Source organism: Myxine glutinosa, chromosome 4 (genome assembly GCF_964187855.1).
Source record: "Myxine glutinosa chromosome 4, kmMyxGlut1.1, whole genome shotgun sequence".
NCBI classification, from domain to species: domain Eukaryota; kingdom Metazoa; phylum Chordata; class Myxini; order Myxiniformes; family Myxinidae; genus Myxine; species Myxine glutinosa.
The window spans coordinates 70364034-70436122 of NC_136264.1; the positions used below are offsets into that span (position 1 = coordinate 70364034).

General features: G+C 45.3%; 1 protein-coding gene across 1 annotated transcript; it reads left to right on the forward strand.

Annotated features, from left to right (window-relative positions):
* The first annotated feature begins 2237 nt into the window (after positions 1–2237).
* LOC137414558 (uncharacterized) lies at positions 2238–44779 on the forward strand. The gene is given in 9 exon segments (XM_078775232.1): positions 2238–3500; positions 11352–11395; positions 37681–38930; positions 38933–39045; positions 39047–39233; positions 40757–40915; positions 41009–41212; positions 41422–42165; positions 44640–44779. Coding segments are annotated over 9 exon segments (4104 nt in total).
* Positions 44780–72089: the final 27310 nt, after the last annotated feature.

A 72089-nucleotide genomic window follows, 5' to 3' on the forward strand; every position in this document is an offset into this window, starting at 1 on the left:
TTATCAGCAGCAAGTCAAAAGGATCAAATTGAGATGGACACATCAAGTTGTGGGAGGACTGCGTTGCACCTGCTGAAACCCGCGAATGAAGATAACAACCAACGAGGGAAGTTGTAAAAGTGTTATGTGTAGACTACGGATTTTTATGTTAAGAAAATAGGCCTTTTATGTTTTGAAAAGCGGAAATTTTTTTTTTTTACGTGAAAAAATCCAGAAATATTTTTTCCCCCGTTTTATTCATTTTTTATTATTACCAAGTTTTTCAGAAATCAGTCAAAAAAAGAACAAAAAATGGTAAGCTTTTTCCTGCACAACATTAAGCACTCTGGGCTAGTAAACTGGTAAAAAAAATGATGTTCAGGTACCTTTATTGCAACCGCATTGTTTGATAAGTAGAGGACAAGAAGAAATTGACAAGACCCTTTCAGGAACGGTTAAAGTAGGTGTTTGAAATCATTATCTTGGTAATGTTCTCCTTGGTGAGGCGGTGTCTGCGGTCGGTGAGGACGTTTCTGTAGATGGAGAAGGACCTTTCCACGTCGACGCTGACGATGGGGCAGTACCTCAAGAGGGGGGTGTCAGCAAGCTTGACTCCAGCCGGCACACCAACCTCAGATCCGTGCTGATCTCCATCCAGGATCAAAGCCACTGTCCTCAGCACACCAATGTCGGGATTGCGCTGCAGCACCGCCTTGAACTTGGTGAGCAGGATCTCCTTACGGCAGCCTCGGATCTTTTCGAGCTCCTCCTTGGCCTGATCAAGGAGCTGGAAGGCCTTGGCCAGCTCCATGCCGGCCTCCTCCAGCTGCTTAAGGATCTTCGGGATGAACGACACGTGGGCATTTAAGAAGACCAAACTGAGCTTGATGTCCGCCTTTCCGAACAGGTCCTTGGCACTCCGGATTGCCATCGCGTCATCGTTCAGCTGGTCCACAATGTCCTTGACGGCCTCGAAGTGCTCGGCGTAAAACACCGCGGCGTCGATCCACGTCCCCCACCGAGTCAGAATGGGCTCCGGGGGGAGAGAAAGATTGGGCTGCTGCTCCTTCCAAAAGACAACACGCGACGGGGCTTTGACGAACACCTTCTTCGTCGTGGCAATCAGGTCGTTGACGTCCTTGAACATTTCTCGGACTGTCTCGCAGACACGGTGGAGCGCGTGGGCAACGCGAGTCACATGCAGCAAGTCCGGGAAGAGTTCCTTCAGGGCATGGCCGGCCGTGATCATATAGGCCGCGGCGTCGCTGACGAGGACCTCGAGGCACTCCGGCTTGAAATCAGGCCAAAGATAGCGCAGCGTGTCATTGACTGCACGCACGATCTCCCCGGAGTTGGTCTTCTCCAGAAACATGCACTGGACGAGGTGGGGACGAAAGTACCCCTCCTTGGACAAGCGTCCCGCGATGATGTTGGCCACATATCGACCTGCCGAATCGGTCGTCTCGTCGACGGACAGCCAGATGGGCTGCTGTCCGAGGTCGGCACGGATCCCCGCCAAGGCCTCGTCGTAGCACTTGTCGAGGTAGTGCTTTCGAATCCAGCTTTCATCGGGGATCTGGAGAGTGATGTGCTTCTCCAGGAACGACCGGAGGGCAGGGTTTTCCAATTTCGACCATGGGATGCCAGCGGCCAGCATGGCCTGGCACAGCTCCTGAGCCACGACGTCGCACTTGTCTCTTTCCGCCACCAAAGTCCTCCATGGTGGCTTGCGTGACCGTCCTCTTCTTCTTCAAGGCCAGGTTGCTCTTGTGGCGGTCTCCTCGGACATGTTGGGCCAGCTCAGACTTCTGCTTCGCCCGGAAAGTCTTTTCACAAGCTCGACAGAAAGCCGTGTCACTCGACAGGTACTTGAAGGTGGCCCCATCGCCGCCAGCGTTGAATTCCTTCAGCCACTTGTCACGAAGAGCAGCACTCATCTTGATAGGAGACTTGTTCACACTTTGTGTACACTCTCACTGTAGTACACCGCCTCACTGCTGTACACGCTGGGGACGCAATGCACGCAAGTGGACGCAACGTTTTGTTTTTGAGATCGATCGCAGTTAAAAATTTCGAAAAATTCCCTAATTTTTTTTAGCGTTGCCAGACATTTTCGACCAAAAAGGGCATTTTATTTTATTTTTCCCGAAAAAGGGCGAAAAAATTTTTACTTCCGAAAATAGCAAAATAATTTTTTTGCGCGCAAAAAAACCGTTTTATGTGAAAAAATATTTATTTTTTTTTCACATAAAAATCCGATGTATAGTTATGTGTGTTCAAAGGTTTTTAATCAGTTATCAAATTTAAATATACATAAACGAATTCATCCGGGGGAGAAGCCGTTCAAGTGTTCTGTGTGTTCAAAGGTTTTTAGTCGTCCATTAGCCTTAAATCAACACAGACACATTCACATTGGGGACAAATCATTCACATGTTCTGTGTGTTCTGAAGATTTTCGTCTTTCATCAAGCTTAAATAGACACAAACTAATTCACATGGGGGAGAAGCCATACAAGTGTGCTGTGTGTTCTGAAGATTTTCGTCACTCATCAAGCTTCAATAGACACAAACTAATTCACACGGGGGAGGAGCCATACAAGTGTGCTGTGTGTTCGAAGGTTTTTAATCAGTTATCAAATTTAAATACACACAAACTAATTCACGCGGGAGAGAAGCCATACAAGTGTTCCGTGTGTTCTAAGGTTTTTAGTCGTCCAGTAGCCTTAAATAAACACAGACACATTCACATTGGGGGGAAGCCATACAAGTGTGTTGTGTGTTCTGAAGATTTTCGTCAATCATCAAGCTTAAAGATACACAAACTAATTCACACAGGAGAGAAACCGTACAAGTGTTCTGTGTGTTCGAAGGTTTTTCGTCATTCATCAAAATTAAATAAACACAACCTAATTCACACGGGGGAGAAGCCGTACAAGTGTTCTGTGTGTTCAAAGGTTTTTCGTCAATCATCAAACTTAAATACACACAACCTAATTCACACGGGGGAGAAGCCGTACAAGTGTTCTGTGTGTTCGAAGGTTTTTCGTCATTCATCAAAATTAAATAAAGACAACCTAATTCACACGGGGGAGAAGCCGTACAAGTGTTCTGTGTGTTCAAAGGTTTTTCGTCAATCATCAAACTTAAATACACACAACCTAATTCACACGGGAGAGAAACCGTACAAGTGTTCTGTGTGTTCAAAGGTTTTTCGTCAATCATCAAGCTTAAATAAACACAACCGAATTCACACGGGAGAGAAACCATACAAGTGTTCTGTGTGTTCAAAGGTTTTTCGTCAATCATCTAGCTTAAATACACACAAACTAATTCACATGGGGGAGAAGCCGTACAAGTGTTCTGTGTGTTCAAAGGTTTTTCGTCAATCATCTAGCTTAAATACACACAAACTAATTCACACGGGGGAGAGGCCATACAAGTGTGCTGTGTGTTCGAAGGTTTTTCATCATTCATCAACCTTAAATACACACAAACTAAATCACACGGGGGAGAAGCCGTACAAGTGTGCTGTGTGTTCAAGGCTTCCTCTCCGCTCCCACCTTTTGTTCATATGTGTTCTGTACCGTCCCCCAAACAGTGATGACTCCATCTACATTTCACTGTCTGACAACATGGACCAACTTCTATCCACTCATCCCAACTCTCTCTTCCTCATATGTAGTGACTTCAATTGTCATCATGCCACCTGGTTGGGTGTGGGTTCCTCTCTCACCAGTCATGGCACCTCAGCAAAGGACTTCTGTGACTCACTGGGATTGACACAATCTGTCAATTTCCCGACCCGGATCTCAGCCAATGGAGTATCTTCTCTTCTAGACTTGGTTATGACTAACTTCCCTGCTAATGTCTGCTGCTCTTCTTCTGCTCCAATCGGTTCTTCTGATCATGTGCTTGTCAAAGTGGACATCTCTCTGGCCATTCTCAGAGAGCCTCCTCAGCGACGAGTCTGGCATTTCACTCAGGCCGACTGGGACGGTCTTCAAGCAGCCATCAATCGTCTTGATTGGTCTCCCATCTCCACTGCCTCTGACATCAATTCTTCCTGGGAATTCTTCCAAAGCAAACTGATCTCTCTCATGCACAGATTTATCCCATCTCGCCTTCAGTTGTCTTACCCTTCCTCCCGTCCATGGTACACTGAATCTTGTGGTGAGGCAGTTGCCCTGAAACAACTTGCCTTTGCCTCTTGGAAGGCTAATCCAACTGAAGGAAATCTCAGTTCCTTCCACCAAGCTCGGAACAAGTGTGTGTCTACCCTCAGGAGTGCCAGGAAGCACTATCTCTCCTCACTCAAGAATGAACTCTCAAACCTGTCTCCTTCCTCCAAATCCTGGTGGCGTCTGGTCAAATCCGTTTCTGGTGTTTGTTCCCCCTCCATCCCCTCCCTTACCTCAAATGGCCACACAGTTGACATCGCACGTGACAAAGCCGAATGCCTCAACTCTGTGTTTGCCTCAAAATCCTTAGTCCCAAACCCATCTCTCTCTGTTCCCACCTTTCCCAGTCGAACCAAACTGCTCCTGGACTCTGTGACCTTCTCTCCTGACAAGGTGGAGGAGTTTTTGTCAAATCTCGACTCTGATTCTGCAACTGGACCAGATGGCATCAGCCCACGGGTCCTAAAATCCTGCTCTGCCGCTCTATCTCACCCTCTCTCTGTTCTTTTCACCCTATCCTTTGCTCAAGGTCATCTGCCAGCATCCTGGAAATCAGCAAACATTACCGCTTTACACAAAAAAGGTGCAAAAACAGATCCTTGCAACTACAGACCAATCAGCCTGCTCCCAATTATCAGCAAAGTCATGGAATCCATCATTGCTTCGGATATGAAATCTTTCCTCTTCTCCAATGGCTTGATCTCTGATCATCAATTTGGTTTCAGACCAGGTCACTCTACTCTGGACATGCTGCTTCTGCTGTCTCAACAATGGATGGAGGTCCTCAATGCCAAACAGGAAATCAGAGCTGTCTCCCTTGACATATCACGTGCCTTCGATACGGTCTGGCACCCAGCTCTGCTCACCAAACTCTCCTCCTATGGTATCCATGGAAATCTCCATGCATGGCTTGCGGACTTCCTCTCTGGTCGTAGTCAACGTGTGGCCCTGAATGGATTTCTCTCATCTCCCCTTCCCGTTCAGGCTGGACTTCCCGAAGGCAGTGTGCTGGGCCCTGTGCTTTTTCTGGTCTTTATCAATGATCTCTCCGACTCTCTGGAAAATCCTCTGTATCTCTTTGCTGATGACTCCACTCTCTGCCGCTCCATTCCTCTTCCCTCAGATCGGCAGTCTGCAGCCTCCTCACTCTCTGAAGACCTGGACAAAATCACAGACTGGTCAAACATGTGGAACATGTCTTTCAATCCTGACAAATCTCACACTCTTACTATGTCTCTCCGAAAAGATCGACTGGACAACCCTCCCATCTACTTTCTCAACAATCCTCTCCAAGAAGTTCTGTCGCTCAAGCTTTTGGGTCTCACCATCTGCCATGATCTTTCTTGGGAAAACCACATTTCCAAGCTGGCCTCCAAAGCCAGTCGCCGACTGGGCATCCTCCGTCGTGCGAAGTCCTTCCTAGGCACACCTGAGCTCCTCACCACATACAAGGCTTTCATCCACAGCTCAATGGAATACTGTTCTCCCCTATGGGCTGGTGCTCCTGCCTCACACCTGGCTCGGCTTCACGCTGTTGAATCCAAAGCTTTCAGAATCATTGGAATCTCCCGCGATGAAGCTATCTCTGGGGGCCTTTCACTCACTCACCGCAGGCAGGTAGGTAGGTGGTCTTTCTGTCTTCTACCGAGTCCTCTCCGGCCTTGCTCCCCCAGCTCTCTCTGTGCTCTGTCCCCCAAATATTCCTACAGGTTGCACAAGATCTGCCAACCACCCTCTGATGGTTAAACTGCCGAAATCTCGGCTCTCTGCTCACCTTCACTCTTTCATTCCTCTTTTCTCCCACCTCTGGAACAAACTCCCACACTCACTTCAATCACACTCCTCCCTCCAGGTCTTCAAAACAGCTGTTCACCACCATCTCTTATCTTCCCCCATCCAAAACCTTGATCTTTTCTACCCCCACTAATTCACCCCAGATCCACCTTTTTTTTTTTTTTTTTTTTTTTTTTTTTGTATACAAGATCGAGGCTCGTGAAAGAGCGAACATTAATCACACAGAAAGACAAACCGACACATAAATCATATAACATAGGGAGCGGTAGACAAGATGAGGAGAGAGGGGGAAGGACACAAACACAACATTTGAGAGCAGGGACCGAGAGACATGGAGACATCGAGAGATCTGAGAGAGGGCGAGGGCTTTGGGGGGGGGGGCGTGGGAAGGGGGCGGTGGGAGAGGTATAAAACATATGGACACTGCCAGGACTTCCAGGAAAGAAGTTGGAATTTCAAACAAGGTGGATCTGGGGTGAATTAGCGGGGGTAGAAAAGATCAAGGTTTTGGATGGGGGAAGATAAGAGATGGTGGTGAACAGCTGTTTTAAAGACCTGGAGGGAGGAGTGGGATTGAAGGGAGTGAGGGAGTTTGTTCCAGAGGCGGGAGAAAAGAGGAATGAAAGAGTGAAGGTGAGCAGAGAGCCGAGATTTCGGCAGTTTAACCATCAGAGGGTTGCTGGCAGATCTTGTGCGACCTGTAGGAATATTTGGGGGACAGAGCACAGAGAGAGCTGGGGGTGCAAGGCCGGAGAGGAGTCGGTAGAAGACAGAAAGACCACCTACCTGCCTGCGGTGAGTGAGTGAAAGGCCCTCAGAGATAGCTTCATCGCGGGAGATTCCAATAATTCTGAAAGCTTTGGTTTCAACAGCGTGAAGCCGAGCTAGGTGTGAGGCAGGAGCACCGGCCCATAGGGGAGAACAGTATTCCATTGAGCTGCGGATGAAAGCCTTGTATGTGGTGAGGAGCTCAGGTGTGCCGAGGAAGGACTTCGCACGACGGAGGATGCCCAGTCGGCGACTGGCTTTGGAGGCCAGCTTGGAAATGTGGTTTTCCCAAGAAAGATCATGGCAGATAGTGAGACCCAAAATCTTGAGCGACAGAACTTCTTGGAGAGGATTGTTGAGAAAGTAGATGGGAGGGTTGTCCAGTCGATCTTTTCGGAGAGACATAGTAAGAGTGTGAGATTTGTCAGGATTGAAAGACATGTTCCACTTGTTTGACCAGTCTGTGATTTTGTCCAGGTCTTCAGAGAGTGAGGAGGCAGCAGACTGCCGATCTGAGGGAAGAGGAATGGAGCGGCAGAGAGTGGAGTCATCAGCAAAGAGATAGAGAGGATTTTCGAGAGAGTCAGAGAGATCATTGATGAAGACCAGAAAAAGCACGGGGCCCAGAACACTGCCTTGGGGAACTCCAGCCTGAACAGGAAGAGGAGATGAGAGAAACCCATTCAGGGCCACACGTTGACGACGACTAGAGAGGAAGTCCGCCAGCCATGCGTGGAGATTTCCATGGATACCAAAGGAGGAGAGTTTGGTGAGCAGAGCGGGGTGCCAGACCGTGTCGAAGGCACGTGATATGTCGAGGGAGACAGCTCTAATTTCCTGTTTGGCATTGAGGACCTCCATCCATTGTTGAGACAGCAGAAGCAGCATGTCCAGAGTAGAGTGACCTGGTCTGAAACCAAATTGATGATCAGAGATCAAGCCATTGGAGAAGAGGAAAGATTTCATATCCGAAGCAATGATGGATTCCATGACTTTGCTGATAATTGGGAGAAGGCTGATTGGTCTGTAGTTGCTAGGATCTGTTTTTGCACCTTTTTTGTGCAAAGCGGTGATGTTGGCTGATTTCCAAGCAGATGGCAGTTGACCTTGAGCAAAAGAGAGCGTGAAGAGAACAGAGAGAGGGTGAGATAGAGCAGCAGAGCAGGATTTTAGGACCCGTGGGCTGATGCCGTCGGGTCCAGTTGCAGAATCAGAGTCGAGGGTTGACAGAAACTTTTCCACCTTGTCAGGAGGAAAGGACACGGAGTCCAGGAGCAGCATGGTACGACTGGGTATGGTGGGTACAGAGAGGGATGGGTTTGGGACACAAGATTTAGAGGCAAACACAGAGTTGAGGCATTCAGCTTTTTCACGTGCGGTGTCAGCTGTGTAGCCGTTTGAGGTAAGGGAGGGGATGGAGGGGGAACAAACACCAGAAACGGATTTGACCAGACGCCACCAGGATTTGGAAGAGGGAGACAGATAAGAGAGTTCGGTCTTGAGAACGGAGAGATATTGTTTCCTGGCTCTCCTGAGGGTGGACACACACTTGTTTCGGGCTTTGTGAAAGGAAATGAGATTTCCTTCCGTTGGATTTGCTTTCCAGGAGACGAAGGCAAGTTGTTTCTGGGCAACAGCCTCACCACAAGATTCCGTGTACCATGGACGGGAGGAAGGGTATGACAACTGAAGACGAGATGGGATAAATCTGTGCATGAGAGAGAGCAATTTACTTTGGAAGAATTCCCAGGATGAGTTGATGTCAGAGGTGGTAGAGATGGGAGACCAGTCCAGATGATTGATGGCTGCTTGAAGACCGTGCCAGTTGGCCTGAGTGAAATGCCAGACTCGTCGACGCTGAGCAGGCTCCCTGAGGATGGTCAGAGAGATGTCCACTTTAACAAGGACATGATCAGATGATCCGATCGGAGCAGAAGAAGAGCAGCAGACATTTTCAGGGAAGTTAGTCATAACCAAGTCCAGAAGAGAAGATGTTCCGTTGACTGAGATCCGGGTCGGGAAATTGACAGATTGTGTCAGTCCCAGTGAGTCGCAGAAGTCCTTTGCTGAGGAGCCATGGCTGGTGAGAGAGGTACCCACACCCAGCCAACTGGCATGATGACAGTTGAAATCACCACATATGAGGAAGAGAGAGTTGGGATGAGTAGATAGAAGTTGGTCCATATCATCAGACAGCGAGATGTAGATGGAGTCATCACTGTTTGGTGGACGGTACAACACACATATGAACAAGAGGTGGGAGCGAAGGGGAAGCCGTAGCCAGAGGTATTCCTGGGGGTGAGGTGGAGAGAGTGCAGTGCAGGGCGAGTGAGGAAGAGAGTTTTTGATAAAGATAGCAACCCCGCCTCCAGGACGAGGCTCAGGTCTATCGTACCGGAGGAGGGAGTAGCCCGGGAGAGATACTATGGAATCAGAGACATCATAAAGGAGGAAAGTTTCTGTTAAGCAGATCACGTCTGGTTTGACAGAAGCAACCTGTATGGAGAGATCAGTTAAGTTTGAACGAAGGCCCCGGATGTTTGAGGTCCATACCGTTAATGAAGAGGAAGGGGGAGCATCAGATACAGAACAGGGGGGAGGAGGGGTAGGGTAAGATGTGGAAGAGGTGGAAGAGGTAGGGAGAGCTGTTGAAGGTGTGTCAGAGATTTCAGAATAGCTCGGAGAAAGGGAAGGATGGGGCGGACAAAAGGTTTGATGGTGATTGGGTGAGCCACTATGAGGTGTTATTTGAGGAGGGGGAAGAGCGAGGCAGAAGGTTGGGGGAGATGGAGGTGAGAGTTTGAAGGGGGAAGAAGCGGGGAGGACGCTTTGAGGAGGGGGAGTGAGAGGGGGGAAATTGAGAAGCAATGAGGGTGGGGAGATTTGAAGGGGAGGGGTGAGGGGGGAGTTTGGGAGGGAAGGGACAAGGGGAGGGATTTGAAAGGGATGGGATATGGGGGAGATTTGGAGGGGAGGGGTGAGGCAGGAGTCTAGGAGGGGAGGGGCGAGGGGGCGTCTTGGCGGGGAGGGGTGAGGGGGTAGTTTAGGAGGGAGGGGGCAAGGGGGGAGATTTGAAAGGGATGGGTGATGGGGAAGATTTGGAGGGGAGGGGTGATGGGGAAGATTTGGAGGGGAGGGGTTATGGGGAAGATTTGGAGGGGAGGGGTGAGATTGGATTTTTGAAAGTGTACGATTTATGGGAAACGAACATTTATTGCAAAATGAGTTTCTTGTGACCTTCGAGTTAAAAATACGTTTAAGGACGCTGGATGGAGGATGGAGTGCAGGAGAGTTTAGGGAATGTAGAAAAAAGGCACTATAGGAGATGGATATTTTTTTTGGGATGAATTGATTTGGTGAGCAAGTCGAAAGCAGCCTTTTAAAGAAGAAGAAGAAAAAGGTGTTATAAAATATGACGGAATACATAACTTGAGGGGAAAGTGTAAACATTGAAGGTTAATGAGTGAAAACTATCTGGGGAAATGGGGGAGAAACACGTGGTCGAAGAACGAACGAACGAATAAGAATGAATAAACGAATGAGAACAGAGAAGGAAATGTTGTTGTTGTTGTTGTATTTTTTTTTTTTTTTTTTTTTTTTTTTTTTTGAGTTGAGATTTACACAAGGAAGTAGGCTATGGGTGAAAAGTCTGGGAATACAGAGAACGAAAGTTATTGGATCACAAACGACGGACCACTGAGAGAAAAACAAAGCCTCAAGGTTGTACAGTGCACACTGTACAAGGCCTCAAGACACGACACGGCAAACAGACGATCAATTTATGAAAGATAAACACCGAGAAACAACCAAAGTTGCACACAATAACTTCACACACCGAAAGATAAATACAGTTTCGACAAAATACAATTGTGAACAGACTTAACTTCGAAAAACGTGGAGACCGTGTGGAGCTTTGAAAATCCCTGCCGCCGTCTCCAAGATCTCGCGAGATCTCCAAGACCTTGTTTGAAATTCCAACTTCTTTCCTGGAAGTCTTGGCAGTGTCCATATGTTTTATACCTCTCCCACCCCCCCCCCCCCCTTCCCATGCCTCCCCCCCAAAGCCCTCTCCCTCCCACAGTTCTCTCGATGTCTCCATGTCTCTCGGTCCCTGCTCTCAAATGTTGTGTTTGTGTCCTTCCCCCTCTCTCCCCATCTTGTCTACCGCTCCCGATGTTATTTGTTTTGTGTGTCTGTTTGTCTTTCTGTGTGATTAATGTTCGCTCTTTCACGAGCCTCGATCTTGTATACAAAAAAAAAAAAAAAAAAAAAAAAAGGTTTTTCGTTATTCATCAAACTTACATAAACACAACCTAATTCACACGGGAGAGAAACCGTACAAGTGTGCTGTGTGTTCAAAGGCTTTTAGTCGTCCAGTAGCCTTAAATCAACACAGACACATTCACATTGGGGACAAACCATTCAAATGTTCTGTGTGTTCAAAGGTTTTTCGTCAATCATCACATTTAAATACACACAAACTCATTCACATGGGGGAGAAGCCGTTCAAGTGTTCCCAAGTGTTCCGTGTGTTCTAAGGTTTTTAATCGTCCATTAGCCTTAAATGAACATAGACACATTCACATTGGGGACAAACCATACAAGTGTGCTGTGTGTTCGAAGGTTTTTAATCAGTTATCAAAGTTAAATAAACACAAACTAATTCACACGGGGGAGAAGACACCGCACAGGAGAAACTCACCCACATCCAGAAACTCACCCAGAAACAACTCCATGTTGGATAGCAGCCAACAACACAAACATACACACCTATACATGCATATATGGACACGCACACAATCACACAATCACACAAACACAACTCACACACACACGAAGGTGGATACTTTGAGACCTGGGTTGCACCTTCTGAAACATGTGTGAGGGATTTCATTCGAATCTCAGGCTAATTAGGGGCAATATGACACATTTGCCTCCCTAGCGTCTGACTGTCTGGTTTTGGGAAGCTGTTGACAAAATCTTTGTTTGACCTTGCATCAACATTCTTTCCTTATGAGCAGCTCCCTGCCTGCCGAGCCTTTCTCCTTGCTACAATCTGTGAAACTGGGGAAATGTTTTGAGTTCCTTGTCCTTTGAATAAAAGTATGTGAAGCAGAATACAAATTGTGATTCCTTGAGATGTTGAGATGAGATAACACAGCCCCCCTCCTGGAACCGTAGCTCCCGCAAGGTTCATTACAGGTGCTACCCACCCAGTCTTGCAACTTACCGACTCACACTTAATCAGCCTATGAAATAAATCAGGAGGGCTGTGCGAAGTGAGCCATATCTACTTACCTGTTCTCCATACCGTTCTACTCCCTTAAGCAACAACTTACATTTCAAATATTTACAATCATTAGAATCCTCGTTCCTAACTCCTGGGGAGGAAGAGAAAAACAGCAACACACACAAACCTACGTTAACCACAAATCTTATCAACCATTGCAAAATTTCAATAAAAACAACATACCCCTTCCTTCAGACCACGTTCCCCCGTGGATGCCACAATACCAAATGTTACCTGCGGGGCCATCCCAATGGGCCCCAAATTTCCACGGGCCCTGTCCTGGTGTTACAGGTGAGTGACCTGGCTCGGTGGATTTCACCCTCATTCATTCACACAAATCCCTTAACCATTCACGCACGTTTCAAAAATCAACAAAGCACAGAGGCATCAAAGCACGTATTTCACCACCCTGAACGACCATGGCAAAGATGTCATCACACATGTGTGTGCGTTTCTACGAGGCAGTGGGGAGGTACCGTATAAGCAAGACGGTGGGGGCGCTTGAGGCTGTGGTGCCTGTAATGGTATTACATTAGTTGTGCGGAACCGGAAGTGCTTGCTTGCGTTTTGGAGTATGAAGGCGGAGTTCCGGCGAGGGGCGCAGGCGGTGTGTGTTCGGGGTCGTCGACATGAACATGATTCCGGGTGTTGCAATAAGTGATTGTTCGCTTTGACATCACCTCGTGATCTATTTTACATCGGAACTTTACATGGTGGCAGCGGTTTTACGACGCATATTCGAGCTCATTGAGGCAAAAAGCCAGTGTTTCCCGTGCCTCTTATAATCGGCTCATTCCTCATTGACCTCGCAGCCACCGTTCACAATGGCGGACCTGGCAGGAACGCCGTGCATGGATTGGACCGTGCTTAACACAGCGGCGGCCTTTAAGATGTTTAGGCAGTGATTGGGGCTGTACTTTCAAGTGTGAGGCATTACAGAGAACAACCAGGTGCCACTGATCCTGCTTCAAGTGGGAGAGGAAGGCCTCAACCGGTACAACACATGGACTTTAACAGAAAAACAGCGGCAGCTACCCGCACATATTTTCAAATGCTTCCTGGAACAAATGGAACCCTCGGATAACTTCAGGATCTGTCGACTGGAGCTTCGTTACTGCTGCCAGAATCTCAGTGAGTGGCTGGATGCCTTCATCAGCCGGTGCAAGCTTCAATCTCAGAAGTGTGATTTCAGCTCCAAACAAGAAGAGGATCACCGCTTGATAGAACAGATCATTGCAAGTACCCAAATGTCCGACTTTCAGAAGGAGCTTCTGACAAAACCTAAGACCTTTACTCTTAACGAGGCCTTGAAACTGGGGCACACATACGAGGCGTCGGCCACATACATCAAACAGCTGCATACTATGAGTAATTTTGCTAACAAAGCAACCGACAACGTAAACATCTCCACTGTTGGCCCGAGACTCAGTAAGTGCAAAAGCTTTGGTACCTCACACCCTCCAACACGTAACCAATGTCCTGCTCACAACGACACATGCAGATTGTGTGCTAAACTAGGCCATTGGGCCAAGTTCTGTCTTCCCTCCAAGTTTCAACAACCACGACCCTACCTCTCATTGAATGCCCACAGACACCAAACATTGAGAGGCTTCGCACCCAACAACTATGATCCCCAGGTAATGCTCGCCGGAATTCTCACTGGGACCCCCAGAAATCACATGCTCGTGTTGATCTTCACAGCATTGACCAAGAAGGTACACCAGACCCTCGAGTTCCAGGACAACACCCATGCGTAAGGTATTCGCGGTTTCCTAACACTCATAGTGTTCACCATGCCAGTGCACAACACGAAGCAATGTATGACGCACCTATAATGGGACAGCAACACAGGCGTCAGCACAACACCGATGACCCTGATGACCTTGCATCCCAGTTTGATTCATTGACTTTTGATTCGATTGATACACCTGGTCAACGTAATGAGGTTTACACAACACTCCATGTCAGTCTATGCAACAGGCCGGGTATTCATTATCTTAAGCTGAAGGTGGACACAGGTGCCCAAGGAAACACGTTGCCCATTCGCACTTTTCGACACATGTTTCCTGAAATACAACAACAACAACCACCCTTAGAGGCCATTTTTCCCCGCAAGCGGGGGTTGGCCTTTTTCGGGAACTGTGGTTGTTGTTGTTTTTCGGTCCCCTTTTTGAAGCAATGTTTTACGGCCGGATGCCCTTCCTGACGCCAACCCTTTTTGCCGCCTTTAACGACAAGCAGGGATATTACCAGTCAACTGGTACTCAATTTGCCGACCTCGGAAGGATGACAGGCTGAGTCAACCCCCCTGGCGTTAATTCAGCGATTGACCGGGATTCGAACCCAGGATCCTAGGATCCTAAGCCGGCACCCTAGCCGCTAGCCCAACACCAGGGATTCCTGAAATGCTGAATTCAAATTATGAACCCTACATTGGCACACTTCAGACAGCAAAGAGTGTCTTAACTGCGTACAATGGAACCCACATCAAGTGTTTTCGCCCTGTAGACGTGGCCTGCAGTTACAAGGGATCACTGTGGACCAGCACACGTTTGTTTGTTGTGGATGTCAGTGGTCCTGCAGTTCTGGGCCTCCCATCGTGTGAGAATCTACACGTTGTTACGTTGCATTGTTCAGTGAACAGTAACCAACCACTGGTTTACAACAGTGTCAAGGATCTTATGGATGCATACCCACAACAATTTGCCTGCATCGGTGAATTTCATACAATGCATAAGCTTGTTGTGGACCCAAATGTCCCACCACATGTCGATCCACCATGCAGAACCCATACACTACCGATCAAAAGTTTTAGAACACCTCAATTTTTCCAGTTTTCATTAAAATTTACGCAATTTAATGTCCAGTGAATAACCTGAAATCATACAAAGGTAAGGAGTAAACTGCACGAGGTTAAAAAAAGTTTAGGTTAGCAAAAACGGGAAAATAATGTAAATTAACGTTATATTGTAAAATTACTGTTATATGTACTGTTAACAGTTTGCTGTTATCTTGTAAAAAAAAGACTTGCTTCAGGGAACAAGTAATGGGTTACCAACTTACAACTGTTCTGCAGCAATGTAAGTAAATTAAGCCTTAAAATTTGATGCAAACAATTCCTACATGTGTCCCAACCTCTCCTGATCACTTGATTGCAAACCCCCTGTCTGTATAAAAGCAGTATTGGAACAGACTGTTATTACACCCTCTGAAGCATTATTTGGACAATATTGCACTGCAGGAAGTAGTATATTGGAAACTGGAGGAAACTCTGATAGGAAGAGGTCTGGCAGACCCAAAGCCACAACAGAATCAGAAGACAAGTTTCTGAGAGTCAACAGCTTGCGTGATTGGCGGCTCACAGGACAACAGCTTCAAGCACAGCTTAACACTGATCGAAGTAAGCAAGTCTCAGTTTCAACTGTGAAGAGAAGTCTTCGAGCTGAAGGTTTGACAGGTCGAGTGGCAGTAAGAAAGCCATTGCTAAGATGGCAAAATAAGAAAAAGAGGCTTGCCTGGGCCATGAAGCCCCACCAGTGGACAACTGAAGACTGGAAGAAGGTCTTATGGATTGATGAATCAAAATTTGAAATCTTTGGTTCATCACGCAGGATTTTTGTACGCCGTCAAGTAGGCGAAAGGATGGTTCGTCAGTGTGTGACACCAACTGTCAAACATGGAGGAGCAAGCGTGATGGTCTGGGGCTCTTTTGCTGGATGCATTCGGCGACTTCCACAGAGTGACTGGCACCCTGAACCAAAAGGGCTACCACAGCATTTTGCAGCGCCATGCAATACCCTCTGGTATACACCTTCTTGGTCAGGGGTTCATCCTACAGCAAGATAATGACCCTAAACACACCTCCAGGCTATGTCAAAACTACCTTCGAGGAAAAGAACAAGACAGTAGGCTTCAAATCATGGAACGGCCAGCACAGTGTCCAGACTTAAACCCCATCGAGCTGGTTTGGGATGAACTGGACAGAAGGGTGAAAGCAAAGCAACCTCCAAGTGCAACACATTTGTGGGAACTTCTGCAAGCGTGTTGGGAAGAACTTCCCGAACAATATTTAATTTCCATTGTAGAAAGAATCCCACGAGTGTGTTCGTCAGTTATATCTGCAAAAGGTGGCTATTTTGCTGAGTCAAAAATTTAAATTAAATTTTGTGAAACAAAATGATTCCATGATTTCTTTTTTTTATCTCCAATTGTTTATTTGTTGCATGCTTTATTTCAGAGTACATTGAGACATTAAACTGCATTAATTTCAACAAAAACTGGAAAAATTGAGGTGTTCTAAAACTTTTGACCTGTCGTGTATGTAACCAAAATATTCAGAAAGGATGGCAATATTCAGATTTGTTTGGACCCAAAGCACCTCAATCGAGCCCTGATTCACCCGTATCATAAAATACCTACAATGGAAGAGCTCAATCACAAATTTGCAGGCGCGAAATACTTCTCCAAACTTGATGCCAAGTCAGGTTATTGGTCTGTAAGAATCGATGAAGATGGCCAACAACTTCTTACATTTCAGACCCCAGCGGGCCGGTGTTGTTTCCAACGGTTGCTATTTGGACCGGGGGTAAGCCAGGATATTTTCCAGATGGAAAGGGACCGTATTTTTTTTTTTTTTTTTGAAATGTATGCAGAATCGAGGCTCGTGAAAGAGCTAACATTTATTTCACAAACAAATCAAACAGACAAAAAAGATATAAAAACAGGGAGCGGCAGACAAGATGGGGAGAGAAGGGGAAGCACACAAACACAACATTTGAGAGCAGGGAGATGTGTGGGAGGGAGAGGGCTTGGGGGGAGGAGGTGTGGGAAGGGTGGGGGTGGGGGGAGGAGGTGTGGGAAGGGTGGGGGTGGGGGAAGTATAAAACACAAGGACACCAAGGACTTCCAGGACAGAAGTTATTAATTATTATTCTCAGAAGACAGAAGAAGACAGGACAGAAGTTATTATTCTCCAGAATTGTAAAGGTGCAGTTGGCATAGCAGATGACATCGCTGTCGATGGTGCCAATGAGGAGGAGCATGACCGGCACCTCGAGGAACTGATGAAAATAGCACAATACGAAGGCCTCGTTTTAATTCAAGCAAATGCCACATCAAAAAGACCAGCATTACCTTCTTCGGTAAGACTTATAGTAGACAAGGATTACAGCCTGGCCAGCAGAAGGTTGAAGATCTGAGAGCTGTTCCAAAACCTAAGAACAAAGCCGAGCTTCTACATTTCATCGGCCTCATGACATATTTGTCAAGCTTCATGAAGGACTTCAATGTGAAATCCGCGACTCTTAAATTCCTCCTCAAAAATGATTCTGAATTCCTATGGGAGCCGCACCATCAAATTGTATTTGATCATCTGAAGAATGAGGTGTCGGAAACATCTCTTCCCCACTACTATCAGCCAGAGGAGCCAGTCAACCTCCAATTTGATGCCAGTTTTCAAAGCCTTGGTGCAGCATTGCTTCAGGCCCATGGAAACCAGCAAAAGCCAGTGGTGTATGCAAGCAAAACTCTAACAGATACTGAACAACGTTACGCTGTCTGTGAGGTCAAGATGGTGTTTGGCATTGAACGTTTCCATACCTGCCTGTATGGTCGGAGTTTCATTATGCTCACCGATCATAAACCGTTGTTGATGATCAATGACAAGCCATTGATTGCTGCCCCACCGAGATTGCAACGAATGCTTGTCAGACTCCAAGGGTATAACTTTACAACGGAGGACCACTCTGGGGCAGACCATCAGCTTGCCGATGGCCTATCCCGCCTTCCTAGTCCACTCAATACAATGACAATTGACTTGGACCTGCGTGTTGACTTGGCCCGTTTCTCTTCTGAGAAGTTGTCTCAGCAACAACAGGAAACAAACACTTCGTGATTCTGACGTGAGTTAACTTCGAGACTTTCTTATCAGTGGATGGCCAGACCATCTGACGGACCTCCCAGAGGCTCTCAGGACATACTGGAGTTTTGGGGATGAGCTGTCAATTGAAAATGACGTAATTCTTAAAGGAGAGAGAGTCGTTATACCTCAGAGTATAAAAACGACATTCTGCAGAAACTCCACTCAGGCCATTTTGGACATGAGAAAACTAAACTGCGGGCGAAGGACACTATGTACTGGTATAACGTTAACATGGACATTGATCGGCTGGTGGAATGCTGTCCTACCTGCCAATGACACCAGAAATCTCAACTGCCTGAACCACGACAGCAACATGACATTCCGCTCAGACCTTGGAGCAAAGTCGGATGTGACCTGTTCTATTTTGATGCAGCTCAGTGGCTCGTCATCGCAGATTATTATTCCAAATTTCCTATTGTTCGCAAACTGCCCAAGTCTGCTCCCATTCGCACGATTATTGCGACCTTGGGACAGATTTTTTCTGAGTTCGGAATTCCTGATACGTTTATTCGGAATTCCTGATAAATGTTCCATGCGAATTCATCTCAACATGCCCTAACCTCTCACCATCCCCTCTGCCCTAACCTCTCACCATCCCCTCTGCCCTATCCTCTCACCACCCCTCCCCCCTCCCCCTGCTACCTCTAACTCCCCCAATCCTTCACCATCCCCTCCACCCTAACCTCTCACCATTCCCTCTGCTCTAACCTCTCACCATTCCCTCTGCTCTGACCTCTCACCATCCCCTCTGCTCTAACCTCTCACCATCCCCCACTTCTACCTCTAACTCCCCCAATACTTCACCATCCCCCCACTACCCTAACCTCTCACCATTCCCTCTGCTCTAACCTCTCACCATCCCCTCTGCCCCATCCCCTCACCATCCCCTCTGCCCTAACCCCTCACCATCCCCTCTGCCCTAACCTCTCACCATCCCCTCTGCCCTATCCTCTCATCTTCCCCTCTGCCCTAACCCCTCACCATCCCCTCTGCTCGAACCTCTCACCATCCCCTCTGCCCTATCCTCTCACCACCCCTCCCCCTCCCCCTGCGACCTCAAACTAACCCCAATCCTTCACCATCCCCTCCACCCTAACCTCTCATCATTCCCTCTGCTCTGACCTCTCACCATTCCCTCTGCTCTAACCTCTCACCATTCCCTCTGCTCTAACCTCTCACCATCCACTCTGCTCTAACCTCTCACCATGCCCTCTGCTCTAACCTCTCACCATCCCCTCTGCCCTAACCTCTCACCATCCCCTCTGCTCTAACCTCTCACCATTCCCTCTGCCCTAACCTCTCACCATTCCCTCTGCTCTAACCTCTCACCATCCCCTCTGCTCTAACCTCTCACCATCCCCCACTTCTACCTCTAACTTCCCCAATCCTTCACCATCCCCCCTCGACCCCTAACCCCCCACACCCGACGTGTGCCGCTCCCTGCGGCTCCGAGCTGGACGAGACGCGGATGTTGTGGCGTTTAAACTGATTATCATTTGTTCGGCGCTTGTATCGAGTTTCTCGTTTTACGGATAAACTGTCAATGGTGAAATGAAGTGGAGAAAAGTTTGATGGGAGTTGGGAATGTTGATAAGAATTCCCTTATTGTAAACGGGTTCAGGTATTGATACTTCCGACCTTATAGTTCACACAATAGAATATATGATGATGAATTTATTCAGCTCTCAGTGTCGTTTCGGGTCTGGAAGAAGTTAACCCTGTCGATTAATTACGTACCGAGAGGATGGGAAATTTCGCAATGACACGAATTGAAGTTACAAAATATTCCCTGTGAGTTGAATTTGCGGAAATATTTATTTATAGTGTAAAGAGGAATGTCATGAATGAAACAGCCGAACTACATGTGTTTCATATTCAGGAACTTGAAGAGGAAGTTTCTTGTTTATGTTCAACTGTTGGACTGTTCACAGCTCTCTGGGACATGGATAATGTGAGGTCAAGATGGTTACTTTCTCCTCGTCGGTCCGTGGGACTCGGAATTCAATGTTTTATAATGAATGTAACTTCATTGACAGGTAAAAGAAGGGCAGGTAAATGTTCCATGCGAATTCATTTCCATCTAAAAGTTCGGACTCTCCTGCAATGAACAAACGGAACTTTCTTTTCGATGTTTCCCTCCATCGATTTTTAAATATATTTTTCTGCATGGTTTGAAAACGGCGTCAAAACATTGATCTGAACAATTCAAACCAAAAACGTATTTTTTACACTTCCATCTTTAACGAAACTTCCAAATGTTCATCACCACCTCCCCCCATCACGTGGTGCGTCATCCATCACGTGCCTTTGCTCTTGCTTTCATGAGGCAATTAAATATTTATATCATGTAATCTGTACACACAGTAAAGTTTCTTTGAAGATAATGTTTCATGTAAAAATGTGTTGTCATCGATTATTGTTTATTTTACATTTCAATAAGAACACTTAATCACGTGTTGATTGCTCAACATTAAGTGTAATTGTACTTGATTGTAATCGGGATTTAGGATTTTGTTATAAAACCAGGACCATCCGGGGCTCATTCACCTGTTGTGCTCATCGAGTCCGCTGTACCTTCACATCGCCGAGGATCCATTGCCTCCTCTTGCTGTCGCGGTGGACACGCTCTCCGAGATACAAAGCTTCGGTTAACAAGTATGTCAATGAGAACCAATAATCACAAAATATTGCGAGAACCGTAGAGTTTGTTGAGAAAACTTTCGAGTCGGATGTTCTTTTTTTGTCCGTTTGTTACCTGCGCCACCAAAGGTTGATGGAGGTTTTGTTTTCACCGCTGTCTGTCCGTTTGTGAACGAAATATCTCAAAAAGTTGTGGACGGATTCGGACGAAATTTGGCAGAGAGTTATTGTATGTGATAAGGACGAAATGATTACATTTTGGTGAAGATCCGTATTCGGATCCGGATACTAGAATTTTTTAACTGAAAAAATTAAGCGAGAGACGACCATTGGAAAATAGGGCCAAAAATGATACATCGCAGGATATCTCAAGAAGTTGTGGACGGATTTGGACGAAACGTGGTGGACATGTCATGCGTGTGACAAGGACAAATAGATTCGATTTTGGTGAAGATCTGAATGTGGATTCCGATATGAGAATTATTTAATTTTTCATGTGATTCTTTTACATTGCGACATGGGGCCAAAAACGATACATAGCAGGATATCTCAAAAAGTTATGGATGGATTTGGATGAAACTTGTTGGACAAGTTGTATGTCTGACCAGGACGATTCTTTTCGATTTTGGTGAACATCCTAATGTGGATTCAGATATGAGAATTATTTAATTTTTTAAGTGATTCTTCACCACTGACTGATATGGCCAACCAGGTGGAGGTTGTGATATGATATGGTTATGATATGATATGGAGTGATATGGCTATGCTCTCTACTAAGTACCATTCTAGTTCTATTCGCGACGGAGCGCACTGGCTAACTTTGAAAACGTTTTCAAACAGACTTTTTGCCTCCATTTTCATCGCCCACGATTCGCGCAAGAAGTTCGAGTTTTATCTTCACATTGACGAGTTCTCATTCGTTTTATGTTGGAAATTGCATCTTTACCGCAAACTTTTAACACAGACATTCCTTCATTCGAGTAAAAGTTTACGGCTGTATTAATAAGTAAACGTCGTCGTGTCAAGTAACCAAAGTTAAACAAGTATAGGTGCAGTCCGTTCATCCATTGTCGTTCGACGTGCATTCACAGCTCGTAGGTCTTGGTGCTCTAAACCAGACTCTCTCAATCACGTGGTTTTATGTATACCTGTTAGTGATGGACACGAGTTGTTTCATGCTCAGGGTGATTCACCAATGTATGCGACGTCCCTGCAGGCGAGTCATCGCCAGCATCCTGAACTGATTCCGAAACACGCAGGTGTGTACTTCTTAATTCTTCGATGCAGGCATCAAAAATCCTACATAAACGCAGCCATTGGGCCTCGGAGGCCCAACGGATGTATTCGTGTGATGTTTTTTTCACTCATTAATTTTTTTAATAGATTTTTTTCTTTCATATCCTTTTTCAAACCAAGTCGATGCTCAGATGTGTATTTGCTCAGAAATGTGAATCATTAATCCTATTAGTTGGAAGAATCCCATACACGTAATGAATCATTGCTGGGTTTTTTTGGAAAAAATATTTTGTTCTTGGTTTTTCAACTTTTTTTTCTCTAAAAAGTTGAGGCTCACGGAGTAGTATTTGCTCAAAAAATATGATTCACAAATCCTTTTATTTAGAATGTATATGTCCACAAATGTCAAAAATCCTACAACTATGCCGCCATTGGGAGGAGGCCCCACAAATGTATTAGTGTAACGTTTTTTAATTTTCATTTTTTTGTCACTGAATTATTTGTAACGAAGTTATAGGAGCATATAATGAGGCTCATATCAAGAAAATAATGATATAACATAGTAGTACAACAACATTTATGTGGGGCCTCGAAGGCCTCAGGCCTGCATTCGTGTCGGATTTTCGGGTTATAAGTGAAGACTGAAGATTTTCCCACGAGCCTGAATGAATTTTTTTCCCTTTGTCACTGAATTTTGTGTAACAACATGAAAGTTGTCGGTGAAAATGAGGCTCATTCCAAAAAAAAATTGTACAGCATAGTTTTTGCAACAAAAAAACCTTGTGGGCCTCCGAGGCCCAATCACTACATTCAAGTGTTAAAATCATCCAAACTCCTGCCATAACTAACGATTGGAAGACAATTGCAAACCACCCAGTGTAATATTTGCTCACGAACTTGTTTTGGAAGTTTGGAAGAGCATAGCACATCAGAGAGAGAGACTGACTGTTTCTTCCTTTTATTACAAGAGTACAAAAAATCAGTTATGTTCAGTCACAAAGAAACAAAACACAATAAAATGGTCTCAAGGAAAGGTTATTTTCAAATCATCATCATCAAGTGTGCATATGACATCATTAAAAACCCACTTTTCTTTAAAACATGTTAAATTCTTGTTCATTTTAAAAAACCGGTACTCTAGCTTTAGTCTTGCATTTACAAGAGCCTTCAGGGTGAGCAGTACATCACATGACGAGTCAGAAGCGTTTCCCATTTTTTTCTTCCTGGATTTATAAATTGCAAACTTGGCCTGGCCAATTAAAAAATTCATTAAAACCACATTCCTAAGGGAAGACGGTCCTAAAACACCATAAATAAAAACATTGTGATTGAAGAGGGAACCAAGCTTCACAAAACGTTCCTGAAGGATTGTAAAAAGAGGTTGCAATCGTTCACACTCCAGGTATATATGCGGTAGGGTTTCAATGGATGCACAGAAAGGGCATAGATTAGAGTTAGCAGTAGAAAACCGGTTCAGTAAAACATTATAAGGTAAAATCCAGTGTACAAGTTTCCATTGAATATCTCCAACATACTTTGGAGTAGGCAAGAGATAAAAACTTCGCCAATTGGGGCAATTGGGTGGTATTGGGGGTAAAACATCCCGCCATCGAAGCCTCGGGTGCTCAGAAAATGTTTTTGCGTATAAAATTTTAACGTACGCGTTGTACAGAGTTTTCTTTGGAAAGACGGGAAGGGATAATGCAGTATCATCAGGGCTGTTCAGGCCAGGGGACAGATTAAGTGGCGGGCTGAAAACTAGGAGTTTGGGGAAGTCACCCGCTGTTTCCTCGGGGGAAGGGCCAAGTTCCTCGCAGGTATTACGATACGTTGTGGATATCCCTTGAAGGAACCGAGAGATGATCCTGACAGATTTTATTCCGGTTTTTTGTGCCACAGCGGCAGCACTCAGCCGGCAGCTCCCAGACTCTGTCATGAGGTCTTTCGCTCGCAGCAGTTTGGCATCAACAAAACGTTGAACGAGTCCCCTATTATTCAAGCTGTTTTCCAGGAAGGGGTTGTAGCATAGGGGCTCGTTCAACAACATTTCCATGTTGTATGTTGCCATTTCACGGGAAAAGGACAGGGCTTGCCAGGCGTTCATCACCCCTTGGTAAAAGGTGGGCAGCAAGGATGAATCGATTTGATGAGGGTTCATTAAGAAAAGTTCTCGGTCGTAGCCCAGCTTGCATGTAAGCTGTAATATGCAGTTAGCCAGAGGCCTCCAGAGTAGGGCTTCATCTCCATATACAAGTTGGCGCACGATATGAAGCCGGAAGACCATAATCCGGCTGCGGATATCAATAAGACCTTGGCCACCTTCAGCGAGTGGCAAGTATGCCACGGGAGGTTGGAGCCAGTGTTTCCCGCTCCAGAAAAAGTCGACAATGCTCTTTTGCAGTGTAATAAGAAGGCTCCCAGGCGGTTGTAGGCATATCATCTTATGCCATAGCATAGAGGCGACAAGATTGTTAATGACGAGAGTACTTCCGCGGTACGAAAGTTGGAAAAGAAGTCCTTTCCAGCGGGCCAGTTTTGCCATTACCTTGTCTGGTAATCCCACCCAGTTCTGCTGCTCAAAGGTGTTGTCTCCGAGGAAAATACCGAGGTATTTAATGCCACTTTTCTGCCAGTTCACTCCTCCTGGTAGGACAATTGGCGGGCAATCTCCAGGTCCTATCCAAAGGGCTTCACTCTTCTTCCAGTTTACCTGGCCTGAACAAGCCTGACAATATGTTTTTAGTGCCTGAGCCACCGCAGTGACGTCAGTACTATTTTTTATATAAATACAGACATCATCTGCATAGGCAGAGACTTTTAGCGGTGTGGTAAGAATTGATCCAGTGAAGCCAGAAATGTGCGTACGTAATTGGAGCAGAAGAGGTTCGATGGCAAGAGAGTATAAAAGTCCAGATAGCGGGCAACCTTGCCGTACTCCCCGTTGTACAGCAATGGGGCTACACAATACTTGATTAATTTTAAGAACACTGGATATATTACAATACAAAAGTTTAACGTACGAGATAAAAATAGGTCCAAACCCAAAATTCTCTAAAACTCTAAAAAGGTACATGTGGTCAATACAGTCAAAGGCTTTTCCTTGGTCAATAAAAAACAGACCAACATTCATATTAAAATTGTTACAAAACCGAATGGTATCACGGATAAGAAAGATATTATTAAAAATAGTACGTCCAGGAATACAAAAGGATTGATGTTCTCCTATTAGTACATTCATAAAAGGTTTCATTCGATTAGACAAGGCTTTGGCTAAAATTTTATAATCCGTACATAAAACAGAAATAGGACGCCAGTTCTCTATAAGTTGTGTGTCCGCTTTCTTAGGAATTAAGATGGTGACTGCTCTCCGGCAACTCCACGGCAGTTGTCCATCCTCTAAACATTCATTCAATACCCGCAGTAGGTGAGGTCCAATGGTGTCCCAAAAAAACTGGAAAAATTCACTTGTCAGCCCATCCAGTCCAGGGGCTTTATCAGGTTCCAAGGCCTTCAAGGCAGCGGTGAGCTCAGGTAACCTAAGAGGATCCTCCAACTGCTGCTTCTGATCCTCCGCCAATGTTGGAAGGTTAGAAACAAGTTCCGATATTGCATCCTGGTTAATGTCATGCCGCATAAACCGTTGTTTAAAATGTTTCCGGGCACATTCCCTGATTCTGCCATCTTCATAAAGGAGTTCCCCATCATGGAGCAAGCGTGTAATCATTGACGAAGAGGCCCCCCTTTTAAGGCTGAAGAAGAATTTGGTTGGAGCATCAAGGTCGTGTATGTACCTCATCTTCAGGCGCAATAAAGCATTTTGTGCTCGCCTTTCGGATATGGAATTCAGTAAGGCCGTTTTTCCATGGATTTGTTGCCTCATTCCCTGGTAGCTCACACTTGCGGTTCCCTGAAGCTGTTCCTGTAATTCCAGGATTTCATCTTCAAGTAAGGTTGTGGTTTTTCTTTCCTCTTGAACACCATACGCACGATATTGTTGGCAGAACAGTCTGATGTGCGTTTTGGCATTATCCCACCATTGTCTGAGGTTGGAGAAATTCCCTTGGGAGGCAACCAGAATATTCCAAATTTCCGGAAAAATGTCCTTAAAGGTACTATCATCAAGTAAGTTGTTATTAAATTTCCAAAAAGCACTCTTGTGTTTCGGGCATGGGGCAGAAATTTTGAGAAATGTTGCGCTGTGGTCCGAGAATCCTGATGGGCAAATTTTGGATGACAGAACGAGGCGTTCAAGTGGAGGATTAATATAAAACTTGTCCAAGCGAGCAAGTACAATATTACCCTGAATGCATCGACACCATGTGTATTGCCTGATGGATGGGTGCTGTACCCGCCATATATCTGTTAAATTCATTTGTTTTAAAAATTTGGTGAGAGGGATTGTGGAGGCAGGATGGGGCTCTGCACTGTTCCTGTCGAGTTGGGGTTGGAGGGTGCAATTAAAATCTCCACCAATACAAACATGATTGTCTTGGTTTTTTAGGGCGTTTTGGCTGTCGAGGGACGTTAGGTGTGTCCCAAGGGCATTAAAAAAAACTCGCCGAGCTACAGGCGTACTTGGGGCATAGATATTAAAAATAGTATAGAATTTTCCACAGTAGTGGAATTCTAGGGATGCTAGGGATCCCTTGTGTATTTCGTCGAATTTAAGCGATGAAGGCGAAAAGGAGGGGCTAAGAATTATTGCGACACCGCCTTTGCGGGAGTCACCGTTACTAAAGAAGGACAGGCCGGGGAAGAGCCTACACCACTCTGCGACACAGCAGTCGTTGGCATGGGTCTCTTGTAAGAGGGCAATGTCAACTTTCTTCTGTAATAAAAAATCCCTTACTTGAACTTTACGGACAGAGCTACATCCTCCGTTAATATTCAGGCTACAAATGGAAAAACTCATTACAGCTACAAGGAGGAGTGACCACCACTCAATTTTTTGATAGCAGTTCATTCTTAGCTTTTTGCAACCACTTCTTTAAACGGTGACGTTGGGAGGAATTGAAATTAAAAACGTGGGGCCGTTTTACCATCAGTTTGGCGGAATGTATAAAATCAGGTAGCTCCGGAAAAAAGGTTTCTATTACAACATTCCTTTTTCGGAATGTGTCCTTAAGAAACCTTTTTATCTCGGAGGGAGGGATTGGAGGGATTTCTTCTTCCTTAAGGCTACCACATTCACTAACAGAGTCATCTATATCAGATGGCTCAGATGGTGTGTCACACTGGTTTTCATCATTTATCTCCTCACCGTCATCACATCCCTCCACGTTATCGGATGGGGCATAGTCCATAGAGGGGGGGGGACGGGGAGGGAGAGAAATGAGCCATCTTCAGGGGAGGGGGGGTGGAGGGGGGGGGGTACTAATTTTTGTGGTTCAACCATATCAGTTTCTAGGTCAGTAGACAAGGGCGAGGATTCATCCACATCTATGTCCTCCAATACCGAGAAACGATTTTCTGTGACGAGGGACAAATCTAGGCCAGAGAGGAGGGGCTGTCGGTTTTCAGTTGGAGGTTTTTTAAAGAGGTGACCGTTTTCATCTGTTGTTTGCAGATGTCTTTTTCCTTTTGGGCAGACTAATTGAAACTCGTCCTGGTTAGTGGGAAGAGATTGCAAGGGTTTGGGGGGAGGGGGGGGGGAGGGAGGACGTGATCATCGGGAGGGGGATCCCATCGGCTACCACGGCGGGAGAGGTAGGATCAGTTATAGCAGGCAACAAGCTGTGATTGGACGATGTCGCCTGGGGGGTGAGATCTATAGTTAACAGGAGATGGCTGCAATTAGATCCTTCAGTAGAGGGAGGGGCCCCTGTTTCAAGGGGAGGGGAGGGGGGTACGGCGGGGGGGTTTGGATTGGTGGTAAGAGGGCTTGGGTCGGTGGTGGACAGATTGGGATCAGTGGTGGTAAGGCTTGGGTCGATGGTGGGAAGGTTCGGGTCGGTGGTGGGAGGGCTTGGTTCGGCGGCGGGAGGGCTTGGTTCGGTGGTGGGAAGGTTTGGTTCGGTGGTGGGAAGGCTTGGGTCGGTGGTGGGAGGGCTTGGGTCAGTGGTGGGAGGGTTTGGACCGGTGGTGGGAAGGTGGGGGGGTTGCTTATTCCCGGTTCGGAGGGGAGGTTGCACTTGTGGAGAATTCTCTTTTCGGGGGCAGTCATGCTTAACATGCCCAAATTGTCCGCAGCCAAAACATTTTAGAACGTTGGTGGACACGTACACTGTATATTCGTTCTGTTGATGTTTTAATTTTATTATAAGGTTTAAATCCTTCTGGGAATTTTTTAAAATCATAAACACTTGCCGCCGGAATGAAACCACGTGCCTTAAATCGTTGTTTCGTGACCCGAAGGGAATCATGGAGATACGAGACACGATGGTACCGTATCGGGACAACTCTTTAATTAGTACATCGACGGATACAAATGGGGGGCAATTTGATATCACGACTTTTATCGCTGGGCTATCTAGTGGGGAAATCATTACAAATAAATCTGGATCGATTGTCAAACCCTGTTCGACAATTTGTGGGACACAATCCACGTCGGACAAAAAAATAACGATCCGCTTGTTCATCCGCGAAGCGGCAACAACCTTGTCAATCCCGACAACACGACCGGTTGCGAGGACAACGTCCTCGACACTAACCTCACCTTCCGGAGGTACACAAAAGAACCCGTGCTTACGGGTCAGGCTCTGAAAGGCCGTAAATCGAGATAGTGCAGCTGCCATGCTGGAACAGCTGCACTTACAACCCCTCCCCAACTCGGGGAGGGTGAATATATAATACAATCTTCCCTACCCGAACTCCGGGAATGGGAAGCAATCAGACCTCTCCGATTTCCCTAACTTCGGAAAAGGGAGGCAACAAAACAAACTGAAGGAAGGATAAACGAAAGGAAAAAAAGGAAATAGAGGTTTAAGATGAAGGAGCAAACACCGATCGGGCGACGCCCAAAAACGGCGACCCCTTACCAGCGATCACCCTGTGCTCTCCGGCTCTCTCTCCCGTCTCAACGTATATGGGAATCACCAGGAAGACTCCACGAACAGGTACAAGGACACAGAGGGGGGAAAACGGGGGGGGGGGGAATGGAGCAACAACACAGAGCACTCACAGGCCTCCACAAGCAGACGCCATGACAGTACAACCAGCATGCAAACGACCAGCAGGGGGCGCGAGAGAGAGAGAGAGAGAGAGAGAGAGAGAGAGAGAGAGAGAGACTTTGACTTTTGAAGCTCTTTTATTATAAAGGTAAGAAACCCATACAAGTCATGCAAATAATAAAGTCACCACAATTCAAAACATGTGCAGCCAAACAACAACAATAAAAACACCAAACACTAAAATAAAAAACTTAACAAACCATGATCAAGTTTACAAAACCCACCCTTTGCACACCATTTTCCCACAAAGGTTTGTAAATCATCTTTCATTTGGAAAAAAGAAAATTCCATGCGTAACCTTGCCATGACTAGAGCCTTAAACACAATTACCACATCACATAAAATATCAGCATTTGCCAGGAGCTTTGCTTTTCTTGTTTTGTAGATTGCTAATTTTCCAATAGAAATTAAGAAATTAGCAAGAGCAGTCTCAGAGCGTTTTTTATAACTAAGTGGTGTTCCAAAGATAAAAACACGTGTAGAAAAAGAAAAGTTCATACGATTAAAAAAAGTTGATAAAAAACCAAAGAAGGGAAAGAGTCTTGCACAATCTACGTAAGCATGGAAAAGGTCTTCAGAAATCATACAAAAGGGGCATTCCACTGAATTATCCTCATTAAAACGATGTAATAAAACATTGGAGGGCAACACCATATGGGCGAGTCTCCAAGCAATATCACCAGTCCTTTTAACAATCGGTGAAACATACATTGCAGACCATTGCGGATGGGAGGGAGACCCAGAAGGCAGTTTCTCTTTCCATCGAGCCCCAAAAGAAAGAGGCTGTAACGAGGGAAACCGAACTGAGATACACAAACGATAGTCTCTTTTTATCCTTGCTGGAAAGTGGCGATGAGGATAGCAAGATAGATGTTGTGGTGCTATCAGCTGGCAGGCTAGAGCTAGCACAGATCTGTGGTGGTGTACGGTGGTCACCAATGTTGGCGGTTGAGCTCAGGCCCAGGTGCCTAAAAACACACAGGATTTCCTGTAGGACCTTGGCTACGCTCCTCAAAGATCTGATGCCAGTTCTTACTTGAAGATGTCCTGCGGAGAACCAACTGTTCCTGTTACAGTCACGAAGGTCCCGAGTCGTTTTCACGCCAGCACTCACAAAACGTTGCACAAAGGCACGTGAGCGAGGAATAGCAGGAAAGAGGGCATTGTAGAAAAGGGGTTCCCGGAGGAACCTTTCACTGTTGTATGTCTCCATTTGGCGAGTTATTGAAATGGACCGCCAGACGTTCAAGACATCTTGGTAAAAGTCAGGGAGCAGCGAAGCATCGACATGTTGCAGCTCCATGAAGAAGAGTTCACAATTGTACCCAAGCATGCCGGCTTGTTTTAGTATACAGTTTGCAGTCGATTTCCAGGGCAAGGCCTCCAGAAATATAAAACGACGAGCTGTGGAGACTCGGAAGGCCATCACCCGACAAAGAATGTCCACAAGCCCATGACCACCTTCTGCCAGTGGGAGGCAAATAGTCTCTGGCTTTAGCCAGTGTTTGCCATCCCAAAAGAAGTCAAGTAAACATTTTTGGATTGACGACACCAACGTTGCAGGTGGCTGCAAGGCAATCATTTTATGCCATAAGAGAGGGGCCACCAGGTTGTTAATGACCAGTGCACGACCTCGGAAAGACAAGGTCGACAAAATTCCTCTCCATCTGTTTAATTTGTTGCTGATTTTGTGGAGCAAACCATCCCAATTCCTTTTGACAAAGCCTGGGGTTCCAAGGTAAACACCGAGGTATTTCACACCTTCTTTTTCCCATGTCAAATTCATAGGGAGAATTGGAAGGGCAGAAGGTGGCGTACCGCCGACCCAAACTGCTTTGCATTTCGACCAATTAATTTGCGTTGTACATGCTTGAGAGTAAACCCGTAGGCACTCAAATAGCAGAGCAATGTCATTACTGCTGCGAACAGCAACACATACATCATCAGCATAGGCCAAAATGATAACGGGATTTTCTGAGGGAGTCACTGAAAATCCCATAAGAGAAGATCGTAAACGAATCAAAAGGGGCTCAATGCAAAGAGAGTACAATATTCCAGATAAGGGACAGCCTTGCCGAATTCCCCTCCCAATCCGCAAAGGTGAACAGAGACCATCATTGATTTTGATCAAGCTAAAAATGTGATTATACAATAAGGATACATATGAAATAAAGGATGCCCCAAAACCAAATTGCTTTAAAATGTGAAACAAATACTCATGATTAACAGAGTCAAAAGCCTTTTCTTGGTCAATAAAAAAGAGACCGGTATGTTGTTGTTGAAATGCACACACATCCCACAGGTCTCGTACCAAAAAAATGTTATCGTGCATAGATCTGTGCATAACACAGTACGATTGATCCTGATGTATAACTGTGCTTAGAACAGTCTTTACACGGTTAGCTAGCGTTTTGGCAAAAATCTTGTAATCTGTGCAGAGAAGAGAGATTGGACGCCAGTTCTGTATCAATTGCAGGTCGTTTTTCTTAGGGATAAGGCAAACAACTGCACGCCGACAACTAAGGGGTAACAATCCCTCACGTAGACTGTATAAAAACACTGAGTGCAAAGCAGGACCAAGCATGTCCCAAAAGGTTTTATAAAATTCAGCTGGTAGCCCATCAAAACCAGGAGCCTTATGATCAGCAAGGCCATCGAGCGCAGTTTTAAGTTCACCGAGAGTAATGTTCTCATCCAAGACATGCCGTTGATGCTCATCTATCTGCGGTAAATTGGTCGTAATATTCTGCATTGCAGGCACATCATTGGGCTTAAAGGAAAACACATTCTCAAAATAAGACCGAACAAAGTGAACAATCTCCGTATTATCACTAAGAATATGCCCATCACTAGCCCGAAGACTAAGCATTTGCTGGCTCGCCTTCGTCGTCTTCTCAAACTTAAAGAAATCTTTACAACATGTGTCTGACGACAGTAAACTATTAACTCTCAGCCTGACTAAGGCACCAATACCATTTTCTTGAATTAATTCCTTAAGCAGAGTTTGTTTTTCAAAGAGGAGTTGACACCGTCTTTCATCACTGAGGACCTCAGCACCTTCCTGCAATCGTAGAATTTCTTGTTTCAAGGCATCAATACATAATTGTTTACTTTGAGAGCAATTGGTTTTGTATTGCTGACAGAAAACACGGATCTGCGCGTTAGCATAGTCCCACCACTGACAGAGATTTAGGAAACGATGTTGGAAATCCACAACCTTGTCCCAAAAAACCACAAAGGATGATTTAAAGAAAGGATCGCTCAGAAGTGAGGTGTTAAGAGACCAATACAGAGTGCGGCGTTTGAAGCGAGGAAAGGAAAAGCACAGTTTTACCAAAGAATGATCAGAGAAGCCTGAAGGGACAATAGCCGTATATGTCACAAGGTTGACAGCAGAGTTAGGAATATAAAATTTATCAAGACGAGCAAGTGAAAGATGATTTAGTAAAACCCGACACCAGCTAAATTGCTGCAGGTTTGGGTGTTGTTGCCGCCATACATCGTTGAGGTCATGCCGCGAAGTTATACTGGAAAGAGGCCTACTTGAAGCTGGATGTGGCTCTGCACTGTTCCTATCTAAAGTTGGGTTTAAAGTACAGTTAAAATCACCCCCTAAGCACAACAACGTATCAGAAGAGAGGTGTCTCAGGAAATTAAAGGACTGATTAAAAAAAGTTCCTCTATCTGTGCTATCACTTGGAGCATAGACGTTAACAAACATAAATCGTTGCTGATTGTATTCAAGCTCTACAGAGGCTAGATAGCCTGGTACGATTTCCTTAAAGATGGGGGGGGAGACAGACAAACGTGAACTGACAAAAAAAGCAATACCCGCACTCACAGAATCTGTATTACTAAAAAACCAAGTGCCAATCAGCTGTTGCTGCCAATCAGCCATGCAGTCTGCAGTGGCACGGGTTTCTTGCAATAAAAGTAAATCAATCTTTTCCCTCCTGGCTAATTGCACAGTTTGGGACCGACGCAGCTGACTGCGCCCACCATTAATGTTCAAGCTTGCTATGTTCATAGAAACATAGGCAGCAACACAGCCATTACAGGTTTAATTCTTTCCTTGCTGTGACAAGGTACCTCTTCAGTCTTTTCAGTGATTGATCAGAAATATGAAGGGCCGCAGATTGTTGTACAACTTCCTGAGCCCCACTAATGAAGGCGTGAGTATCAACGAAGAAATCGCAGATTTTCACGCGCTTTTTACGGTAAGTTTTTTGTAGGAAATCCACGATTTCAGCAGGAGGGACGGAGCCTCCAGAGACATGCTCCGATGAGAAGTCGGCCTCACCATCACTCAGTGAGGCAACGGAAGAACCCCCATCAGAGTCACAATCATTGCATTGAGAGTCCATTGCTGAGGCAACAGGCTCATCGACGTGAAAATCTGAGACTTCAGCACTATCGCCCTGCTGACCATGAGCTTGACAAGGCTCAGCTGCCTCAATGGAGGATTCCACAGACAGATCACTAGTTCCAACACACTCACCACTCCCCACAGAGGGAGGGGTGGCACAATCAACACAAGCTTCATCAGGGGACACACATGGAGGCTCAACCTCACATGGAGGTTTACCCTCAGAACACTGGAGAGACTCAGGTGCTGTCTGGCCAACACATACATTTTCAGCATTTATCACATTACCCTCAGAGTATTCTGAAGGCGGGGGAGGTTGAGCAATTTCCTCAACTGGAGGAAACTGCTGAGGAGGAGGTCGCGCTCCACCATAACCTTCACTAACCACTTGAGCGAAGGTTGGAGGACAGGCCAAGACCTTAGTATCAGGCTCGTTGAGGTCGCTAGAAGGTGGGAGGGTTCTTTTCCTGGTTCTCTGTTTGTCTACAATGGGGTTTGCATCAGCACCACCCATACTGTTTACCTCATCGACAACGATCTCAGTAGAGCCCTGCTGTTCATCACCATTCAGGCTAGTGGCTCTATCTGCGGACTTTTTCGGGCACGAGTCTTTTAAATGACCATATTGACCACACTCAAAACAAACTAGAGACTCTGTGGAGACAAAGACCCGATAAGTGTGACCTTCGACCTTGAAAGGCAATACCGCATTTAAAGAGGTTACACCACGCGGTAAAATCATATAAACAAAACGACGAAAGGACATGACGTGTTTTAAACGGTTATTTTTCCCTCGTACAGGAACCAAAGTAACTGAAGAGACAACAGAACCAAGTTTGTTTAGTTCAGTAACCAGGTCTTTGTTCTTAAGGAACGGAGGAGCGTTAGAGAGAGAAACCCGAACTGCCGGCGTGTCGAGTGGACATACCTGAACAAACACGTCGGGAGCAAAGAAAAGCCCGTGCTCGACTATTTGAGCAACCATGGGCACTGTGGAAACAAAGATTACCACGCGTTTATTCATGCGAGAAGCCGCTTTTACATTATCCAAACCGATTAACTCTCCGACCGCAAGGATAATGGCCTCGACATCGATTCCCGACGGAGGTGAGCAAACTAACCCATGCTTCCGGGTTAGCGCTTCAAGAGACGTGTAACGAGAGCTATCCGCCATCGTTTGCACGTTTAAACAAAGGGTAAATGTATAAAGGTTAATGAAGCCAAAAAGCTCCAGTAAACAAACGAAAAATAAAAATATTTACGAAAAAAGAAACGGAAAAAGGATTATGATTTGTAACACGAGGCGAAAAAAACCCGAAGAGGGAACCGCCCTAAGGGGGAACCTTTACCGGTCTCACCACGTGTGCTCTCTCACTTTCTCACTCTCAAGAGGGGGGGGGGGGGGTTTGATAACGTGGAAGGGTGACACACAAAAGACGGAACAAAGGTGAGAAAAGGGAAGGGGAGGGGAGGGTAAAGATACAAACCACGAGCACGGAGCTACAATGCCAAGACACGAACAGACGCCATGACACCGCACCCAACACACGAACGGCCAGCAGGGGGCGCGAGAGAGAGAGAGAGAGAGAGAGAGAGAGAGAGAGAGAGAGAGAGAGAGAGAGAGAGAGAGAGAGAGAGAGAGAGAGAGAGAGACATAGCTACCCTTTACCGGTGCATTGCCCCTTCATTTTTATCTCATATTTAAATTAAATTAGACAATACAAACGGGGATGAGGAAACTCTGTGTAAGTACAAACGCTTTCGAGAGACGAGTCTTTTTTTCCTTCATTAACACGAAATTTCCAGGAGGTTCCTTGGTAATGGATATCAAGCAAGATTTGTTGTAAAGTCAGTTTATTTTTTCAACACAATTACAGATTTGCTTTGTCATTCGAAGTAAAGTACGTACAATATGCAGTTTTGATAATGCATGTTAATATTTGATCATATAACCTGTATGATTGTGCATGAGATTTTAAAGGAAGGCCATTTCATAAAGAATCCTATTTTTTTTAAACCGTTACATTTTCATTAGGTTAACGCTTTGCATGACATGATGCCTCATCTGGTGAATTGCACGTTTTCCAGGTGGGAAAACCGTATAGGTGCGAGCAGTTGGTGAGGCGTTTGCTTTGACATCCAGAAAGTTCCACACCATGGTGGTAAGTGCCAATTACTTTGGGAAAAGTATGTATACCTTGACATCGATCAACATGGAAGGCATCTGTGTTTCTTTTATCTTATATTTTCTAAGTTTATGGAGGCATTTTTTCACAGATTATCATATGAATAATATAATAGGTCTTTGCTTGCTCTTTCTTTGTCAGTGATCTGTGCGATATTCTTTCTTGAATATAATGGTCCACTCGTGTTAAAAAATATTGGCACCCTTGCACTTTTTTTCAAATAACTCACAGTTTTCTCGAAAAATATGTTGAAATTGACGAAACTATTTGGTCTCCACTATTATTTATTTAACTGTTAATATTACAGAACCTTTGTTTTTGATTCAGAACTTAATCTGTCACTTTAAATCAGAAAATAGAAATTTTAGCACAGCCTTTGGACAAAATAACTGCAGTCAAGCACTTCCTACACCTCTCTACTCGCAGTTTGTCCCACTATTCTTGTGCAAACTGCTCCAGTTCTCCCAGATTTGAAGGGTATCTTCTCTCAACTGCTGTTTTCAGATTTCCCCACAGGTGTTCAATGGGATTTAGATCTGGACTCATTGCTGGCCACTTCAGAACAGTCCAGCGTTTTGTCTTGAACCATTCCTGGGTGCTGTTTGGTGTATTTTTGGGGGCATAGACCTGCTGCAAGACCCATGACCTTCGTTGGAGACCCAGCTTTCTGACAATGGGATGAACATTGTGCTCCAAAATGCCTTGGTAATCTCCTGATTTCATGATGCCATGCACACATTCAAGGCACCCAGTGCCAGAGGCAGCACAGCAACCCCAAAACATCACTGAACCTCCTCCATGTTTGACTGCAGGGAAGGTGTTGTTTTCTTTGAAAGCTTCATTTTGTTTTCTGTTAACATAGAGATGATGTGCTTTACCAGAAAGCCCTAATTTGATCTCATCTGTCCACATGACATTCTCCCAGAAGGATTTAGGCTTGTTCAGGTTCGTTTTGGCAAACTCCATTCGGGCTTTCTTTTGTCTATCTCTCAGCAGCAGTGGGGTCTTCATGGGTCTCCTTTCAGTCAGTTGGTGACGAATGGTGCGAGTTGACACTGTCGTACCTTGTGTCTGAAGGTCAGTTTGAATCTGTTTGGCAGTTGATATAGGTGCTTTCTCCAACATTGAAACAATCCTTCACTGCAATCTTCGATCAGGTTTTCTCTTGTGGTCACGTCCAGGGATGTTGGCTACTCTATTCCTGATAACATTGTGTATGGTGGACACAGGAACATCAAGGTCTCTGGAGATGGACTTGTAGCCTTGAGATTGTCCATGCTTGGCTACAATCTTGTGTCTGACCTGCTCTGACACTTTTCTGGTTTTTGTTCTTTTCTGGTTTTCGAGAAGCACCGAGTCTAACAACACCTCCCCCCCCCCCCCTTCCCCCAACGTGGTAAAGGCTCAATAAAGCTCCAAATGTTCCCTTCACGGTGCACACGAAAAACGCGACCGCCCGTCACGACGCCAGTCCAAAAGGTTGAAGAGGGTGTGAAGAGACAAGCACCTCCACCTATCTTTATTCGCAGACTAATTAGGCACGATGAAGACTCGGTCAAGCACACTACGTGACAACAACTTCAAGCTCTATGAGCAAGTCTTGGTGCCTCTGTTTGGGAATCTGAAATCGATTAGTAAATGCCCTTTAATCATCACCAGGGAAATATTCAACTCCACGGAGGTTTCGTGAATGGAATATATTTTTCAAAAGTTATTCACGACGTGTAACGTATCATTGTTATGGTGTAGGGAGGTGGTGAAATTTGAATGATCGCTCATTAAAAAGGATTTTTGCAAATGATTTTTAATAGGCTAATTGTCTGTTCGTTGTCTGTTCGTTGTCTGTTCGTTTTCTCTTTCTCTCTCTCTCTCTCTCTCTGTGCTGTTTTTCCTTTTTTTCTTACTCAGTTTTATTTCAACATCACAAAGGACAAACTGGGAAGAAGTTGAACTCACATGCTCATTGTGTCCTGAGGATTTTGCACACTCGTCCACATTGAGACAAAATTTGTGAAGAATCAGCACAAACGTTGTAAGGATTTTGTGGTTATCAGCAGCAAGTCAAAAGGATCAAATTGAGATGGACACATCAAGTTGTGGGGGGCCTGCGTTGCACCTGCTGAAACCCGCGAATGAAGATAACAACCAACGAGGGAAGTTGTACAAGTGTTACGTGTGTTCAAAGGTTTTTAATCAGTTATCAAATTTAAATATACATAAACGAATTCATCCGGGGGAGAAGCCGTTCAAGTGTTCTGTGTGTTCAAAGGTTTTTAGTCGTCCATTAGCCTTAAATCAACACAGACACATTCACATTGGGGACAAATCATTCACATGTTCTGTGTGTTCTGAAGATTTTCGTCTTTCATCAAGCTTAAATAGACACAAACTAATTCACACGGGGGAGAGGCCATACAAGTGTGCTGTGTGTTCTGAAGATTTTCGTCAATCATCAAGCTTAAATAGACACAAACTAATTCACACGGGGGAGAAGCCATACAAGTGTGCTGTGTGTTCGAAGGTTTTTAATAATGCATCAAATTTAAATAGACACAAACTAATTCACGAGGGAGAGAAGCCATACAAGTGTTCCGTGTGTTCTAAGGTTTTTAGTCGTCCAGTAGCCTTAAATAAACACAGACACATTCACATTGGGGGGAAGCCATACAAGTGTGCTGTGTGTTCTGAAGATTTTCGTCATTCATCAAGCTTAAAGACACACAAACTAATTCACACGGGAGAGAAACCGTACAAGTGTTCTGTGTGTTCAAAGGTTTTTCGTCAATCATCAAGCTTAAATAAACACAAACTAATTCACACGGGAGAGAAGCCATACAAGTGTGCTGTGTGTTCTAAGGTTTTTAATAATGTATCAAATTTAAATAGACACAAACTAATTCACGAGGGAGAGAAGCCATACAAGTGTGCTGTGTGTTCGAAGGTTTTTAATAATGTATCAAATTTAAATAGACACAAACTAATTCACGAGGGAGAGAAGCCATACAAGTGTTCCGTGTGTTCTAAGGTTTTTAGTCGTCCAGTAGCCTTAAATAAACACAGACACATTCACATTGGGGGGAAGCCATACAAGTGTGCTGTGTGTTCTGAAGATTTTCGTCATTCATCAAGCTTAAAGACACACAAACTAATTCACACGGGAGAGAAACCGTACAAGTGTTCTGTGTGTTCAAAGGGTTTTCGTCAATCATCAAATTTAAATAAACACAAACTAATTCACACGGGAGAGAAGCCATACAAGTGTTCTGTGTGTTCAAAGGTTTTTAGTCGTCCAGTCGCCTAAAATCAACACAGACACATTCACATTGGGGACAAACCATTCAAATGTTCTGTGTGTTCTGAAGGTTTTCGTCATTCATCAACTTTAAATACACACAAACTATTTCACACGGGGAGAAACCGTACAAGTGTTCTGTGTGTTCAAAGGTTTTTCGTCAATCATCACATTTAAATACACACAAACTCATTCACATGGGGGAGAAGCCGTACAAGTGTTCCCAAGTGTTCTGTGTGTTCTAAGGTTTTTAGTCGTCCATTAGCCTTAAATGAACATAGACACATTCACATTGGGGACAAACCATACAAGTGTGCTGTGTGTTCGAAGGTTTTTAATCAGTTATCAAATTTAAATAAACACAAACTAATTCACACGGGGGAGAAGACACCGCACAGGAGAAACTCACCCACATGTGGAGATAGCAGCCAACAACACAAACATACACACCTATACATGCATATATGGACACGCACACAATCACACAAACACAACCCACACACACAGGAAGGTGGATACTTTGAGACCTGGGTTGCACCTTCTGAAACATGTGTGAGGGATTTCATTCGAATCTCAGGCTAATTAGGGGCAATATGACACATTTGCCTCCCTAGCGTCTGACTGTCTGGTTTTGGGAAGCTGTTGACAAAATCTTTGTTTGACCTTGCATCAACATTCTTTCCTTATGAGCAGCTCCCTGCCTGCCGAGCCTTTCTCCTTGCTACAATCTGTGAAACTGGGGAAATGTTTTGAGTTCCTTGTCCTTTGAATAAAAGTATGTGAAGCAGAATACAAATTGTGATTCCTTGAGATGTTGAGATGAGATAACACAGCCCCCCTCCTGGAACCGTAGCTCCCGCAAGGTTCATTACAGGTGCTACCCACCCAATCTTGCAACTTACCGACTCACACTTAATCAGCCTATGAAATAAATCAGGAGGGCTGTGCGAAGTGAGCCATATCTACTTACCTGTTCTCCATACCGTTCTACTCCCTTAAGCAACAACTTGCATTTCAAATATTTACAATCATTAGAATCCTCGTTCCTAACTCCTGTGGAGGAAGAGAAAAACAGCAACACACACAGACCTACGTTAACCACAAAACCTATCAACCATTGCAAAATTTCAATAAAAACAACATACCCCTTCCTCCTTCAGACCACGTTCCCCCGTGGGTGCCACAATAGCAAATGTTACTTGCGGGGCCATCCCAATGGGCCCCAAATTTCCACGGGCCCTGTCCTGGTGTTACAGGTGAGTGACCTGGCTCGGTGGATTTCACCCTCATTCATTCACACAAATCCCTTAACCATTCACGCACGTTTCAAAAATCAACAAAGCACAAAGGCATCAAAGCACGCATTTCACCACCCCTGAAGGACCATGGCAAAGATGTCATCACACATGTGTGTGCATTTCTACGAGGCAGCGGGTAGGTACCGTATAAGCAAGACGGTGGGGGCGCTTTAGGCTGTGGTGCCTGTAATGATATTACATTAGTTGTGTGGAACCAGAAGTGCTTGCTTGCGTTTTGGAGTATGAAGGCGGAGTTCCGGCGAGGGGCGCAGGTGGTGTGTGTTCGGGGTCGTAGACATGAACATGGTTCCGGGTGTTGCAATAAGTGATTGTTCTCTTTGACATCACCTCGTGATCTATTTTACATCGGAACTTGACATGGTGGCAGCGGTTTTACGACGCATATTCGAGCTCATCGAGGCAAAAAGCCAGTGTTTCCCGTGCCTCTTATAATCAGCTCATTCCTCGTTGACCTCGCAGCCACCGTTCACAATGGCGGACCTGGCGGGAACGCCGTGCATGGATTGGACCGCGCTTAACACAGCGGCAGCCTTTAAGATGTTTAGGCAGCGATTGGGGCTGTACTTTCAAGTTTGAGGCATTACAGAGAACAACCAGGTGCCACTGATCCTGCTTCAAGTGGGAGAGGAAGGCCTCAACCGGTACAACACATGGACTTTAACAGAAAAACAGTGGCAGCAACCCGCACATATTTTCAATTGCTTCCTGGAACAAATGGAACCCTCGGATAACTTCAGGATCTGTCGACTGGAGCTTCGTTACTGCTGCCAGAATCTCGGTGAGTGACTGGATGCCTTCATCAGCCGGTGCAAGCTTCAATCTCAGAAGTGTGATTTCAGCTCCAAACAAGAAGAGGCTCACCGCTTGATAGAACAGATCATTGCAAGTACCCAAATGTCAGACTTTCAGGAGGAGCTTCTGACAAAACCTAAGACCTTTACTCTAAACGAGGCCTTGAAACTGGGGCACACATACGAGGCGTCGGCCACATACATCAAACAGCTGCATTCTATGAGTGATTTTGCTAACAAAGCAACCGACAATGGAAACATCTCCACTGTTGGCCTGAGACTCAGTAAGTGCAAAAGCTTTGGTACCTCACACCCTCCAACACGTAACCAATGTCCTGCTCACAACGACACATGCAGATTGTGTGCTAAACTAGGTCATTGGGCCAAGTTCTGTCTTCCCTCCAAGTTTCAACAACCACGACCCTACCTCTCATTGAATGCCCACAGACACCAAACATTGAGAAGCATTGCACCCAACAACTATGATCCCCAGGTAATGCTCGCCGGAATTCTCGCTGGAACCCCCAGAAATCACATACTCGTGTTGATCTTCACAGCATTGACCAAGAAGGTACACCAGACCCTCGAGTTCCAGGACAACACCCATGCGTAAGGTATTCGCGGTTTCCTAACACTCATAGTGTTCATCATGCCAGTGCACAACACGAAGCAGTGTATGACGCACCTATAATGGAACAGCAACACAGGCATCAGCACAACACCGATGACCCTGATGACCTTGCATCACAGTTTGATTCATTGACTTTTGATTCGATTGATACACCTGGTCAACATAATGAGGTTTACACAACACTCCATGTCAGTCTATGCAACAGGCCGGGTATTCATTATCTTAAGCTGAAGGTGGACACAGGTGCACAAGGAAACACGTTGCCCATTCGCACTTTTCGACACATGTTTCCTGAAATGCTGAATTCAAATTATGAACCCTACATTGGCACTCTTCAGACAGCAAAGAGTGTCTTAACTGCATACAATGGAACCCACATCAAGTGTTTTGGCCCTGTAGACGTGGCCTGCATTTACAAGGGATCACTGTGGACCAGCACACGTTTGTTTGTTGTGGATGTCAGTGGTCCTGCAGTTCTGGGCCTCCCGTCGTGTAAGAATCTACACGTTGTTACGTTGCATTGTTCAGTGAACAGTAACCAACCACTGGTTTACAACAGTGTGAAGGATCTTATGGATGCATACCCACAACAATTTGCCCGCATCGGTGAATTTCATACAATGCATAAGCTTGTTGTGGACCCAAATGTCCCCCCACATGTCGATCCACCACGCAGAACCCATAAACTACCGGTCAAAAGTTTTAGAACACCTCAATTTATCCAGTTTTCATTGAAATTTACGCAATTTAATGTCCAGTGAATAACCTGAAATGGTACAAAGGTAAGAAGTAAACTGCACGAGGTTAAAAAAAAGTTTAGGTTAGCAAAAACGGGAAAATAATGTATGTACTGTTAACAGTTTACTGTTATATTGTAAAAAAAGACTTTCTTCAGGGAACAAGTAATGGGTTTCCAACTTACAGCTGTTCTGCAGCAATGTAAGTAAATTAAGCCTTGAAATTTGATGCAAACAATTCCTACATGTGTCCCAACCTCTCCTGATCACTTGATTGCAAACCCCCTGTCTGTATAAAAGCAGTATTGGAACAGACTGTTATTACACCCTCTGAAGCATTATTTGGACAATATTGCACTGCAGGAAGTAGTATATTGGAAACTGGAGGAAACTGACAGGAAGAGGTCTGGCAGACCCAAAGCCACAACAGAATCAGAAGACAAGTTTCTGAGAGTCAACAGCTTGCGTGATTGGCGGCTCACAGGACAACAGCTTCAAGCACAGCTTAACACTGGTCGAAGGAAGCAAGTCTCAGTTTCAACTGTGAAGAGAAGTCTTCGAGCTGAAGATTTGACAGGTCGAGTGGCAGTAAGAAAGCCATTGCTAAGATGGCAAAATAAGAAAAAGAGGCTTGCCTGGGCCACGAAGCCCCACCAGTGGACAACTGAAGACTGGAAGAAGGTCTTATGGATTGATGAATCAAAATTTGAAATCTTTGGTTCATCACGCAGGATTTTTGTACGCCGTCGAGTAGGCGAAAGGATGGTTCGTCAGTGTGTGACACCAACTGTCAAACATGGAGGAGGAAGCGTGATGGTCTGGGGCTCTTTTGCTGGATGCAGTCGGCGACTTGCACAGAGTGACTGGCACCCTGAACCAAAAGGGCTACCACAGCATTTTGCAGCGCCATGCAATACCCTCTGGTATACGCCTTGTTGGTCAGGGATTCATCCTACAGCAAGCTAATGACCCTAAACACACCTCCAGGCTATGCCAAAACTACCTTCGAGGAAAAGAACAAGACGGTAGGCTTCAAATCATGGAATGGCCAGCACAGTCTCCAGACTTAAACCCCATCGAGCTGGTTTGGGATGAACTGGACAGAAGGGTGAAAGCAAAGCAACCTCCAAGTGCAACACATTTGTGGGAACTTCTGCAACAGTGTTGGGAAGAACTTCCCGAACAATATTTGATTTCCATTGTAGAAAGAATGCCACGAGTGTGTTCGGCGGTTATATCTGCAAAAGGCGGCGACTTTGCTGAGTCAAAAACTTAAATTAAATTTTTTTCAACAAAATGATTCTATGATTTATTTTTTTTATCTCCAATTGTTTATTTGTTCCATGCTTAATTTCAAACAATGTGAAGGCCTCGAAAACAGCACAATGTGAAGGCCTCGAACTTCTGCAACACTGTTGGGAAGAACTTCCGGAACAATATTTGATTTCAATTGCAGAAAGAATCCCACGAGTGTGTTCGTCGGTTATATCTGCAAAAGGTGGCTACTTTTCTGAGTCAAAAATGTAAATTAAATTTTGTGAAACAAAATGATTCCATGATTTCTTTTTTTTATCTCCAATTGTTTATTTGTTCCATGCTTAATTTCAGAGTACATTGAGACATTAAACTGCATTAATTTCAACAAAAACTAGAAAATTGAGGTGTTCTAAAACTTTTGACCTGTCGTGTATGTAACCAAAAAAGATGGCAATATTCAGATTTGCTTGGACCCAAAAGCACCTCAATCGAGCCCTGATTCACCCGTATCACAAAATACCTACAATGGAAGAGCTCAATCACAAATTTGCAGGCGCGAAATACTTCTCCAAACTTGATGCCAAGTCAGGTTATTGGTCTGTAAGAATCGATGAAGATGGCCAACAACTTCTTACATTTCAGACCCCAGCGGGCCAGTATTGTTTCCAACGGTTGCTATTTGGACCGGGGGTAAGCCAGGATATTTTCCAGATGGAAAGGGACCGTATTTTTTTTTTTTTTTTTTTTTTGGAATGTATACAGAATCGAGGCTCGTGAAAGAGCTAACATTTATTTCACAAACAAATCAAACAGACAAACAAAGGATATAAAAAGAGGGAGCGGAAGACAAGATGAGGAGAGAAGGGGAAGCACACAAACACAACATTTGAGAGCAGGGAGATGTGTGGGTGGGAGAGGGCTTGGGGGGAGGAGGCGTGGGAAGGGTGGGGGTGGGAGAAGTATAAAACACAAGGACACCAAGGACTTCCAGGACAGAAGTTATTAATTATTATTCTCAGAAGACAGAAGAAGACAGGACAGAAGTTATTATTCTCCAGAATTGTAAAGGTGCAGTTGGCATAGCAGATGACATCGCTGTCGATGGTGCCAATGAGGAGGAGCATGACCGGCACCTCGAGGAACTGATGAAAACAGCACAATACGAAGGCCTCGTTTTAATTCAAGCAAATGCCACATCAAAACACCAGCATTACCTTCTTCGGTAAGACTTATAGTAGACAAGGAATACAGCCTGGCCAGCAGAAGGTTGAATATCTGAGAGCTGTTCCAAAACCGAAGAACAAAGCCGAGCTTTGACATTTCATCGGCCTCATGACATATTTGTAGCGCTTCATCAAGGACTTCAATGTGAAATCCGCGACTCTTAGATACCTCCTCAAAAATGATTCTGAATTCCTATGGGAGCAGCACCATCAAATTGTATTTGATCATCTGAAGAATGAGGTGTCGGAAACATCTCTTCTCCACTACTAACAGCCAGAGGAGCGAGTCAACCTCCAATTTGATGCCAGTCTTCAAGGCCTTGGTGCAGCATTGTTTCAGGCCATGGAAACCAGCAAAAGCCAGTGGAGTATGCAAGCAAAACTAACAGATACTGAACAACGTTACGCTTGCATTGAACGTGAGCTATTGGCCATCGTGTTTGGCATTGAACGTTTCCATACCTACCTGTATGGTCAGAGTTTCATTGTGCTCACCGATCATAAACCGTTGTTGATGATCAATGACAAGCCATTGATTGCTGCCCCGCCGAGATTGCAACGAATGCTTGTCAGACTCCAAGGGTATAACTTTACAACGGAGGACCACCCTGGGGCAGACAATCAGCTTGCCAATGGCCTTCCTAGTCCACTCAATACAATGACAATTGACTTGGACCTGCGTGTTGACTTGGCCCGTTTCTCTTCTGAGAAGTTGTCACAGCAACAACAGGAAACAAACACTTCGTGATTCTGACCTGAGTTAACTTCGAGACTTTATTATCAGTGGATGGCCAGACCATCTGAAGGACCTCCCAGAGGCTCTCAGGACATACTGGAGTTTTCGGGATGAGCTGTCAATTGAAAATGGCGTAATTCTAAAAGGAGAGAGAGTCGTTATACCTCAGAGTATAAAAACGACATTCTGCAGAAACTCCACTCAGGCCATTTTGGACATGAGAAAACTAAACTGCGGGCGAAGGACACTATCTACTGGTATAACGTTAACATGGACATTGATCAGCTGGTGGAATGCTGTCCTACCTGCCAATGACATCAGAAATCTCAACTGCCTGAACCACGACAGCAACATGACATTCCGCTCAGACCTTGGAGCAAAGTCGGATGTGACCTGTTCTATTTTGATGCAGCTCAGTGGCTCGTCATCTCAGATTATTTTTCCAAATTTCCTATTGTTCGCAAACTGCCCAAGTCTGCTCCCAGTCGCACGATTATTGCGACTTTGGGACAGATTTTTTCTGAATTCGGAATTCCTGATACGTTTATGAGTGATAATGGTCCTCATTTCTCCAGCGCATAATTTCGTCCATTTGCCGGGAAATGGAATTTTGACCACGTCACTTCATCCCCAACATACCCAAAATCTAATGGATTCATTGAGCGCCAAGTCGAGACAGTGAAATCTATCCTCCGCAAATCAAAAAGTGTGGGAAAACGATTTTCATCTGGCACTGCTAGCTTGGAGGTCCACCCCGGTGAGCTGCAGCTTGGCAAGTCCTGCTCAACTGCTGATGGGGCAGAAAAATCAAATCGCTGGTACCAACCAGAATCACCAACGTGCACGACGATGACAACTTCATCCATGAGGAGCTGGAGAGGCGCCGCTACTTATAGAAGCTCCACCACGATAGGCATGCTCGGACACACGAAATGTCGGGCTTATACCCTGGACAGTGAGTTCGCGTTCAGAACCACAACACCCATTGTTGGGAGCCGGCCACGGTTTTCTCCTCAGAACCAGAACACCCATTGTTGGGAGCCGGCCACGGTTCTCTCCATGTGTGAAGAGCCACGGTCATATTTGCTCGCATCAGCAAATGGTCAAACACTCCGACGCAACCGAATTCTCATTCAGGAGCTCCCGGCGTGTGATGCGGTGCCCCATCAATATTCGGGCCAAAACAAGTTCTGAAACCACAGTGAGTGGGAACAGCGAACCATCTGCAAGGTCTGGTAATGAACCTGTGAATCATGACTGACGTCACATGTGCGACTAGAGCAGAGATGGTTCATCAATTCGTTGAGAAGGAAGAAGGGTACCAACCCTTCTTGGGTCCCCATGTACCTTGTTGATATATTTTTTGGTTCACGAGTTATCAGACAGAATGACCACTATATTCGTCATGTGTGTGTGTCTGTGTGTCCACAGCATAACTACCCGATTATATGATCCGATCTTGATGAAACTTGGCTGGGAGGTTGATATCATGATCTAGTTGTGTCCTGCCAAGAGTGGGCGTATGGCGCCCATTGCGGGCGAAGCCACGCCCGAAAAAGATGTATTTTTAAGCTGAGGGGGTAATCGAGTTCAAGCTACATCCTCTCCGAGGGGTTTGGTGGAATGTGACAGGTGTTTCGATATTTGGTTAGGCCAATGTCACGTGTCTAGCCCCATGGAGCTCGATCTTTCACTTTCGCCCCAAGGTCAAGGTCACAAGGTCACGAAATTTAGAAAAGTAGATTTTTGATGGTTTTATTACATTGTGCTTCCTGATGGTGAAATGTCGTACATGATCTTATATTATCACATACATCATGAAATACAAGTTTTCCAACAAATTTCATAATCTTCGACCATTGAACTTTGAAGGTCACAAAGGTCAAATTTTCAAAGTTGTCTGAATCGAACCGAATTTTCGGTATTGTGTAGCTAACTAGTCTCATAACAGATTATACATTCCTATTTATATATTTTCAATGTCGGTTTTGACCTTTGCCATTGAATACCGCTCACCCGTGAACCATCGTCATCTCCTGACTTGTCTAACTTACACTTTTGGAATCCTCAAGGTGTCTAATAAACGAATTTTCATGTTCCCAAGACGAAATATTGTCCCATGGGGTCCGTTGGCTGCCATCTTTGTGGCCATCTTAGATTTCCGATGAAAATCGCTAATTGGTATAACTTTTGAACTGGACATCATACAGAGGCAAATGATCCCATTTTTCCGGCTAATTCTGGCCTGAGGAATCATTTGAGATGGATATTTTCATGATTTAAACAAGTTTAATACAATAAAACTCGAAGAGTATGCAAAAAATCAGTAAAATCTCACTCCAAATCTTGCCAGACATCTAACTTCAAATATACCAAACTATAAGATGCCCATGCATACTGCAAATGATAATACTTGTGAGTAATTAGGGTTAAATAAGACAATATAACACACTATTAATTCAATAAATGAAAATAAGAAGAAAACTTTGCCATTAATGTTCTCCTCTTGCACGACAGGTCAAGCCACAGAAGCGGTAAGCAATGTCATTTTTTCATGTCAATGTCAATTGGCCATTCCACACCGGGATGAATTCCATGGGTATGGTGACTGGTCACAAATGCAGGGGCTCAGGCTACTCTGAAATCCTCATTGAGGCTGGACTCGTCACAAGTGGCTGCCTGAATAGTGTGCTGAGTGGGAAGGCATACACTAAAGCCCTGTTCTGTCTCAAAACAGTCAGTGAAGCCATGAAACGGTTATTAATTGAGAGATTCACGGAGGAGGAGAGAGTTGAGGTCACTAACCCCGAGGCCCTGCTCAATCTCATGCAGACATGCAGTCGCGAGACCCTCGACCTTACTTTGCAGGACCCTTCCACTCTCACCATCCTCGAGAAGTATGTGGCCTATGAAGACAAGGTGCGTGCCGGCCACCTCGGCAAGACAACTACATTCTGGCTCAGCGTGATAGACCATACCCGGCTGATCCTAATGTTGCAGTATTCTGTGAAGACAAACACTTGGCCCTCTTCCACAAGTGCAACGGGGATATGGTAGACCTATTCTTTGCATATTATGGGCCAAACAACTCCAGGTAAATGTCATTTCAGCCAAAAATGTGCATCTTAAAATTAGTATGGTGAGTAAACTGGAAAAAATGATGTCATTATCTGATTTGTAGTCGTGATGAAATAGTTACTTACATCCTTTCTATCCATCCACAGGTACTTGTTGTGGCTGGAGGAGTTCCTGACAAATATCAATCAGTCTCATCATGGAGCCAAGCAGCTGCTGAAGAAGTGTGGCATCGCCGTGGCACGGTTCTCTCATTCCTGGTGCCCTCAGCCTGGTGGACAAGACGATGGAGGAGACCTTCATGAAGTTCGCCAAGTCAGCAGGTACTGAAATACTACAACTACTTTGGTGTTTTAGATGAAAGTTAGTATTAAAATATTTTCTATCACTCCATTATTTATCTCTCCCGGTGGATTCGTGGGGCTCTTCTCCATGTCCGGTGCCTTCCAAAGATGGTGCCGTACGACGTCAACCCGTGCTCAGTACTTTGAGAAGATGCTAGAGATGTGTGGCCTAATCGACAACCCGGACTGTCCGAATGCTGGGAAACACCGTGAGCTGAGATCAAGACGTCTAACCTCTCACCATCTCCTCAACACTAACCTCTCACCATCCCCTCTGCCCTATCCTCTCACCATCTCCTCTGCCCGAACACCTCACCATCCCCTCTGCCCTAACCTCTCACCATCCCCTCTGCCCTAACCTCTTACCATCCCCTCTGCCCTAACCTCTCACCATCCCCTCTGCCCTAACCTCTTACCATCCCCTCTGCCCTAACCTCTCACCATCCCCTCTGCCCTAACCTCTCACCATCCCCTCTGCCCTAACCTCTCACCATCCCCTCTGCCCTAACCTCTCACCATCCCCTCTGCCCTAACCTCTTACCATCCCCTCTGCCCTAACCTCTCACCATCCCCTCTGCCCTAACCTCTCACCATCCACTCTGCCCTAACCTCTCACCATCTCCTCTGTCCTAACCCCTCACCATCCCCTTTGCCCTAACCTGTCACCATCCCCTCTGCCCTAACCTCTCACCGTCCCCTCTACCCTAACCTCTCACCATCCCCTCTACCCTAACCTCTCACCATCCCCTCTACCCTAACCTCTCACCATCCCCTCTGCCCTAACCTCTCACCATCCCCTCTGCTCTAACCTCTCACCATCCCCTCTACTCTAACCTCTCAGCATCCCCTCTGCTCTAACCTCTCACCATCCCCTCTGCTCTAACCTCTCACCATCCCCCCTCTACCCCTAACCCCCCACACCCTACGTGTGCCGCTCCCTGCGGCTCCGAGCTGGACGAGACGCGGATGTTGTCGCGTTTAAACTGATTATCATTTGTTCGGCGCTTGTATCGAGTTTCTCGTTTTACGGATAAACTGTCAAGGGTGAAATGAAGTGGAGAAAAGTTTGATGCGAGTTGGGAATGTTGATAAGAATTCCCTTATTGTAAACGGGTCCAGGTGTTGATACTTCCGACCTTATAGTTCACACAATAGAATATATGATGATGAATTTATTCAGCTCTCAGTGTTGTTTCGGGTGTGGAAGAAGTTAACCCTATCGATTAATTACGTACCGAGAGGATGGGAAATTTCGCAATGACACGATTTGAAGTTACAAAATATTCCCTGTGAGTTGAATTTGCGGAAATATTTATTTATAGTGTAAAGAGGTATGTCATGAATGAAACAGCCGAACTACATGTGTTTCATAATCAGGAACTTCAAGAGGAAGTTTCTTGTTTATGTTCAACTGTTGGACTGTTCACAGCTTTTAGGGTGACATAGTCACTTTTTCGGTCTTCGAGGCCGGCCGATAGGCACAGTGTGACCAGAAGGGACGAGGTTCTCCTGACCGCGTGGCCCTCGACTCGGTGGGGTTTGTCCGCACAACGTGGGCGCATCAGAATGAACTTTAGCCGGGGAGCGTTTGGGCGCGTGACGCATTTGGGCGCCCCGGTCTGATACTGCCGCCCACGCGCATATCAACGTGTGAGTGCACGTGGGTCCCGGCGGTCCCACTGGCCTAGCGCTACCATGTTTAGACAGCGAGATCCGTCCCCGGGCACCGGCACCTACTCCCGGAAGTCGAGAGAATAGCGGCGCCAGGCACGGTAGGACACCCGCGGAGCCCCGGCGGACCAGGGACGCGCGAGCCTACGCGTTAGCGTGCTACGGCGGAATCAACGGCTTCGGCCACGGCCGAGCCGATACTCGGCCCGGTCGCCCGGAAATGAACTGGTTCGACGCCCGCGCTAGAGAGGTCGCAGGCGACTGAGATGTATTAACAAATTAGTTAATTAATTTGAGACGTCCGATTTCTAGTGTTTGGAAATTTGGAAGAGCTTGACCCTAGCCTTTCCCTTGCGAGGGCAAGGAGGAACTTAACACTTGACACTTAAGCTTAGTTTAAAGTAGACCCTGCCAGCGCTCCCGGTGGGACGGCAGGGCAACCAGAAGGGACGAGGTTCTCCTGACCACGTGGCCCTCGATCTGGGAAGCGAGAGGCGTTCCATTAGTGGACGCGCCCCTCACGCCCGACTTTTGGGCGGCCCTGGCAGGCCGTTTGTTTTGACGTTCCGTGACAGGCCCCGCACCCCCACCTCCGGGCCGACCGGGCGACCGGAATGAATCCCGGTGTCCCGATCCGAACCTTCAGAGCGGGCCGGCTGGGGAGTGCCAAGCACCCCGTACCTGCACTTTCCGTCCCTGCGGTCCCAAATACCGGAACCACCCGAATACCACTTTATTCGACAAAATGAGGTGCGGCCTACAGCCTTAGAAAACCAACCCTATATAAGTCAATACCTCCAACGACACAGGCGCGCATTCGTGCCGCGTGACGTGGTGACGTCATCGCGCTTTCACCTTAAAAGACTTATTTGATATAAATTGATATTTTGATATAAGCCTTAGAAAACCAACCCTATAGAAATCAAATGGTCCAATAAAGGGTGATGGGAGGGTGATGGGAGGGTGATGGCAGGGTGATGGGAGGGTGATGGCAGGGTGATGGGAGGGTGATGGGAGGGTGATGGGAGGGTGATGGCAGGGTGATGGCAGGGTGATGGGAGGGTGATGGCAGGGTGATGGGAGGGTGATGGCAGGGTGATGGGAGGGTGATGGCAGGGTGATGGGAGGGTGATGGCATTTTATTTTCACCACTTCAAATCGACCGAATTTCACCAAATAAGATACCACACTCGCTGCACTGATGTCATTTTTACGGCAAAAGTGAAAACAGATTTTAATTTGGAAATAAAACGAAAGCGTGCACAATGGAATCATTCGTGCCGCGTGACACGGTGACGTCATCGCGTTTCCACCTTAAAAGACTTATTTGATATATACACAAAGAATTAAGTTAAGCACCCCCCCCCGTTTTTTTACAACCTCGCACATTACAAGTTTGTTGTCGTCAAAACAGTGTAATATACCCATGATATTGCTATATTTTCTGGAGAAGTGATATTATGGTCACATAAAAACATAACAATCATGCCGTTTTCAATATTTTATTCTGAATAATTTAAGGTGAAATTTTTTGGGAATTTTAGGCATATTTTCACCTCAATTTAAGTATGGAGCTATAGGTCCATCACGGACAGTGTGGATGACGTTTATGTTTTCTAACGTACAGTCATTGTTCTGAGAAGACCTCTAGCGATCTTTGCGTCAATAACGTGTGTAGGACCCACGTGATCGGATCACTGACTCAACCCTACGTCTCATAGACCCTGTAAGCCGTCGTATGCGTTGCTGTGGCAGGTTGTTCCATTCCCGATGTAATGCACGTTCCAATTCATCCAGATTGGCTATTGGAGGGACCATCTTCGCAATTTGTCGTCCCAACATGTCCCAAACGTGCTCGAGGGGGTTCAGGTTCAGGACAGGATTAGGGGGTGCTTAACTTAATTCTTTGTGTAGGGGTGCTTAAATTAATTCTTTGTGTATAAGTTAATCTTTTGATATAAGCCTTAGAAAACCAACCCTATAGAAGTCAGTACCTCCAACGACACAGGCGCGCATTCGTGCCGCGTGACGTGGTGACGTCATCGCGCTTTCACCTCAAAAGATTTATTTGATATAAGTTAATATTTTGAATAACTCGGTCAATATCAGTCCGAATTTCACCAAATAAAGGTTCCCGTTATCCACAGATACCCCTGTATCCTCCTAGAGGCAAAGTCAGGATGAATTTCGCAAAAATTAAAGTCCTTCGGCAACGAAAATTTAGCATGGGGTTTTCCTATGTAAATTTACCCTGAAGTAATTTTACCGAAAATCCTGGAGATTTCACGGGGCCAGTTTCTGTCGAGTGTTAAGACGTACTAGCGACTGCGAAATCCAGAATCAGAATTAAAATCCGAGCCTCCGTTAGCTCTAAGGGCCCCCCAAAACAAATCGCATATATTCCTAATGAAAAAACTTCGAAGCTCCTAAATCCCGAATCTCAGACCATCCGATGTCAATCCATATATCCACACCTCGCTACGAACGTTATGCATCTAATGATGAGCATGAGAACCATCAAAAAATATTTTAAAACCATTTTATTGGACAAAATGAGGTGAGGCCTAGCATCTAGTCGAGACCAAGTCACCCAGGCCGACCACCCATTCCGACCCCAAATTCCTCATCGACGATAACTAAACAATATATTATATGAATCGCACCATACATACCTCCTTCTAGATCTTGTTCTTGTCTTGATATACTCACTCAGGCTCACCCTATCACGTCTGAGTCCTCTCAGCTCTTCCAAATGGCGTCCGCTCCGCCTCGTGTCCAGTCCAACTCCGAGCTCTTCTTCTTCGAAAGATGGTTACTTTCTCCTAGTCGGTCCGTGGGACTCGGAATTCAATGTTTTATAATGAATGTAACTTCATTGACAGGTAAAAGAAGGGCAGGTAAGTGTTCCATGCGAATTCATTTCGATCTAAAAGTTCGGACTCTCCTGCAATGAACAACTGGAACTTTCTTTTCGATGTTTCCCTCCATCGATTTTTAAATATATTTTTCTGCATGGTTTGAAAACAGCGTCAAAACATTGATCTGAACAATTCAAACCAAAAACGTATTTTTTACACTTCCATCTTCAACGAAACTTCCAAATGTTCATCACCACCTCCCCCATCACGTGATGCGTCATCCATCACGTGCCTTTGCTCTTGCTTTCATGAGGCAATTAAATATTTATATCATGTAATCTGTACACACAGTAAAGTTTCTTTGAAGATAATGTTTCATGTAAAAATGTGTTGTCATCGATTATTGTTTTCTTTACATTTCAATAAGAACACTTAATCACGTGTTGATTGCTCAACATTAAGTGTAATTGTACTTGATTGTAATCGGGATTTAGGATTTTGTTATAAAACCAGGACCATCCCGGGCTCATTCTCCTGTTGTGCTCATCGAGTCCGCTGTACCTTCACATCGCCGAGGATCCATTGCCTCCTCTTGCTGTCGCGGTGGACACTCTCTCCTCGATGCAAAGCTTCGGTTAACAAGTATGTCAATGAGAACCAATAATCACAAAATATTGCGAGAACCGTAGAGTTTGTTGAGAAAACTTTCGAGTCGGATGTTCTTTCTTTGTCCGTTTGTTACCTGCGCCACCAAAGGTTGATGGAGGTTTTGTTTTCACCGCTGTCTGTCCGTTTGCGAACGAAATATCTCAAAAAGTTGTGGACGGATTCGGACGAAATTTGGCAGAGAGTTATTGTATGTGATAAGGACGAAATGATTACATTTTGGTGAAGATCCGTATTCGGATCCGGATAATAGAATTTTTTAACTGAAAAAATTTAAGCGAGAGACGACCATTGGAAAATAAGGCCAAAACGATACATCGCAGGATATCTCAAGAAGTTGGAGACGGATTTGGACGAAACTTGGTGGACATGTCTTGCGTGTGACAAGGACAAATAGATTCGATTTTGGTGAAGATCTGAATATGGATTCCGATATGAGAATTATTTAATTTTTCATGTGATTCTTTCACATTGCGACATGGGGCCAAAAACGAAACATAGCAGGATATCTCAAAAAGTTATGGATGGATTTGGATGAAACTTGTTGGACAAGTTGTGTGTCTGACCAGGACGATTCTTTTCGATTTTGGTGAACATCCTAATATGGATTCGGATATGATAATTATTTATTTTTTTAGGGTGATTCTTCACCACTGAGTGATATGGCCAACCAGGTGGAGGTTGTGATATGATATGGTTATGATATGATATGGAGTGATATGGCTATGCTCTCTACTAAGTACCGTTCTAGTTCTTTTCGCGACGGAGCGCACGGGCTAACTTTGAAAACGTTTTCCAACAAACTTTTTGCCTCCATTTTCATCGCCCACCATTCGCACAATACAAGAAGTTCGAGTTTTATCTTCACATTGACGAGTTCTCATTCGTTTTATGTTGGAAATAGCATCTTTACCGCAAACTTTTAACACAGACATTCCTTCATTCGAGTAAAAGTTTACGGCTGTATTAATAAGTAAACGTCGTCGTGTCAAGTAACCAAAGTTAAACAAGTATAGGTGCAGTCCGTTCATCCATTGTCGTTCGACGTGCATTCACAGCTCGTAGGTCTTGGTGCTCTAAACCAGACTCTCTCAATCACGTGGTTTTATGTATACCTGTTAGTGATGGACACGAGTTGTTTCATGCTCAGGGTGATTCACCAATGTATGCGACGTCCCTGCAGGCGAGTCATCGCCAGCATCCTGAACTGATTCCGAAACACGCAGGTGTGTACTTCTTAATTCTTCGATGCAGGCATCAAAAATCCTACATAAACGCAGCCATTGGGCCTCGGAGGCCCAACGGATGTATTCGTGTGGTTTTTTTCACTCATTAATTTTTTTAATAGATTTTTTTCTTTCATATCCTTTTTCAAACCAAGTCGATGCTCAGATGTGTATTTGCTCAGAAATGTGAATCATTAATCCTATTAGTTGGAAGAATCCCATACACGTAATGAATCATTGCTGGGTTTTTTTGGAAAAAATATTTTGTTCTTGGTTTTTCAACTTTTTTTTCTCTAAAAAGTTGAGGCTCACGGAGTAGTATTTGCTCAAAAAATATGATTCACAAATCCTTTTATTTAGAATGTATATGTCCACAACTGTCAAAAATCCTACAACTATGCCGCCATTGGGAGGAGGCCCCACAAATGTATTAGTGTAACGTTTTTTAATTTTCATTTTTTTGTCACTGAATTATTTGTAACGAAGTTATAGGAGCATATAATGAGGCTCATATCAAGAAAATAATGATATAACATAGTAGTACAACAACATTTATGTGGGGCCTCGAAGGCCTCAGGCCTGCATTAGTGTCGGATTTTCGGGTTATAAGTGAAGACTGAAGATTTTCCCACGAGCCTGAATGAATTTTTTTTCCTTTGTCACTGAATTTTGTGTAACAACATGAAAGTTGTCGGTGAAAATGAGGCTCATTCCAAAAAAAATTGTACAGCATAGTTTTTGCAACAAAAACCTTGTGGGCTTCCGAGGCCCAATCACTACATTCAAGTGTTAAAATCATCCAAACTCCTGCCATAACTAACGATTGGAAGACAATTGCAAACCACCCAGTGTAATATTTGCTCACGAACTTGTTTTGGAAGTTTGGAAGAGCATAGCACATCAGAGAGAGAGAGAGAGAGAGAGAGACATAGCTACCCTTTACCGGTGCATTGCCCCTCCATTTTTATCTCATATTTAAATTAAATTAGACAATACAAACGGGGATGAGGAAACTCTGTGTAAGTACAAACGCTTTCGAGAGACGAGTCTTTTTTTCCTTCATTAACACGAGATTTCCAGGAGGTTCCTTGGTAATGGATGTCAAGCAAGATTTGTTGTAAAGTCAGTTTATTTTTTCAACACAATTACAGATTTGCTTTGTCATTCGAAGTAAAGTACGTACAATATGCAGTTTTGATAATGCATGTTAATATTTGATCATATAACCTGTATGATTGTGCATGAGATGTTAAAGGAAGGCCATTTCATAAAGAATCCTATTTTTTTTAAACCGTTACATTTTCATTAGGTTAACGCTTTGCATGACATGATGCCTCATCTGGTGAATTGCACGTTTTCCAGGTGGGAAAACCGTATAGGTGCGAGCAGTTGGTGAGGCGTTTGCTTTGACATCCAGAAAGTTCCACACCATGGTGGTAAGTGCCAATTACTTTGGGAAAAGTATGTATACCTTGACATCGATCAACATGGAAGGCATCTGTGTTTCTTTTATCTTTTATTTTCTAAGTTTATGGAGGCATTTTTTCACAGATAATTATCATATGAATAATATAATAGGTCTTTGCTTGCTCTTTCTTTGTCAGTGATCTGTGCGATATTCTTTCTTGAATATAATGGTCCACTCGTGTTAAAAAATATTGGCACCCTTGCACTTTTTTTCAAATAACTCACAGTTTTCTCGGAAAATATGTTGAAATTGACGAAACTATTTGGTCTCCACTATTATTTATTTAACTGTTAATATTACAGAACCTTTGTTTTTGATTCAGAACTTAATCTGTCACTTTAAATCAGAAAATAGAAATTTTAGCACAGCCTTTGGACAAAATAACTGCAGTCAAGCACTTCCTACACCTCTCTACTCGCAGTTTGTCCCACTATTCTTGTGCAAACTGCTCCAGTTCTCCCAGATTTGAAGGGTATCTTCTCTCAACTGCTGTTTTCAGATTTCCCCACAGGTGTTCAATGGGATTTAGATCTGGACTCATTGCTGGCCACTTCAGAACAGTCCAGCGTTTTGTCTTGAACCATTCCTGGGTGCTGTTTGGTGTATTTTTGGGGGCATAGACCTGCTGCAAGACCCATGACCTTCGTTGGAGACCCAGCTTTCTGACAATGGGATGAACATTGTGCTCCAAAATGCCTTGGTAATCTCCTGATTTCATGATGCCATGCACACATTCAAGGCACCCAGTGCCAGAGGCAGCACAGCAACCCCAAAACATCACTGAACCTCCTCCATGTTTGACTGCAGGGAAGGTGTTGTTTTCTTTGAAAGCTTCATTTTGTTTTCTGTTAACATAGAGATGATGTGCTTTACCAGAAAGCCCTAATTTGATCTCATCTGTCCACATGACATTCTCCCAGAAGGATTTAGGCTTGTTCAGGTTCGTTTTGGCAAACTCCATTCGGGCTTTCTTTTGTCTATCTCTCAGCAGCAGTGGGGTCTTCATGGGTCTCCTTTCAGTCAGTTGGTGACGAATGGTGCGAGTTGACACTGTCGTACCTTGTGTCTGAAGATCAGTTTGAATCTGTTTGGCAGTTGATATAGGTGCTTTCTCCAACATTGAAACAATCCTTCGCTGCAATCTTCGATCAGGTTTTCTCTTGTGGTCACGTCCAGGGATGTTGGCTACTCTATTCCTGATAACATTGTGTACGGTGGACACAGGAACATCAAGATCTCTGGAGATGGACTTGTAGCCTTGAGATTGTCCATGCTTGGCTACAATCTTGTGTCTGACCTGCTCAGACAATTTTCTGGTTTTTGTTCTTTTCTGGTTTTCGAGAAGCACCGAGTCTAACAACACCTCCCCCCCCCCCCCCCCCCTTCACCCAACGTGGTAAAGGCTCAATAAAGCTCCAAATGTTCCCTTCACGGTGCACACGAAAAACGCGACCGCCCGTCACGATGCCAGTCCAAAAGGTTGAAGAGGGTGTGAAGAGACAAGCACCTCCACCTATCTTTATTCGCAGACTAATTAGGCACGATGAAGACTCGGTCAAGCACACTACGTGACAACAACTTCAAGCTCTATGAGCAAGTCTTGGTGCCTCTGTTTGGGAATCTGAAATCGATTAGTAAATGCCCTTTAATCATCACCAGGAAAATATTCAACTCCACGGAGGTTTCGTGAATGGAATATATTTTTCAAAAGTTATTCACGACGTGTAACGTATCATTGTTATGGTGTAGGGAGGTGGTGAAATTTGAATGATCGCTCATTAAAAAGGGTTTTTGCAAATGATTTTTAATAGGCTAATTGTCTGTTCGTGTTCGTTTTCTCTTTCTTTTTCTCTTTCTCTTTCTCTTTCTTTCTTTCTCTCTCTCTCTCTCTCTCTCTCTCTCCCGTTCGTGTGTTGGGCGTGGCAAGATGGCGTGCACTGGTGTTCGTGTGCTGTAGCTCCGTGCTTGTGTTGTGTTGTGTGTCCCCCCCCCCCCCCCCATTCCTTCCTTTCCCATCGCGCCTTTGTCGTGTCCTTCTTTACCACCTGTGCCCCTTTCCCTCCCTTGAGACAGAGAGAGTGAGAGAGTGAGAGAAGAGCCCAAAGGTGAGAGCAGACCCGTTCGGTTCAGTTTACCTGCTCCGTCGGTGCTGTTTACCTTACTCGCGTCGTGTGAACTTTATTATTCATTATTTCATTTCGACTTTATTTATTTTGTGTCCTTTCCGCCTGGTCAAGGTGGAAAGGTGAGACATCGCCGTTATGGCGAGTGTTCGTGCACGGCAGGAAGGGTTTGAAACCCTAACAAGGAAGCATGCTTTCGTGTGTGTCCCTCCCGAAGGTGTTCCTACCGAGGACATTATCCTAGCTGCAGGGAATGTTATCGGCGATGAAAATGTCCGCGCCGCGTCGCGGATGAACCAAAAGTTTGTTGTTTTCGTGTCGGACGAGAAGTTCGTGCATGATGTTGTTAGTACCGGTCTGTCATTGAAAGGTGGGCAGTTCGTCATGGTTTCCCCGATGGACACACCGGCGATTAAAGTTATTATTTCAAATGTCGCTCCGTTTATCACAGATGATAAGTTAATGGCTGTTCTGACCCGGTATGGAACTGTTGTTTCCCGAATCTCGATGATTCCCCTGGGATGTCGGGATGAACGAATGAAACATGTTATGAGTTTCCGGAGACAAGTATTCATGGTGCTTCCTGATCGCGGCGACGATACAGGACTAAACATCTCGTTTAAAATTTCGGTAAATGATCGTCAATATCAAATGTACGCTTCGTCAGGCACCTTAACGTGCTCCCTTTGTGGAGCCTTCGGACACGTTAAAAGGTTTTGTCCCAAAGCATCTTGTACGAAGTGCGGCAAATTGGGACACACCAATGTGGGCTGTAAAAAAGAAAACACCCCGACCGTGCTTCCTCATGCCTCGACCGTGCTTCCTCACGCCTCGACCGTGCTTCCTCACGCCTCGACCGTGCTTCCTCACGCCTCGACCGTGCTTCCTCACGCCTCGACCGTGCTTCCTCACGCCTCGACCGTGCTTCCTCACGCCTCGACCGTGCTTCCTCACGCCTCGACCGTGCTCCCCGACGCTCAAACCGTGCTCCCCGACGCTCAAACCGTGCTTCCTGGCTTTCAAACCGTGCTACCTGAAGCCCCAACCGTGCTTCCCGATGCCCCGACTGTGCTTCCTGATGTCCCAACTGTGCTTCCCGAGGTCCCGACTACGCTTCCCGAAGCCCCAACCGTGCTACCCGAAGCCCCAACCGTGCTTCCCGAAGCCCCGACTGTGCTTCCCGACGCCACGACTGTGCTTCCCGACGCCACGACTGTGCTTCCCGACGCCACGACTGTGCTTCCCGACGCCACGACTGTGCTTCCCGACGCCACGACTGTGCTTCCCGACGCCACGACTGTGCTTCCCGACGCCACGACTGTGCTTCCCGACGCCCCGACCGTGCTTCCCGACGCCCCGGTGCTACCCAAACCCAGTGAGATGGCACTTGGTGATGCTAGTACTGCTGGCGAACCCATGAATGAAGAACTTGTCATACTGACCAAAAAACGGAAAGCACCACTAACAAATAGCCCCGATTGTGCGATAAAGAAGGCTGTCTTGGGCAGAGACACTGTCTCTGCAAAAGAGGGCAAAACGTTTACAGCAAACGAAAATATCGAACGCCAAAGTGGAAAAGAGGATGTTACTGATTTCCCAGGCTCTGAGAATAAAGCCTACATTGATCCGAACAATGCGGCCATTTTTGAGCCTGAACGCGAAGCCCTACCGGTTCCCCCTCCAGTAGCTGAGCGGACTGGTGACCAAACAAATTGCTCTGTCTTACAAATAGAAATCGTAACCCCGGCTACGCAGAGATCTGCAGCCATTTGCCAAAGCACACATAAAGAAAGTAAGCACCAGTCTGCTCGTGAGTGTGTACCAGAGTACCCAACGAAATCTCAGGAGATGCATCCAGAGGAGCTCGTGAGAGCTGCAAGTAAAGCCCAAGATCCAGGTGGGACATTATCAGACCTGTCAGAGTCTGAGGACGAGGTGGAAGTGACTGAGCTGTCACAGTCATCAGCATCTCAGTCACAGATACCCCCCCAACACATCGTGTCGTTTCTAGCCGAAACGTACAGACAGCGTAACATAGTCATTAAAGACTATTTTGCCGATTTGGTTGCATTCATCCACACTGCAAAATCCATAATTAAAACGCCTGAACAATTTGACCTGAATAAGTCACAATACCACAGGTTAAGAAAATTCATCACACGTGCAGGTGTAGAGTGTTCCCAGCCACAGGCTGATTTCATCAATACAGGATGAAAACTATAAAACTTGCAACTTTAAATATTAACGGTGGTGGTGCTAGCCACCTCCGCCAGGTTCAAGTAAAAAACATATTTCAACGGAAAAAGGTGGATGTGATCTTACTTCAAGAAACTCACATCACACCAAATGTGGAACATAACTGGCATCAACTTTTTAAGAGCCAATGCTATTTCAGCAATTTATCAGCTTCATCTGCTGGAATCGGCTTCTTGCTGAAGCCAGGCCTCGTGTGTGAGTCATGCCATTTTCAGGAGGTAATAAATGGTCGGCTTAGCTCTCTCAAACTAGTAAGCCATAACTTCCATTACACCATTTTTAATGTGTATGCGCCAAGTGATAGCGTAGAGCGTAAGTCCTTCTTCACCTCGATGATAAATCACTTAAGATCGGTTGATTTTGATCATTGTGTGTGTCGGAGGTGATTTCAATTGCACCTTCGACCCATCGGTTGACAGAAACTCTGTCGAACCCCATCCTGAGTCCCATGTACACTTATCCAATTTTTTTAGCACAATGGGCTTCGTTGATGTTTGGCGGTTGCACCACCCAAACACATCCCAGTACACCTGGTGTCGATGCGCCAATAGTCGAGTATCCTTGGCAAGGCTTGACAGATGGTACATCAACGTACCCTTTAAAAATACTGCGGTTTCTTCAAATCTTTTTCCTTCCGTGTTTTCAGACCATCATATGGTAACCCTAAACCTTTCCTTTCCTCAACCCGCAAATAGGAGCGCTTATTGGAAGTTTAATGTTAGACTTCTAGAAGATGGTATGTTTAAAGAAGCCTTTCGTGTTTTCTGGGCAAGTCTAGTAGCAAAGAAATCTTCCTTTTCTTCATCCAGCATATGGTGGGATAACATGAAATCTCAAATTCGGGTTTTTTGTCAATGTTTCCAATCACACAGCACAAACGACAAGCACTTTACAATGGCCCGGTTGGAATTGGATATTCTACAATTGGAGAGTAAATTGGCTCATGAAAACAATGACGCCAATTACCGGTTATTGCTTGTAAAGAAAGCTCTTTTAAGGGAGTTAGTTCAAGAGAAAGCAGCCGGTACATTAATTAGACTTAGAATACAGAATGTAAAATTATCAGACACCCCAAACAAGTCTTTCTTTCATTTAGAATCCTTAAGCAAGCCATCACGGCTAATCTCTTCTGTTTTGGACTCAAGAGGCAACGTTGTTATCAACGAGGATGATGTTAGACTAAACATTATTGAATTCTATACAAAACTTTTTGAGGAGCAGACTGTTTGTAATGATACAATGATGGATTTAACCTCACCTCCCCTCCCTAACTGAGGCTCAACGGTTGGAGCTTGACCTACCAATCACCCTCCTTGAGCTAACCTGTGCTCTTGCTGCCATGGATTCAGGGAAAGCTCCGGGTATTGACGGTCTACCTCCCGAATTCTTTCTGACATTTTGGGACCTTTTAGGCCCTGAGTTGCTGAATGTTTTGGACACTTCTATACAGACTGGTATAATGCCGCTGAGTCTAAGAAGAGCCGTAGTGTGCTTGCTCCCGAAAACTGAAGATCCCCGACTTTTGGTGAACTGGCGACCGATCTCCCTGCTGTGCACGGACTACAAGCTTTTTTCAAAAGTACTAGCTAATCGACTAAAAAAGGTTATTGGTGATCTAGTACTGCCAGAACAGAGTTACTGTGTTCCTGGAAGATCCATCCATGATAATATTTCTTTAATCAGAGATCTCATTGATGGTAACCGTGTTAAAGAAGACTTTGGAATGATGTCGCTTGATCTTGAAAAGGCATTTGACAGTATCGACCATAAGTTTATGCATCATGTGTTACAGGCATGCGGCCTCGGAGCAAACTTTCGTTCCTACATTTCCTTGCTATACACAGATGTATTTAGTTTAATTAAGATTAATAATGTGCTGGCTCCCCCCATCAAGGTTCGGAGAGGGGTTCGGCAAGGGTGCCCAGTCTCTGGTTTATTGTTTGCTCTTTCTTTAGAGCCTCTTCTCAATCTACTGAAAAAGAAGATTTCTGGAATAGCACTTTCTCCCATGAGTGCACCGCTAACCCTATGTGCTTATGCGGATGACGTCTGCATCTTTGTAAAAGATAAGGATGATATTGATATCCTTGTTGAGTGCCTATCAAAGTTTCACGCTGCCTCCTCTTTAAAAATCAATTGGAACAAGAGCAAGACGTTATGGATACCCTCCCTTTATCGCAACCTTCTTCAGCCTGTACCACAGCCGCCCCCATCCCTCCCCGCAGGGTTGCTGTGGGGAAGTGAGGGAATTAAGTAATTCCTTGGTTCCCCACAGTATGCTCAGAGAAATTGGGACAGGGTAATTGAGCAAGTGGGAGAAAGATTGAACCGTTGGAAAAGGGTTTTACCTCATTTGTCCTTCAAGGGCCGTGTGCTAGTGATCAACAACTTAGTTGCCACAATGTTGTGGCATAGGTTCATCTGCCTGCAACCGCCGGAGGCCCTACTCAAAGCACTCCAGGGCAAACTGGTGGACTTCTTCTGGGGAGGCTACCACTGGCTACGACCCGATGTGATATGTCGCCCCTCGGCTGAGGGTGGCCACAACCTCGTCGACATCAAAGCCCGCCTAATGGCCTTCCGGCTGCGGTCCATTCAACGTCTCCTCTACATGGAACATCTGCCAGGCCGGCTCCCTGCACGCCTTGTACTGCAGCGAGCGGGTAGGCTCGGGTACGGGTTTGAACTTTTTCAAATGAACCTCCAACATGTCGACATATCGGTTCTCCCTGCTTTTTACCAAAGCCTCTTAAATGCCTGGCAGAGTCTTTCTGTGAGTCGTCAGGCGGACACATATGTAACGAAAATGCTGGCACACGAGCCTTTGTTCTATAACCCTCTCTTTCCCGACATTCCAAAGAGTCGAGATTTTTGCCAACACTTTATAGCAGCTGGTATCGTGAAGGTGCGGCATCTCCGACATGACTCAGGGTATGGTTGGAAATCCGTAAGTGAAATCGCCGACCTGACAGGGATTTGGTCCAATAGGATGATTGCAAAAATTTTGAGGAAAATGATTCAGGTGGGACGGCAACTTGGCCTAACTTGGACTCGAGGTACAGAAGAAGATCTAAATGAGCCGAACAGTGCCTAAATTGATTGTTGAACCCATTCAAAACGATTTGCCCCCTGTTAGCGATGGGTCAAAGCTTTTCCAGACAATGGACAGCAAGGGCATCTACAAGATGTGCCTCAAGCTGTTAAATGGGAACCCTTCGTTAAATGGAGTTACCCGATGGAAAGGATTGTTACCCGGAGGACCCCCCTCCGAACCTATCTGGGAAGCCATGTATAGTGAGCCCACATCCAAAAGAACAGGTGATCTCCAGTGGCGTTTGGCCCACTGGATTGTTCCCTCCAACACGTTTATTAGACATTTTTCTCCTGTATCTGTTTGTTGTCCCTTCTGTACAGTCAATGAGGACTTGTTTCATGCATTCATAGACTGTATCCGATTATTTCCTTTGTTTCATTGGTTGAATTACATTGCACACGAAATGCATGTTACTTTTTCTTTGAGGAATTTCGTCTTTGGTTTTGCTCCTAAACAGAATCCTGCGTCTAAACTGTTTAGTTTCCTAATAGCAACTGCGAAACTTGCTGTTTATTTGACAAGAAAAGACAAACTATCTGGCAAACCGATAGAGCACTGCAATATCATGTTGTGTTTGAATGCATTAGTCTCAGCAAGATTGAAACTGGAATTTACCCTTTCCAACGAGGCCGGAAATTTTCAAAACTTTGTTGATACTTGGTGTGTTGGTGGGTTTTGTGAGGTTAAAGAAAACGAATTTAGAATACTGTTGTGAGATACTGATTGTTTCTTATTTGATGATCATTGGGTGCTTCTTCCTTTTCTTTTTCTTTTTCTTGGCATTATTGATTTCATTGCAAAACGTGTATATTGTTACTTTTATATTTTTGTAATAAAAGGACTAAAAAGTCAAAGTGTCTCTGTCTCTGTCTGTCTGTCTGTCTGTCTGTCTGTGTCTCTCTCTCTCTCTCTCTCTCTCTCTCTCTCTCTCTCTCTCTCTCTCTCTCTCTCTCTCTCTCTCTCTCTCGCCCCCTGCTGGCCGTTTCGTGTGTTGGGCGTGGCAAGATGGCGCGTGCTCGTGCTTGTGTGTTGTAGCTCCTGGCTCGTGTTGTTTTTCATCCTCTCCCCACCAACCTTTTTACCTTTCCCCTTCCTTTGGTTTTTTCCTTTTGTACTCTTGTCGTGTATGTTGACCTTTTTCCTCCCTTCCTGCTTCGTTACCACCTGTCCCTCGTTTTTTTCTCCTCCTTCGAGACAGAGAGAGGGAGAGCCAGCACGGTAAGGGTTTGTTTGAACCACGTTTTTTCCTAACGTGGTTTAAACCGTGCTTTCGTTTCTAGTTACTTAATATATATATATTTTTTTCTATTCTTTTTTTTTTTGGGATTATACAAATCTATTTGCTTTCACTTCGTTTCTCCTTTGACGATATGGCTAATAGGAGTAGCCAAAGGCCTGCCGATCGTGTTACCGATGAGGGTTTATCGCGTAAGCACGGGCTGTGCCTTGTCCCACCGGAGGGAGTTGAAATGGATGACATTTTGCTTGCGATTGGGGATTTGATCGACGTGAGTAACATTCGTGCCGCGTCTCGTATGAATCACAAAATTGTGGTTTTTGTTTCGCAAATAAGTCTGGCCGATATTGTTGTGCAGAATGGTTTGACCTTGGGAAACGATCTGTTTGTTCCTGTGTCGTCGATGGACACGCCGGCAGTTAAAGTCATTCTGAGCAATGTTCCGCCTTTCCTAGGTAACGAGGAAATCCTACACAAGCTAGGTGAGTTTGGCACTGTCGTCTCTCGAATCATTAGGGTTCCTCTACGTACGAGAAACGGCAGGTTGAAGCACGTACAATCGTTTAGACGTTTTTGTTTTGTTGTTCTAAAAGACGCAGCGAAGCAGTTGAACACCTCCCACACCTTTAAAGTAGGCGAGCATGAATATAGAATCTTCATGGCGACCGAGACCTTGATCTGCTACGGATGTGGAGCACACGGACACACTAAGCAGTATTGCCCAGACGCCAAGAAGACGTACGCTACAGCAGCTGGGTCGGCCCCCCCTGTAACTGATGCAGTGCCCCCCGTTCATGAGCCTGGTGGAGTACAGACGCCCACACCAGAAGACCAGGGTGTGGAAAGTGGTGGCGGTGTTGCTGAGGTTAGTGCAGCAGGGGTGCACCCAGTCGATGAGGACAAGAGGCTGCAACCTCAAGAGAATATGGTCTTTGAGGAGGTATTGATGAAAGGCACCGAGGCTAAGAGGAACCTAAAACGTACCTTTTTGAGTGCCGAGGTGGAAGACAAAGGTAGCAAAGTGATACTCGTACAAACAAACAGTATCTCAGACTATCCTGATGATTCTCAGCAAGCTGGGCAGGGTGGTGACGAAACAGAGGAGAGTAGGACTTCACCCCTTGCTCTTGTTGAAGAAAATCAATGCAGCAGTATTGGTTGTGATGATGGCACCATTGTCCCTTGTGACAACGAGCAGTCCCAGGGCCTGAGTGACAACGGTTGTTGCTCACATCCGGTTGAAACGACCAAGGATGATGGTCCAAGCAGACCTATAATAGGCAGCAGTGGTGGCACAGATGTGCCCCTTGTGATGCAACAAGAAGACTGCAGTGGTGATGACACAGAAGGTGTGCCTGCTCCTGACACACAACAAAGGAGTTTCAACGTTGATGTGGTTAGGGAGCTGGATGAGGAAGCTCAAAGCCTTGTGTCTGTGAATGATCATCAGGGAGAAGAACAGATGGAAGCAACAAAGGAAAACGTCATCAGTTTCCTAAACGAGACGTTTAGGCAACGCTACGTTGTGATCAAAGACCATTTTCCCGATGTGAAAACTTTCATCAGGGCTGCAAGACCCCTCCTGCAAAGAAATGACCCAATGGAAATCTCGGAGGCCCAATTTCAGTGTCTTCGGAAAGCGGTCACAAAGGCGAATAAGGAATTGCAGGCGGAGGGTGAGTTACCTTTGTAAATGGCTTTGCGAAAGATATGTATCGCATCCCTGAATATCAATGGGGGTTGTACCCCCTTACGAAAAATTCAGACAATTCAGGCGATGGAGAGGGTGAAAGCCGACATCATCCTGATACAGGAGACTCATGCTACGAACACCCTGGTTGCTGAATGGGGAAAACTTTATCGAGGGCAGTGGTGGCTGAGTGGGTTTACCACACCCAAAGCTGGTGTTGCCATCGCCTTGAGTGATAGAATCCCTGCTCGGAAGATTGTCTTTAAGGAAATTTATAAGGGACATCTGATAGCGGTGGATTTCTATTGCAACACGCAAAGGATCATCATTGTGAACGTATATGCACCGAGTGAGCCCATGGAAAGAAGAGTGTTCTTTTCCACTCTGCATGACTTTGTAAAAGGACTGGATACAACCGCTTTCATCTGTGTTGCTGGTGATTTCAATTGCACTATCAATCCTTCCGTAGACAGGACCGGTCATGAACCCCATCCAGCTTCTATGAGGATTTTGGAGAACATCATCAAAAATCAGCATTTGAAAGATGTTTGGAGGTTGCAACACCCAACTTCACGGTGCTATACGTGGTGCAGATGCCATGATGGGAGGATATCAATGGCAAGGCTAGACAGATTCTACGTGAATAAGCCAATGCTAAATGTGATGGCCACAACCCAGATACTCCCAACTGGTTTCACAGACCATTACCTGGTTTCAATGGGTTTTAATTTGCCTCTGACCTCAGGGGGTAGTGCGTATTGGTCACTTAATACCCACCTGCTGAATGATATGAGATTCAAAGAGGCTTTTCGAGCCGTGTGGGAAAGAATTCGGTCCTCCAAATTTGAATATGCTAACCTTCGACTGTGGTGGGACCTCGCAAAGGGTCAGGTCAAATCGTTCTGTCAACAATATAGTCTTTATGCCACTAAATTGCAAAATCTCTCGATTGATTCATTAAAGGCTGAAATTGCAGCCCTGGAGGAAAACATTAATACGGCTGGGAAAGACACTACAGGTGACCGGCTGCTATGGACTAAAAAGGCAATGTTGACTGAACTGGTACGGCAGCGAGCAATGGGCACCCTGGTACGCATGAGAATGAGTTATTTAACGTTGGATATGCCAAATAAGGCCTTGTTTGGTTTGGAGAACTCTGTTAAAAAATCACAACAGATTCATGGGCTACGTGCTGCTAATGGGCCAATAGTGACCTCCCAACAGGAGATTAAGTCTGTTTTGAAGGTTTTTTATACAAACTTGTACTCCCCCCAGAGCATAAGTAATGAGACCTTGCAGGAGCTGACTACCGGGCTTCCAAGACTTGAGGAAGACCAGCAACGCACATTGAACATGTCAGTTTCGGCTGCTGAACTTGAAACTGCTATGCGGAGCTTGAAGGATGGTAAAGCCTCTGGGATTGATGGTTTGCCCGGAGAGTTCTATAAGACTTTTTGGAAACTTGTGGGACCTGACCTGCTTGAGGTATTTGATGAATGCCTTCATGTTGGAGAGCTTCCCCTGTCCTGCAGAAGAGCAGTCATTTGCCTGTTGCCAAAGGCTGGGGACACTCAACTAGTCGAGAACTGGCGGCCTGTCTCATTGCTGTGTGCGGATTACAAGCTTTTGTCGAAGGCCTTAGCAAACCGTTTGGGAACTGTGATCAGCTCTATTGTGCACCCTGACCAGACCTACTGTGTACCAGGAAGGTCAATTTATGACAATATTTTTCTGATAAGGGATATTATTTCTTGTAATAAGTACGTGCGTGCCAGTTTTGGGTTGTTGTTTCTTGACCAAACAAAGGCTTTTGATCGTGTTGATCATACATATTTGTTTTCTGTTCTGGAGCGGATGGGTTTTGGCGAAACTTTCATTTCCTATGTCAAGCTGTTATACACTAACACCTTCTGCATGATGAAAGTAAACAACAGTTTATGTCCCCCTTTTCCTTTCCGTCGGGGTATCCGTCAAGGGTGTCCCCTTTCTGGACTTCTGTATATAATTGCCCTTGAACCACTCTTAGCATCCATCAGGCAGCGAATAACTCAGGATGTGGGAGCCGTTTTTGGTTCAAGATTTGTGGTCACAGCTTATGCTGATGATGTATGTGTTCTGATTAAGGGCCCAAGTAGTGTTGCTGCGGTGCAGCGTTGCTTTAAAGACTACTCTGCGGCCTCTTCCGCCGAAGTAAATTGGGGCAAGAGTGTAGCCTTATGGTGCGGTTCAGATAACCTTTCTTTAACACTGCCACCGTCACTCCCACATAATCTAGAGTGGAAAACAGATGGAGTCAAATATCTTGGTGTCTATCTCGGCAACCAGGAAGTAGAAACGAAGAACTGGGAAGGAATGATTGAACAAATTACACACCGGTTGAAACGATGGGAAGGACTGCTGCGATCTCTTTCTTATAAAGGCCGCTCTCTTGTTATAAATAACTTGATAGCAGCAAGATTATGGCATAAACTAATTGCCTTGCAGCCACCCAAGGAGTTGATACCAGCCATCCAGCGGGTCTTGGTTAATTTCTTTTGGAATGGATACCACTGGCTTCGGCCGCAAATACTGTACCATCCTCGGAAGGAGGGTGGACATGGAATTGTGGAGGTGTCCACCCGGCTTATGGCTTTTCGCCTACAGTCTGTGCAACGTCTGTTGTATGCTGAAGAGCTGCCCTGGCGCTCATTTGCGTTTTTCTTGTTGCAACAAGCGGGAGGCCTGTGTTATGATAGGCACTTGTTCCTGGTGAACCTTGACCGTGTCAGCTTAGTTTCAATCCCAACTTTTTATCAGGGTTTGCTGAGAGTTTGGAAAGGTTTTGGGGTTCATCGTTGCCTTGAGGCTTATAATTGCCGGATGTTTATCCAAGAGCCTATTTTCTATAACGGTTTTTTTCCATGCATTCCTCATAGTCCGACTTTGATTAGGAAATTTACTCAAGGAGGAATTGGCAAAGTTTGTGACCTGAGGGATACATCTGGGACAAAATGGATGTCTGCTGGCAGGGTGGCGGCCATTCTTGGTTTAAGATCCGTGCGTATTGTCAGCCAAATTATACGCATCGTCAAGAGGAAGTTTAAGGAGTTAAATATTGGCTGGGAAGGTATAAACAATGTCGAGGATGTTCGGCTGTCTTTCCCTGAAATTAAGGTGCTCCCAGCTCTCCAGTCGAATGGTGAACTTGTCTCTCCTTTTCATTTGGCAACAAAGGCTGGTATTCACAAGCTCCTTCGAGAAAACCAAGCATCACCCTTCTCCGGAGTAACAAGAGTGGCCTTGTGGTCCGAAAGGTTAGGGCCAGGGTCTCCTGCCACGCCACTGTGGCCTAATATGTACAAATTACCTATTTACGGGTTCCTCGCAGATATCCAGTGGAGACTAGCACATTGGGCTCTCCCTACGAACACCTTTGTTCATCACCTTGACAGCTCAGTGCCAGTAGCATGCCCCTTCTGTGTACAGAAGGAGGATCTCTTTCATGCCTATGTGAAATGCGAAAGACTAATACCTCTTTTCTTGATTCTCACACACCTTTTTGATCAGTTGTCTTTTCCTTTTACTTCACATTCTTTTATTTTTGGTGTATCTTTCAGACCCTCCTGCAAGGACTCTGGTGTCCTCCTAAACTTCTTAGCTGCTGTAGCAAAATACTCAATATATAAATCGAGGAAAATTAAAATTGATAATGGGCATGGGTTCGATGTTGTACCTATGTTTAAAGGGCTGGTGTCTGCAAGAATAAGGTTAGAGTTTGATTATTATGTGGCGAATGAAAATGTCAAACTCTTTGAATGCAAATGGTGTATCAATGAAGCCTTATGTGTTGTGAATGACTCGAATTTGTGCTTTTCTTTTTAACATTAAGAACTGTTTTTGTTTCTATTTTTTTCTCTCCTGTAAAAATGTAACTTGACCTGGTGTGTTTTTTTGTGAAATAAATGGTGTTGCAAATTCAATTCTCTCTCTCTCTCTCTCTCCCGCCCCCTGCTGGCCGTTCGTGTGTTGGGTGCGGTGTCATGGCGTCTGTTCGTGTCTTGGCATTGTAGCTCCGTGCTCGTGGTTTGTATCTTTACCCTCCCCTTACCTTTTCTCACCTTTGTTCCGTCTTTTGTGTGTCACCCTTCCACGTTATCATACCCCCCCCCCCCCCCCCTCTTGAGAGTGAGAAAGTGAGAGAGCACACGTGGTGAGACCGGTAAAGGTTCCCCCTTAGGGCGGTTCCCTCTTCGGGTTTTTTTTCGCCTCGTGTTACAAATCATAATCCTTTTTCCGTTTCTTTTTTCGTAAATATTTTTATTTTTCGTTTGTTTACTGGAGCTTTTTGGCTTCATTAACCTTTATACATTTACCCTTTGTTTAAACGTGCAAACGATGGCGGATAGCTCTCGTTACACGTCTCTTGAAGCGCTAACCCGGAAGCATGGGTTAGTTTGCTCACCTCCGTCGGGAATCGATGTGGAGGCCATTATCCTTGCGGTCGGAGAGTTAATCGGTTTGGATAATGTAAAAGCGGCTTCTCGCATGAATAAACGCGTGGTAATCTTTGTTTCCACAGTGCCCATGGTTGCTCAAATAGTCGAGCACGGGCTATTCTTTGCTCCCGACGTGTTTGTTCAGGTATGTCCACTCGACACGCCGGCAGTTCGGATTTCTCTCTCTAACGCTCCTCCGTTCCTTAAGAACAAAGACCTGGTTACTGAACTAAACAAACTTGGTTCTGTCGTCTCTTCAGTTACTTTGGTTCCTGTACGAGGGAAAAATAACCGTTTAAAACACGTCATGTCCTTTCGTCGTTTTGTTTATATGATTTTACCGCGTGGTGTAACCTCTTTAAATGCGGTATTGCCCTTCAAGGTCGAAGGTCAC